Source organism: Arachis ipaensis, chromosome B6 (assembly GCF_059453495.1).
Source record: "Arachis ipaensis isolate K30076 ecotype BB chromosome B6, ASM5945349v1, whole genome shotgun sequence".
Taxonomy (NCBI): domain Eukaryota; kingdom Viridiplantae; phylum Streptophyta; class Magnoliopsida; order Fabales; family Fabaceae; genus Arachis; species Arachis ipaensis.
Genome location: NC_142441.1, coordinates 137,667,382 through 137,734,581, shown reverse-complemented (window position 1 = coordinate 137,734,581; position 67,200 = coordinate 137,667,382). Strand labels below are relative to the sequence as shown.

General features: G+C 32.7%; 2 protein-coding genes, 1 long non-coding RNA gene and 1 pseudogene across 5 annotated transcripts; 1 reads left to right on the top strand and 3 right to left on the bottom strand.

Moving 5' to 3' along the window:
• Positions 1-6,723: 6,723 nt before the first annotated feature.
• Positions 6,724-8,472, bottom strand: LOC148562881 (uncharacterized). The gene is made up of 2 exons (XR_015886242.1): positions 7,130-8,472; positions 6,724-6,996 (listed from the first exon to the last, which is right to left on the bottom strand). It is a non-coding gene; the product is annotated as an uncharacterized LOC148562881 (long non-coding RNA).
• Positions 8,473-8,801: 329 nt separating this feature from the next.
• Positions 8,802-12,580, bottom strand: LOC107605080 (Ku70-binding family protein). Of its 3 annotated transcripts, none has more exons than XM_016306822.3 (5): positions 12,186-12,580; positions 11,905-12,020; positions 10,741-10,878; positions 10,557-10,640; positions 8,802-9,111 (listed from the first exon to the last, which is right to left on the bottom strand). In XM_016306822.3, the coding sequence occupies exons 1-5, from the start codon at positions 12,274-12,276 to the stop codon at positions 8,977-8,979; spliced, it is 564 nt and encodes a 187-aa protein (XP_016162308.1). In that variant the 5' UTR covers positions 12,277-12,580; the 3' UTR covers positions 8,802-8,976. The 3 variants fall into 3 exon arrangements, with proteins under 3 accessions (XP_016162308.1, XP_016162307.1, XP_020960594.1); XM_016306821.3 differs by having other exon boundaries at positions 11,905-12,026; positions 12,186-12,578; XM_021104935.2 differs by having other exon boundaries at positions 8,802-9,100; positions 11,905-12,026; positions 12,186-12,577.
• Positions 12,581-20,419: 7,839 nt separating this feature from the next.
• On the bottom strand, positions 20,420-22,164 carry LOC148562880 (uncharacterized). Its single transcript, XM_088491039.1, has 3 exons — positions 22,040-22,164; positions 21,594-21,887; positions 20,420-21,518 (listed from the first exon to the last, which is right to left on the bottom strand). Exons 1-3 carry the CDS (start codon positions 22,162-22,164, stop codon positions 20,420-20,422), a joined length of 1,518 nt encoding a protein of 505 aa, XP_088347165.1.
• Positions 22,165-28,267: 6,103 nt separating this feature from the next.
• On the top strand, positions 28,268-36,647 carry LOC107647462 (vacuolar-processing enzyme-like; annotated as a pseudogene).
• The last annotated feature ends 30,553 nt before the right edge of the window (positions 36,648-67,200 follow it).

Sequence of the window (67,200 nt, the reverse complement as noted above, 5' to 3'; positions counted from 1 at the left end):
TAATATTTATTTGCTAGTTATATATTTGTGTCAATATCAATGTGTTATAAGATCAATTATAGAGAAACGTTTTAGTAGAAGAGAGATATGGAACGTGGTTCATAAAAAGAAGGATGGCTCATATATACATAACGATGTGTGTGTTGTTGCTGTAAGTATTGTTTAAAACTTTTCTACTTCTCTTTTTGTATTTATGGTGCTAAATTTAGAATTATTAAAAAACAATTTTGGTATATCTGTACGAAACAATTGTGAATTGAGACCTTTAAGTATACCCATATTTTGAAAGCCAATAAGGAGAGATTTGATGACGAGCGGTTAGCGGTCCATTATGTGAGTTTAAATTAATCCATTATTTCAAATTTATTTGGTTTTAAGTCATTTATTTAACTGTTATCCTAAGCATGACGTGTGGGACACAGGAGGAGTACACACAGACGTTGGAGGCCATGACCCAGCAATCTCAGCCGCCTAGTGGGGACGACGAAGCTGGCTCTGAAACCTCAGTGGTAGATCATAATAGGTTTGATGCGAGACAGCCTCTAAACCCCCACAAGAATCGCCGCTTCGGGTTAGGGTCGTTCTTCGCTAATGGCCTCTGAGCCTCTGCGTTGGCGCCTTTCTCTGCCTCTGCCACCAGCCCCGACGATCCCCAGGAAGTTGTTGACTTGAGGGAGGAAGTGCAGAAGCTGACACAGGAGCTTCACCAGCAAACAGAGCAGTCTGAGAAAAGGTACAATGACCTTCTTGCACGCGTGGGAGGAGCTGTTGTAATCAGCTCGGACTTGATGGAGAAGTTAGAGCAGCCCGATTGGTTGCGAGAGCAGATGGAGCAGTACAACCAGTAGATGCGTGCTGGAGCCAGCGGCATTGGAGGCAATGGCAACGATGCTGGTGGAGCTCCAATGTTAGCACCTACACCGTCGCCTCAGCAGGGGGACCATAACAACGACGATTATCGGGATCTGTAGGAATTAGGGTTTTATTTTTTTTTTGTCTACTTCGTTGTATTCTACTTCTGTAATATTTTATTGTTTTCAAACTATTTTTTAATAAAATAATTTGTTAATTTCTGCTAACAATTTTGTTAACAAGAGTTCTAATTCATCTACTACTTGTGGCTTAACTGTGCAAAAAAATAAAAAAATAAAAATAATACCGTCAAATTTACACGTGAAATGCCACCAAAGTTACCATCGGATTAATCCGATGGTAATCATCAACTCTGTCTCGACAAATTCATTGAAAATACCAACGGAAAATTCGCCGGTAATTAGCGTCGAACGAAAAAATCTGCCAGTAAACAATTTCTGGCGCAGTTTATATCTTCACCTCCAGGACGACGGTAAATCTGACGATACTCAGCGTTTTTCTTGTGGTGGATGAATCCTCCAAGAATTTTCACAAAATGATTCACTTGCACAAGTTCTTGGAAAGGAGCATCCAGGACGAGTTTGTGGTGTAGGTATTAGACCATGTCAGTTTTTTGGTAATACTGCACAATAGTCAGACTCTAGTGTGTAAATTGAGGAGTATTAGAAGATGATTACAGAATTAAAAGCAGACACAACAAAAGAAAAGGTGAAGAGACAGGCGATAATGGAGAATCTTTTGAGATATCTAATCAAAAGATAAGGAGATACTTTACCACCTGACGTTGCTGCAGAAATGGTTTCATTGGGAAGGGCACCGACTTTATCGCGTGCAAGACCATCTTTTTTAGCAATTATGACCTACAAGAAAAATCAAGAGTTTGAATCAATTGAAATAGATACTATAGAATTTTATTTGTTTTAGTGTTTCCTATTTATTTATCTAACATTAATTGTTTCTAGTTCATAAGCAATGATGCAATTTTGAGATATATATATATATATATTTTGAATGTTACTTATTTTAATTAACTTTCAATAAATTTAACTAACATAAAAAATTACACAATATTGATGCTAACCTACAATAAAAAGCAAGTGAACTAAAAAAATAATAAAAAAAAGATTTGGCAGCATTTTCCAACCTCAAAATAAACACTAAATTTGACAATTTGTTTGTCCAAATAATTGTGGCGGTTTCTAAACCATCGCTAAAGAATAATCAGTTTCATTTTCACCACAAAATTAATTCGTAGCAAAATTTTAATTTGCAATAATTATTCTGACAGTTTTAAAAATCTACCGCTAAAAATTTAGTAACGTTTTATTTGAAATGATCGAACCGGCATTATTTGTTTGACAGCAGTAAAAAACTGCCGCTATCTACCAAAATTCTTGGATAATACTTAATTAATTATAAAAATAAATAGAGGTACAAGGCAAGTTTTTTTAAAAAAGTAACGGCAATTAATATTTCGTTAATTGTGACCCATTTCAAATCTAAGATCTTAAACCAGATTATTTCATCATTCATATTCTTAATTCTTGAAAATAAGATACCTAAGGAGTATCTTTTATATATATATATATATATATATATATATATATATATATATATATATATATTTAAAATAAATATATATACATAAATTATGAGCAATAAAATAATAAACTATCATGTTAAGTGTATATTAAAATTAATCGCTAAAATTAGTTATTAATATAAAATATATATAAAAATATAAATTATATATATTTATACACAAATACATAATAATTAATTTTAGTGGCTGATTTTGATTTGTAAATAGCATATTTGATAACGAATTATCATAATTAATAAATTTTGTGTGTGTTAGGATCGCTGCCAATATGATGATTATGATGGTTATACAATTTTAAGAATATTTAAAAAATATTATTAAAATTAAGATAATATTTTTTGAATAATTATTCAAATCAGTCCCAAGGATTTTAAAAGCGGACATTTTAGTTTCCAAGAAAAATTAATACACAGATCAATCCCCAGGGTTTTACTCTGGCAGACAAATCAGTCTCCAGTTCATTTTTCGGCACAGTAATTATCCAGATCAGTTCCCAAAGATTTAAAAAACAGACATTTTAGTCCCTAAAAAAATTAATATACAGATCAATTTCCAACGTTTTTCTCTATCAGACATAACAGTCCTCCATCTAAAAAAATAAAATAAAATAATAATTATTATTATTATTAATTACATAATAATACTATATCATTATTTTTTTTTGTATTTTTTTGGATAAAAATAATAATAAATTTATTCATTAAATTTTTATGTATGTATTTTTAATATAAATATATATATAATATACATACACACATACATAGTTACTCAATAATAATAATAATAATAATAATAATAATAATAATAATAATAATAATAATAATAATAATAATAATAAATTTTAGAGATTATTCTACAAAAAATTTAAGGTTGAAACTATTTGATATTTTTGTATATAATATAATCAAAATATATCCTATTTTAAAAAAATATCTTTGTATTAAAAGAAAATATTTTAATTTGGATTTCAAAGCATTATTTTAAATTTAACTTTGTACATGTGGACGACGATACTAACATATTAATACACTCTTTTCGTTAGAAACAAGTAAGGTAAATAATGATGCTTTGAAATCCAAATTAAAACATTTTCTTTTAATACAAACATATTTTTTAAAGTAGGACATCTTTTGATTATATTAAATATAAAAATATCAAATAGTTTCAACCTTAAATTTTTCGTAGAATAATCTCTAATAATTTTATTTATTATTATTATTATTATTATTATTATTATTATTATTATTATTATTATTATTATTATTATTATTATTATTATTATTATTATTATTATTATTATTATTATTGAGTGCCTATGTATGTGTGTGTATATATATATATACTTTTTATATTAGAAATACATATATAAGAATTTAATAAATAAATTTATTATTATTTTTGTCCAAAAAATATAAAAAAAACTATGGTACAATATTATTGTGTAATTAATAATAATAATAATAATAATAATAATAATAATTATTATTATTATTATTATTATTATTATTATTATTATTATTATTATTATTATTATTATTATTATTATTATTATTATTTTGGATGAAGGACTGTTATGTCTGACGGAGAAAAATATTGAGAATTGATCTGTATATTAATTTTTTTGGGGATAAAATGTTCGTTTTTAAAATCTTTAGGGACTGATCTGGGTAATTTCTCTAGCGGAAAATGAATTGGAGATTGATTTGTCTGTCGGAGTAAAACCTTGGAGATTGATCTGTATATTAATTTTTCTTGGGGACTAAAATATTCGCTTTAAAATCCTTGGAGACTAATTTGGATAATTACTCTTATTTTTTATTATTTAAAATTATTTTTTAAATTGACAAAAAAGTATTGTCAAATAGTAAAAAAGTGTGATTTAAAATTAATAATATCTTTTAAGTGTTATTAAAATTGTATAATCATTGTAACTATTGTAATAATAATCATAATAGATGGTAATACTTAAAAAGTATATCTAAAATTAAAATTATACTATTTTTTTATATTTTTATAATAGTTTTTCCTTTTATTTTGTAAATTAAAAATTATTTTTAAATATTAAAAAAATATTACTTTAACTTTAGCAACAATTTTTAGATGTTATCAAATTTATATAGCTACTGTAGCCAAACATTTATGTCTATTAGTGGAGTTATTTATTCGAATAATTCCTCTAGATAACTAAAAGGGGATCCAGCCAACTCTTGCCAATTTTTATTGGACTGAATCTAAAGTGCACTAAATCAAACAAAAAATCCACTCTATTTATACTCTTTTTAACCTTAGTTTCAAAAAAAGCATGCAGCCGCCTCACTCTTCTACTCTGCACGCCGTCACCCGCGCTATCAACTTCCGTCACAGACTACGTCCGCGTCACTGTCGCCTCCTCCAACGCTGCCATGAACGAGCCCATCATGCCGTGTTGCTTCTGCTGCGAGAACACCGCCCACCACGGTTGAGAAGTCACGTCAAGTCGTACGCCACCGTGTCGTTGCACCATGCCGTTTGCCTCTTTCGTCACGTCGCATCTCAACTGTCTCCGCTGTGACATCGCATCTCTTCCTCCTCCTCCATCGTGTCTTGTCTCCTCCTCCTCTTTTATCACGCTGTCGAGTCACGTCCCATCTTCCAAAGATTAGTGGATGTTGTTTTTTCGATTTACTGGATGTTTCATCTCTATTTTGGGGTTCATGAACTTAGTAAACGATTTCATACGAAATTGGATGTTCTTTTTATTCGAGATTGGATGTTTCTTTTATTTAAAAATAGATATTTTTTTATTATGATTGAATGTTTTTTGTCCCTACACCAACGACAAGAATAATGGCACACTACAAAGGCAGCGATGTGGCGGTCTGCATGAGAGAGAAGGCCGACACTATGAGAGAAAAGATTGACGACACTATGAGAAAAAAGATTGACGACACTGTGTTTAAAAAGCGGTTAATTTACTAAATTCTTATTATTCAAAAACGTAATTAATATCAAATTTTGATTTTAAAAAATAATTTAAAATTGATAAATATTAAATGTTGTTGTTTAAAAGAGTTGGTTCCTAGGCTTTCTCATTATTCGAATCAATAGAAAAAGAAAATCTTCCTATCACAAGATGGTCCAACCCACAATATAGATGATTGAAGTGAAGAATTTAATATGTGGAAAGTGACTGAAACAAAACATGCCTATGCCTTTTGCGACATTATATCTAGAAGCTGCTGCGGAAAACCCTCGTTTGCATTGCATGCGCAGCACTACTTTCTCTATTGATCATTCAGATAATATGCATTGGGATGGAAGAGACCCTTCCATAGCTTTATTTTGGGTTCTAGCTAATAATAATTGCTAAGCATTTCAACTTTTATTCAATAATTATTTATTATTGCTTTTTTGTCTCTCTCTCTTCTTTAGATTTGATCTACATATCTATGTTATTAACTTATTGTTGTCGTTGTTTTTGTCTCAAATTTGGTTTTTATATTATTCTTCAAGTATGTTGCTTTTGGTTTCTGACCGATTTGGTGCTTTCTGTGTACTTTCGTTGTTGCTTTCTTGTCTCCTCTATATGCTGGTTCGGTATACAAGTTGACCAAGTACGGAATTTAGTTTCCTCTTTTTTCACATGTTGCTAAAATTAAACATGGACTATATTAAAATGCACTAAATTTAGAAGCAGGCATCCATATAAATTGAGAATATTGCTGCTTAAAATAATGAACCAAAGTTATTAGAGACGAATATTAACCCAGTATAGGGTTTAGGTTCCATATTTCAAAGCGTAAAATCCAGCCAATAATTACTTGTAATAAGATACATACTATAGTCACTTCAGAATATGATATATATACATCCTTGTATTTCAGAGTAACTGCTAACTATACAAAATTCAATTTAATATAGTATAGGAAAATTACGGTACTTGACTTTGTATTTTAAACTAGAAATATGTTATTTTTATACTTAAAAATGGGGTGATGCCCTACCCAAAAAACAGTTTGGGGCGTATATTCATGTTAAGGAAGCTGAAAGCAGAAACAGAAACAGAGCACTAGTGTTGTGATGGAATCTCATGTAAAATGTACATACACATATATCACAGTAAGGCTTATATACTAACCGTGTTACATCCTAAATCATGAAAGACTAACTGATATAACAAACATATATAGCTTCTTAACTGACCTCTAACTAACTCCTTTTATCATTTATAGAAATTTTCAATAGTATGTTGAAGTAATAAGTAGGTCTTCAAATAAAGTGAGCGGCAATTGCATTAATTGTGATGGCACAATTTAAGGTAAAAATACAAACATTGAAACATTAATTGATCATAAAGTGAAAGGGATTCGAACTACTATATGTTACGTTTGATCAAAATGCTGAAAGAACTATGAACATCATTAATCAAGGGTCTAACTTATTATGCACAGGCCTCCGTCTTCGAGGTAGAGAATAATCCTCATCAGACCACCAATTAGGACCCTGCTTTCGCCTTTCATGTCCATTGAGTCCCTCTGATCCTGCAATTTTCATACACAAATCTTGAACCCAATGAAACCAAACTAGAAATAAACACACAAGTAAACTACCTGGAGGGTTAGGTCTGGCTGAAAATGTTAAATATTGGCTTAGCAACATGAAGAAAACAATTACTCTAAGTAACCGCGCGGACTTCATGTTAAAGCCTTTTCTCCATAATACTATATCCCTGTCCTTCAACTCTTAGGAAGAATCCATAACCATAATGCTTGGTTTTTATAACTTAGATCCCAAAGGTGAATGTGGCTCCCGCTGAGGTGAGAATAGTAGTGTCGGTTTGGTGCTGTGTGCGTGACATGTTTTTTGGGGTTGGTATCTCTTTTTGTTTCTTTCTGTCCTAAAGACTAAAGAGCCACCAACTTTTCAGAAAGGCTAACATCAATGTTAATATAGATTTAATCACGTGGTCCATAGCCTTAAAAATAGAGACATTCAAGAGTAATTCAGGCATGTCAAAAAATCTGGGAATAATAATGGTAACTACAAAATTAAAAGTTCTTCCTTGTGAAGGATAATATTACAAGAGAATTAAGTGTTGTCGTAATTAAGTTACGTTGGTCTAGTGGTTTGTTTACTAGTCCACTTAAGTGTAAGTGTCAGAAATTCGAATCGGCAAACTCTTAAATTGAGTTCCGATCCACGACAGATTAGTCATTGACTTACCGGATTGAGAGATAAATTGGGAAACCAAAATTAAGTGTCATAAGACTAGTACTATTTAAATGTGAAAATTTAAAAGATTATCTTTTGGTTTAAAAAGTCAAACTGATATTTTTACAACTTTATAAACTCAAAATGTTATCTCCACATAAGTTCCAATGGGTGGTTCTTGCATATGAAAAGAAAAACTCTAATGTAATGCATGACAGATATGATAGGATAAAATGCATGTCGTCATTGACATATATGTACATGTACATTACATGGATATGTACATAGATTCTCTTTTGTACCATCATCCACTACTTGACACATAGCACTCAAACTTTTTCTTGACCAAAAAAAAAAAAAAAAAAGCACTCAAACTTTTTCTCTTTAATCTGTATATATTGAGATGTTATCTCTTTAGAATCTTTTGAGCTAGCTAGTAAGAGATCAGCAACTTTGTTTTTGCTGTTCTTTGAATCAAATTAACCTCTGCCAGTCAGTTCCAAAGTTATGATCTTTGTTCTTTGAAACATGCTGAAACTATTTTAATTTCCAAGGTTATGAAATTAATATTTTAGTTTCTCGAATTGTAACGGGTGATGTAAGTTTTCCTTGGGGTGGGGTGCTGACTCTCGTTCTTTCAGATTAAGGTGTATAGCTTTCTCGAATTGTAACGGGTGATGTAAGTTTTCCGTGGGTGATATTTGTTTGTAAAAATTAGCTTGAATAACCTAAAAAAAACTTTCAATTTTAGGGGCTATAATTAACTAAAATGAGACGTACATGGTACAAACACCTTTAACGATCATATAAGCACTTACATGAAAAAAAAAAAAAAAAAACAAAAAAAAAAAAAACAAAACAAAAACAAAAACAAAAACAAAAAACAAAACAAAACAAAACAAAACAAAACAAAACAAATCGGCATCCTATTTTTAACATTCGACCCTTGAATATCAGACTAAATACTCAATGTACAGAAGTTAAAAAAAGCTTCATTAACAATTTAACATAGGTATGTTTAAGATTCATACAGGTTTTCTTCGGAAAAAAAAATTAAAGAAATGGATAAAAGATCTTCATAAATTTTAATCATCAATAGAAATAAAACCTTAGCATGCTCGATCAACAAAGAAAATTTGAACTGAAATGCGGTAATTTAGTGCATAAGCTTGTGTAGATATCTCAATTATTCCATGTGGATTTACAACATATATAAATTTTTCGCTAAATGTAAAAATTTTTTAATTCTAGAATTCAAATCACATTTGTGGTCACCTCAAAAGTTCCTAGCAGAAAAGTGGAAGTTTTCCTTACGAAGCACTGTTAAATGGCTCCTTATCATTGTAACAAAAGTCCCACACAGCTTCCATAGCTTCCTTGGCAGCTTCTTCAGAACAATAGGGATTTCCTGATAATGACTTCAGAACTCTTCTTCTGATACATTTCTTCAAATTTCATTCCAATTATTCAGCATTGAATACGTTACAGTAAGCAAAATGTATAAATAATAATAATAATAATAATAATAATAATAATAATATATTCTGTGCTTTCATTTAACAGCAAGGGTAAGTCATTTAAGGAGCAAGGGAGCAAAGACAATGGATAAACCTTATATATAAGTTATGCAACAATGTAGTTTGTCATTTTAATGAACTTTAGAAAATAGAAAATACAGTTCTTAACTCCATCAGTGGAGGAATCAGATATAAAGGAAAATGTTTTAAAGGTGGTGTAGCAATTTTTTCTTTTGGGATTTGACTATTTTGGCTCAAGAACTATGCTGGTCTCATTATTGCTTTTTCCATCTCCAAGGCTCAAACTCGAGATCAGAGACCAATGAGCTTATCTACCACTCAACTAAACTGCTGTTGGTGTTTGTTTAGCAGTTTAATTTTGTTTTCATGAATAATTTTAACTTTTATAGAATATTTGCGTGTGTTTGAATCCATTTCTACTTTGGGCACAAGAATAACAGTAGCTCATAATTTATAGACCAAAGATCACCATTGTCTCAAAAGAATAGAATAATTTGCAGTAATCACTACATATTCTTCAAATGGGAAAATCAATTTACATTCAGCTTTTCTACATAAATGCAGAAAAGATGCAATGGAGATGTTTAGTAGATGCCATAAAGAACAGTTAAACTCCATTTATAAAAAATTTTATGTAGGTATATAAGATCTGATCTTGCTCTTCAGCCAAACAGTTTGATGAATGGGATTCAAGATGGCAATCTAAGATTCAGCAATAGATGCCGGACACTAGAGAAAATTTAAATTTTCAAGTGATTACTTAGTAATCAGCAGGGAAAAAAGCATATATTTCTTTTAGTTTCCTACTTGTCTTTATCTTCAATGAAGTCCTATGATTAGGGACATAAACTATATAAACACACTAACATTGAATTACCTATTACATTTTAACTTACTAAACAACTTAACAACAAACCCGACTTCAATCAGTTTAGGAAAAAGCCACCTTTGTGCATAAATTCTTGTCATGTCATCAGATATAGATGATTCCAGCTGCCAGACGATTCTGGAGAATTTAGATTGCTATTTTCTAATTTTAAAACAATAAAGTATAAACTATATGTACTAATTAGTGACAAAAAAATGTCTCAAGATACTACTAAGGGGACTGAGAATTATCTTCCAGTGTATGATATCTGTAGACTCCACCATGGGAAGCATATAATTAAAACGTTTCTCAAGTATTCTGAGCTTTAATTTCACTACTGATCTAGAACAAACTACTCCAGTTTAAGTCTATCAAATATTACACTCTACCAGTGAAAAGCTTCTGAAGTTCATGTTTATGTTAGAAAAGATTCAACTAAGATAAATGTTTGAATTAATGAAAAAAGAAAAGAAACAGAGCATACCGGTTCATGCCTTCGTATACCCATAAAACCTCGTAGAAGTTCCCGTTTGAAATGACAATCACCACTTAGATGACCAGCTCTTATCTGTTTCTCATAACCAGAGACATATTGATTAAAGGAGACTGGGATATTAAAAATCCATTAAACTAAATACAGATTATTTAGCAGATAGTTAGATTATAACCTCACTACAAGCATGGTGAGCACAGTTAGACCAATCCAAGTTGGCAGCACGACAGTCATCAAATGCATGAATTAGTTCATGAATCAGAACTTGGTTAACCTCATCTTCAGAGCTTATTTGATTGCTGCACAGCACTATCTGGGAAAAGGGAAATTGAATGAAGAAACTTAATATTAGTAAAAGGCAAACTTCAATTGCCTTAGAAAATGGAGAAATTGGAGACCTCTTCTTATAATCAAACTATCAAGCAACCAACAACAACAATAACAACAATGAAGCTTTGTCCCAGTAGCATGATTTCTTTCTAATCTTTGATCCATACCATAATATTCAACAAGGTTTTGTGTTGGCTATTGATGCCTAACACAATTATGCTCTCTTATTCTGGGGCGGTACAAGCTATGTAAACTTTTTGCAATAAAATATAAATATAGGATTAAGAAAATGAATGAGCACAATATTTACATCAATAATAAGGTATACTATGATTATAATGAACATCTATTTTCTTCCTTAAGTGTGTTTTGAATCAACTTGTTAAGAAAATGAGTAGATTAAACAATTATGTACCCTGAAGAAAATCTAAAGCTATTCAATCTGTGATGTTGATGGTTTGATGAATCAAAGAGAGAGGAAGAGTGAAGGTTGAGAGAAGGAAAGTGAGCTCTTCATATTCTTTAAAAAATTTTCAAAATGAAAACCTAAAAAAATGTTTGTTAAGTGGTTACACCTTATGTACTCCTTATGTACTCCTACTACAAAATTAATTACAATTGAGCTTACATGATTGCTAATGAAAAAATGATCTAGTTACACACCCAAAGAAAAAAAAAAAAAAGAGAAAAAACGAAAAAGAAAATCTAGCCAGTATATGTTAAAGGAAAGTTTCAATGTGTTGGCCAAACTAAAAATTTAAAATGCAGTTCTCAACTAGTAAGAAAATTCAGAAAATAAATGTTCAAATTGGTCTCTCAAATTTGGGGCGATTCAAGTTAATATCTAAGTTTCCATGAAATCAAAATAGCCGTAGTCTAGTTTCCACTAAACGACTTCTTCATCATTCACAGCTATCATGGAAATGACATTGTTTTTTTTCATCGCAATTTTGAGCATTTAACAGTTGAACTCTTATCAAAGGTACTAAAAGATGAAGGAGATAAATACCCCTTTTCCCTGAGTGTAACCGCCGGCTGTTTGCGTCTCGCAATTGACAGCTTTGAAGAAATTATCGCCCACACCACACCCAGCTTTCTCCAAATGTTCCCTCAAAAATCTGACCACTGGAGCTGGCAAAAAAATAAATCAGATGATATTGTTTTCTTTCTAATCCCAAAAAATGAATGCTTATTATTCATACGAAATTGACTTCACCAAACCGTTAATGGAAAAAAGCGTAAGAAGCACTAAAGCTAAAATATAAGAGGGAAGGAATTGAGGTGTTTAACATTTGAGGCTCCTTTGAATCATGCCCTGGCACTCTTCCACGGTTATGCCGCCATTGCAGGATGAGTCAGAGCCAGTGGAAAAGTCCGTCATCCAGAGTGGTTGTTCTACTTTCACATGGAAGGATTAAATGAGTGCTTTACAGTGCTCTGAGAGTACGGATTTAGGCGGCGCGGATCTGGACAAAGGGACGGCGGCAAAATGAGGGAAGGCCGAGGCGACGAGGATGTTAACGGCGAAGGGGGAGGACACGTGACTAATGAAATAGACGATGACAAAGAGCAACAGACCAAGGATGGTGGGTTAAAGGGACAAAAATCACAAAACTAAAATTATATACAACAGTCGGTGAAAGCTTATATAGTTGTATGCAATTGTTTCATAACAATGGAGAATACCTACATAATTTGAGGTCTTTCTGACAAAATTGTAGTTTAAAAATTTTGAAATATTAATTTTATATAAAAATATAACTATAAGTGAGTATCTATCTTGTATCTCATAAATTAAGTAAATTACTAAAATACATAAGGTTATATTGCTTGGTAAAAAACTAAAAATGACTAAATTTCCAAAAAATGATTCTGAGATTCACATCGTACATGGATTCAATTTTTCAGATGTTAATTGCATTATTATTGTCTCTCAATTTGATTTTTAGATATTATAATAATTTCTCAACCTCTTTTCGTCAATAATTTAACAAATGAAGTGATGAATTGACACGCCAAAAGTCACCCAAAAAAAAAGAATTGACACGCCAATATTACGTTTAGGGGTGGTAAAACGGGTTGAATCCGTCGGGCCAATCTACTAAATCCGCTAAAAAGGCAGGTCTGATTAAGATTTGGAGTCCGCCAAATTAAAAAAAATTTTCAAATTGGTGGGGCGGGGCGGGCCATCTGCCAGGCCGAAAATTTTTTTTTATTAAATAAAAGAGTGATTACTATTATAAAATTAATAATTACAAAATTTTCAAACACTTTTTTTGTTTTTATTTTTATTCTTTTTTTAGTTATTAATTTTATTTATTTTATTTTACAATTTCGTATATTTGTTCGAATTATGTGACTTGTCTTTTAAAATAAAGATAGTTCTATTGACAAATATTATTTTGAACAATTTTATTGAAGTTAAAAATTAAAAAAATAATAATAAAATTATATTATAATTTGACTATTTTTTATTTGTATTTGATTTTTTAATTATTATTTTTTAGTTAATTTTAATGAATTTTATTTAAAAAAAATCAAGTAGACTAGCCCGCCGCCAATTCGCCATAAAACAAGATGAACTAGCATTTTGAACCCATTTTATTTGGCAGGACGGACCGGTCCGCCCCATTTATAGGACAGACTCAGGCGGGACGGAACGAGTTGGGACGGACCGATCCGCTTTGTCACCCCTAATCACTCTAAATACTATTGCAACGGTTATATCACGTGGTAATAATATTTAGATTGTAACCGTTTTTGTCCTGTTTATAACCCTAGTTGAGATGTTACTGAATTTAAGATTATAAAGTGAAACAAGATTTAAATTGGTTCAACAACTTCCAAATGCCAATTCAGCTTGTGGTGCCTAATTCGACATGGCACCTATGAAACTAGCAGAAAGGAGGCCGAGGAGTGGACTAAGGCTATACAATTTTTTCAATTTTGGGACTTTTGATGAAATTCGTATCCCAGTTCCCAAGTGTCTAGAAGATAAATTTTATAGACAACTTTAAGCTTTAATTTTGATAAAAATAATTTTAAAAAATATCTATCACAAATATATTTTTAAGAAATTTAAAAATATAGAAAAAAAATTAAATATTAAATATATATTGTAAAAAAAAATTTAAGACAACTTTATATGATTTTTTACCATTATTAAAAAAGATACTTTTAGTTTTAAATACTAATAAGGTTAATGTTATGAAGAAAAAAAAAGAGCGTACCTCTTTAGAGTGAATTACCAACTTGATTCCTATCCATTTTTTATAATAACAACACGATTTTTTAAGATAAAAATGATTTATTTTGGTCTCTATCCTCTACTTCCATAGTACAATATGGTAAGGTGTTTTTCCGTCAACTCTGAACTTAATTGTCTTTAAATTCAAATTGGTTAGGGATTTATTTGTCTTTATTCTTTAAACAATATCTTTTTCAAATTATTTTTTATTTATTATATTAATATTCTTTTTTCAATAAATTATTGAATATATATTATAATAAGTACAAACTAATTAATAAATTATTCAAATTTAAAAATATCATTTATTATGAAATTAAATAAATAATTTTTAAATATAATTTTTAAATATATAAATAATAAATATTAAAATATATTAATAATAATAACCTTATGATATACTATTAGTATTATGATCTAGATAATTTTCACAATAAAGTAAAAACTAATGAACACATTATTTGATATATACTAAAATTTTTTTGAGTAATAACAAATTTAATTTTTTATCAATTTAAATTAAATTAATAATTCTATTTGATATCTTTACACTAAAATATATTATGAGTAGGCTACTAATACTAAACGAAATAAAACATAATATGTGTGTGTGTAAAATTTTAATTGATTTTGAGAAAATATATTTAAATTTAATTGAATTTTAATATACGTAAAATTTTAATTAATCCACATCATTCTTATATATATTGATAAATCTCTATCAATCTGTAACCTTATGACAATATGTATTATTAATAGATTAATAATGTTATTAATATATACTTTGAGTTTGTTGACTTTATAAATGGTATCCATAATATATATATTATTTTATTTAGTATTAGTAGCCTATTTATAATGTATTTTAGTACAACAATATCAAATAGAATTATTAATTAGTTTAAAGAGATAAAAAAAATTAAATTTGTTATTACTCAAAAAAGTTTTACTATAGATTAAATAATGTGTTAATTAGTTTTCACTTTATTGTGAAAATTATCTAAATTATAATACTACTATCAGTGGTGGAGCTTAGTTCAGACAAGGGGTGGCCATGGCCCCCCCAAACTTTTTATAAAAAACTTAGTAGTACTTTTTCAAAAGATAAAAAATAGTTCACTTGACTTAAATACTTTACTATAATTTAAAGTATCTAATAAGTTCAATAAACAACACTCTCTCTATCTTTAGGTTCAAATATAAAAAATTAGATATCTTTTATTTATTTAATTTAATATTATTTTATATTTTACTATTTATTTAATTTAATTTTTTATATGATAAAAAATAATAGAATATTCAATAAGTATTAATATTATTGTATTTGTATAAATTGATAAAAAAAATTCAATAAATATTATAAATTTTAATATTTGTCCTTCTAACTTCTTCTTTATATATTTTACAGGATATATATTCAAATTTTTATATAAAATAATAATGAAAAATCAAAGAATTGATACATTTTTTAAGAGGAAGGCTAATATTTAAGAAGGAGAACATATAACTTTTACAATATCAACACATGTAGATAGTTCTACTTTAATGAATCACGAAGAAAGTGAGATATAACCTTCAAAAGTTCAAAAAGTTATATCTGATGACTTTAACTTTAACTTTTTGGAACGAGATCTTGAAAAAGGACTTTAAATTTGGCAGTATCACCCAAATCAAAGAGATGAGATTAGACGAACTTATCTTAAATGAGGTCTATATAAAAAAATATTTTGACAATTATTTTTTATTTGGCCCCCCCAAAATTTTGTTTCAAGTTCCGCCACTGACTACTATAGTATATCATAGGGTTATTATTATTAATGTATTAATCGTATTTTAATGTTTATTATTTATATATTTAAAAATTATATTTGAGAATTATTTATTTAGTTTCATAATAAATGATATTTTTAAATTTGAATAATTTATTAATTAATTTTTACTTATTATACCATATATTCAATAATTTATTGAAAAAATATTAATATAATAAATAAAAAATAATTTGAAAAAAGATATTGTCTAAACAATATATAAGAACAAATAAATCTCTAACCAATTTAAATTTAGAGACAATTAGGTTCCTGTCTATTTTTGAACCTAACACATCAGCGTTTTTCTTTCAGAGTTGACGGAAAACACCCACAAAAAACGCGTTGTGTCAAGAAAGTAGAGGATATGGACTGAAGTGGATCATTTTTATCTTGAGAAGTCAGGTTGTCATTCTAAAAATGTATAGAATCGAATTGATAGTTCACTCTTCTCTCAAAATAAACTTGTTACTAAACGTAAAAATAAAAAAACAAAAAATAAAAAATAAAATATGATAAATTTACATTCTAAATTGTAAACTTTATACTCTAAATTTTAAATCAAAGTACTCATAAAATATATGATTGGAGAGTTAAGAATAAGGAGTGCAGTATTCCATTGAAGGATGAACTATTTTTTTTTTATTTTTTACATTTGGTGATTTTATCACAACGAAACTATTTTATTTTATTTTATTTTTTGTGAATGGCTGGATTTAAAAAAAAAAATTACTAACATTTGTTCTGTTTCTTTATGTCAATTCTAAATAATTATCCAAGTATTCTCGTAAAAATTTAAATCAAATATGTAAATTATTTGCTAAGTACAAAAGAATATCACTTTATAAAAGCTATTATTTTTTATTATTCTTATTATGTTTTAAAATTATTCAAAAACTAATTTATCATTCTTATTTTTTTGGGTTATTTTGTTATCAATATAAATTTTTAAATATCATATTGATAGTTTATTTTTTATAAATTATGGGTGAGTTACTCAATTATTTCAAAAGAAATAAGAAAAACGAAAAATTGATAAAGAGATGGGAGAGGTAGAGTAAGAGAAGAGGAAAAAGAAACTAATAATATGTTTGAATAAATAGTCATTTCTGATTATGATTATGAAAGATTAGAATGCTGATATTTTTACTAATAAAAAATAGAAATTAAAGTTATATTTATGAAAAATAAATTTTTGCTGACAAAATTATTTGAACCCTAAAGAATTAAATAAAATATCTAAACTACCTTCTAATATAATTTAGAATAAAGTATATTTTTTGTTCCTGAAGTTTGACAAAAATTTTAAAAATAACCCTAAGTTTTATTTTGTTTCAATTTTGTTTCAGAAGTTTTCATTTGCATCAAATATATTCCTGACGGTTAATTTTTCAAAAAATTTAAAACCGATTCAACAACAATTTCATACGAACAACCCCATCAACACAAGCAAATCAAGCATAATTTTCATGCATTATTGTTATATTGGTCTTAAATTTTTTGAAAATTTAACTGTCGATGGTATGTTTGATGCAAATCGAAAATTTTTGGAACAAAATTGAAATAAAATAGAACTTATGAGTATTTTTGAAACCTTTGCCAAATTTTAAAGACAAAAAGTATACTTTACCCTATAATTTAACTCTAACCTCTAATTTTATTCCACACCACCACTCTCTCAATCCCAAATTCTACCACCACTTTCATCCTCAACTACCATCATCCATCATCACTACTGCCATCATCATCACCACCACCACTATCATCACTATAATATAATTGGATACATAAGGCTTCAACATTATGGGTGTGTTTGGTAAACACGTTGGGAAGGAGAGAAGCCCGTTTGAGGTTCTTGAAAGTTTTACTTTGATGTTTGGCAATTTTTATGTTTCTGAACGCAGAATTGATTCTGCCTCTGAACCCACATTCAGAAGAAGCTAAAATTTGTAACTTCTGCGTTTCACGTTCATGGCTGTTGATTATCATTAGAAAATCAGGTAAAAAATTTATTTCTTTCTTACCAACCCTGCCCTTCATTTTCTCCTATAAGAATGATACTAGTAACTATTATCTTCACAGTCGTTCTTTGTAGTTCTTCCTTCTTCTTTTTTTCAAAGATATATTTTTTATTGCTTAAAAGAAATTTATACCTGGAGTACATTATGTTCTCCTGGAGTACATTATGTCAAGACAAAGAAATTTTCCAATCGAGATGTTAAATAAAAATTATCTAATGGGTAAAGGAGAGAAAGAAAACAATTAAGAAAGAAAGAAGTTCCAAAGTGCTAGTTACTACTGTTCATAGAAAAGGTTGTCTGAGAAAATGATGTCGCCGGTATTCCTCCTCCAACAATATCGCCTGAGACAGAATTTCTCCAGATTCCTGGCGTTGGTCCTCGAAGATTAAAGCGTTCCGCGCCAACCAAATTTGCCACAGAAGATAAGCCACCTGAGCACTTTTGATTCTGAAATTGGGTTTGGATTTCTCAGCTTCCATGAATTGACTCCACCAATCCCAAGCTTTTAGGTTAGGGTCGCGGGAAATAATGCTAGCTACTGGGGAGCTGTTCCAAATTTGAAGAACTTCTGGGCAGAAGACAATGGCATGCATCGGTGTCTCCGGCGCCGATTGACAGCGGGGACAAAGGCTGCTAACATGTGGTAATTTCTCTTTCAATTTTGCTTTAACTGCAATACCTTCATGGGCTAATCTCCAAGCAAATAATTTAATCTTTGGTATTACTCTCATTTTCCATAAGGTCTTCCACATTTCTGAGTCTCCATATCGGGGATGGAGTGAATTCACTGGAGGGTGAAAGAATTGGTATCCTATACTATACCCAGATTTTACCGAGTACTCTCCTGAGTTGTTATTGCACCATATAATCGAGTATTCCTCTTCTGTGATAGGAATTTGTTGAATTTGCTGAGCTGTGTCTAGTGGGAAGGCTTCCATAAGGAGTTTTTGATTCCATTCTCCCTCGGTTGTGATTAGCTGTCTAACCTAGGTAAGCGATTCATCTCTGCATTCATTAACTGCAATGCAAAATGGTGGTTGGTCCCCAAACTATGGGTCTTCTCTGATTCTGAAAGATCCCTGAATTGAAACTTTGCACTTAACTCCTTTCTCCAAAATTTTTCTTCCTTCCAAAAGACTCTGCCAAGCCCAGGATGGTCAATTTCCTGGTTTGGCTTCTAGATAGGATCTGTATTTGAAGTACTTATTCTTGAAAATTTGTAGAAAAGAGAATGTGGTATAGTCATCAGCCTCCGTCCTTGTTTAGCTAACATGGCTAGATTGAATGCCTTTAGGTCCTTAAACTCCATACCCCTGAAATTTTTTTCTCTGGTCATAGTGTCCCAACCGATCCATTGCATCTTCTTTTCATTATGTTTCTGTCCCCACCAAAATTGCATCATCATTCGGTGCAGTTCATCCAAGAGGGTATCTGGGAGTTTGAAACAGCCCAAAGTATAAATTGGTATAGCTGAACCCACTGCTTTGATCAACACCTCCCTTCCACTAGCAGATAGAAATGATTTCTTCCAATGCAAGAGCTTCTTCGCCACCTTCTCTTTTATAAAAGCAAATATTTCTTTTTTGGATCTGTGTACTATGGAGGGTAGCCCCAAATATTTATCCTGCATCCCAATATTTGGGACTTCCAAAGATGCCGCTAGTTCAGTTCTGATGGGTAAAGGGGTGTTTTTGCTGAAAAACACAGCAGACTTGGAGAAATTAATTTGTTGTCCACTTAGTCTGCCATATAATTGGAGAATTTGGGATAGATTAGAGCAGTTGTATTGGGTAGCTTTACAAAATAAGAGTGAATCATCGGCAAATAGGAGATGATGAATAGTCGAACATCTACTGTTCAATCGCAGTCCTTGAAAGAGGTCATTCTGTTCTCCTTTGTGGAGTAGATAGGATAGACCCTCTGCGCAGAAAAGAAATAGATATGGTGAGAGGGGGTCTCCTTGTCTGAGACCCCTACTTGGTTTGAAAAAATCAGTTGGTGTACCATTCACAATAACAGAATATGATATAGTAGAGACACAAGCCTTCATCCATTCAATCCACTTTGAGCAAAAACCCAACTTCTTCAAAATAAACCACACAAAACTCCATTCCACCCTATCATATGCCTTACTCATATCAACCTTTATCGCCATGTCGTTTTTCCCATGGGTTTTATTCTTTAGAAAATGCATGCATTCATGAGCCACAAGAATGTTGTCGCTAATGAGTCTTCCCCGAATAAAAGCACTCTGATTGTCGCTTATTAACATACTCATAAAAGGTTGAAGTCGATGAACTAGAACTTTCGAGATAATTTTGTAGAAGACTGTGCTGAGACTGATTGGTCGAATTTGATTCATAGAAGTAGCTTGAGTCACTTTAGGTATCAAACAAATTTGGGTGTGGTTAAATCTATTTAGAATACTGCTGCCACTAAAAAAACTTCTCACAACCTTGCATACATCCCCTCTAATCCTGCCCCAATAGAACTGATAAAATTTTGCGGTGAATCCGTCGTCTCCTGGGGCGGCTTCTGCATTAATGGAAAATGCAGCCTTTTAATTTCATCATCTGAGACTGGTTTAGTTAGACTCCTATTCATTTCAGAAGAAACTTTGACTCTAAGTTCGGTGAAAAATTGAGAGGGATCTTCTGGATTATTGCTTTCAAATAGATCAACAAAAAACCTCTGTTCCCTGTCGCCAATTGCCTCGGGTGTGGTGCACCAATTCCCCTCTTCATCCTCTAATTTCCATATCTTGTTTCTTCTGTTTCTGGACTGGTTTTTTGCATGAAAAAACTTGGTATTTTGATCTCCCCATTTTACCCATCTCACTCTTGATTTTTCTTTCCAGTAGCGTTCCTCACTAATGTGGGCGGCAGCTAGTTCATCTTCTAATAATAGAATCTGTTTTTTGTCTGCTGTTGTTGGGTCTGCCTTGGCCACTGATAATAGTGCTTTCAGCTCGTCTATCTTCTTTTTAGAGTTACTTGTTCCAGCTGATTGCCATTTAACCAGTTTATGTCTGCACTTCTTTAATTTCTGAAACAGTTGGTACATTGATGAACCTGGAAAAGAAGTCAGCCATGCCTCAGATACAATTTTATCAACCTCTGCCATTCCACACAATCTCTCTTGAAATCTGAAGCGCCTCTTGTCCTTATGTGTTGTCTGGTTAGTGCAGATCAAGAGCGGTCTGTGGTCTGATTCTGTGTCTTTTAAGTGAGTAATATTGGCCCAAGGATACTCCTCTCTTAGTTTAGGAGATAGGAGTCCTCGGTCTAGTCTTTCTCGAATAGCACTATCTTGACAACTTCGGTTCCACCAGGTAAACTTATCACCATTAAAATTCATATCTATCAATTGTCCTCTGTTGATAAAGTCTTGGAAAGATTGGATTGATTGAGTTGATTTCTCCCTTCCTCCCTGTTTTTCTTGATTAGACAAAATTGCATTGAAATCACCAATTATTAAGTGTCGTTCTCCCCTATTCTCCATAAGATTTAGCAGCACCTTATATTGGTTCTTGCGAATGTGATCAGAGCTGTGTAAATGTACTGCAAAGACTTCCCAAATCAGCTATCTTTCTTGTTCCTCTATGAAAAAAAGGATGAAAAACTCCTCAGCTTTTACCACTTCCACCTTTACACCCTCTTTCCATGCAAGCGCTAGTCCACCAGCCGTTCCGTTAGGATTCACAGTGAAGATTTCCTGATAACCACAATTTCTCAACTGCCTTTCAACATATGAGGGTTGTTGTTTAGTTTCACACAAAAACAACACCTCTGGGGAATGGGAATTATTAATCCCTTTGATGTTGAGAACTGTCAGGGGTTTTCCCAAACCCCGACAATTCCACATGAGCATCTTCATGGCCCTTGGGGTGCCGCTTTTGGGATGGCACCCTGTAGCCCTTCAGAAACCTCAATTGCATAACCAGTTCCTTCATGGTCTGTCTCCTTTTCTCTTTGCTCAGAGCTCCTTTTTACTCCAATGATTGGTTCAATAGAATCCCTCACCTCCGTCCTTCTTGCTAGCTATTTGATTTTCTGTTTCTTCTTGCACCTTTCAGAACTTTCATCATTGGTTCCCAGTTGAAAGCCTCCTATTCCTCCTATATTCAGCTCTCCCCCAATTTCTCCTAGGCTCTGGTTAGCTTCAGTACCAGATAGCAGTGGTAGGTTTTCCATGTTATGATTTTACTTTGTGGTTCTTCCTACTTCTTCATAATTTTTTCATTCCATTTTTTTCATCAAAATCATTCAGATTTATTTCAATCACTAGCAAATTGAATATTCTAATTTTTTATTATTTTTAGTATTCATTTTCGTATTTTAATTTTTATGTTTTTTATTGTAATTTTTATTTATATTTTTTATTATATTTTTATTTATATGATAAATATTTTTATATTATTTGTATAAGTCTTCTGATTTCTCATGTTATGTTTTTATATGAGTTTTTTTATCATTTATTATATTATTTTTTATATGTATATTTTTTATGAAATCTTTTTTTTTTATTTTTGGTTGGCTTTGTTTATATGATTTTTTATTTATTTTATTGTATTTCTTTTATTTATATGACAAATGCTGTTGACCTTTTTATTTTTATAATGCTCTGATTTTTCAGGTATTTTATTAATTTTTATGATATTTTTATTATTTTTTATGTGAATTCTTTTTTTTCTATCCTTTACTGCATTGTATTTATGTTGTGTATGAAATTTTTTTATTTTTTATTTGATTTTATTCATATAAATTTTATTTATGTTTTACGATATTTTTTTATTCATATGATATATGTTGTTGGTTTTATAAATTTTTTTTATTTTTTATATGTATACTTTTTTTTCTATTATCTGATGTACTCTATTTTTGTTTTGTATTAATTTTTTTATTTTTTATTCTGACTTTGTAAAATTTGTAATTGTAATTATTATATACTACGTTTATTATCAAAATTTTGTATAATATAAATTATGATCCTATAAAAAAAGGATAAAATAAATAAAAAATTAATTATAAGTAACAATAGAATCATAAATAATGAAAATTTATAGTCTAAAATAATACTAAATTAAAGAGTACTGACGATATTAAAAAAATTATAGAATATTTTCTTTTTGTCTGATATTATAAAATTTATAATACTCTCTTTTATATTTTTATTTTTTATTGTATTTATTTTATTTATATGATTGATAAATATTTTTTATATTATTTTTTATAGTATTCTGATTTTGCAGGTATATAAAATTAATGTCTCTTTTAGTAATTTTTCATCTAAAAGTGATTTTGAGTAGTATAATCCAAATAACATTTATTTTACTATAATCAATTTTGATATAAAGATTGTCAAACATAAATCACGTTAACCCAAACTAACTTATTATCAAGTCACCAAAAAAATTAACTTATCATCAAAATCAATTTTATAAAATCAATTTTATGCAAACTTCTATTTGCAAACTGTAATTCAAACACACACTATATCTTTGTACACGAACTTCGCTTTACTCACAAGGAAAAAGTGAACATTATTCCACCATAAAATACAGATCTAAAGTCCAAACCTCTTTGATTCATTTGCACTAGGTAAAGAAAGGATGAAGGAGTGTCTAACATTGTGCGTAAGTGAAAATTTTTTTTTCTAAAATCAAAGATACCCAGAAAGAAAAGAAAAAGAACACAGCTCAAAGATTTCATCTTTTTCAATTTCTTTATTATTGGCCTCGTTTTTTCCTTCGCCCTATTCTTCATAATCCTCCTCTGATTTGGGTTTCCAAATGCTTCAACTCTTCTTCCATAGTCGCGGCCGCCAGAACCACCATGCCTCAAAGCTCTTTCTTACCAATTGAAAGACCAACTAAGCAATAAAAAACCACTACATGGCTGATGGAGGTCACGTGATGATGCTAATGGTTGGGGATTAAAATCGTTGTTTTTGTTAAAGGTGCCGTGCTCGATGATCTTGATTTTGAGACTTGATATTTGATGACGATGGAGTGGAAGGAGGCAGAAAGGATGTCGCTAGAGATGTTCCGGTGCTTCAGGGAATCCAACAAGTTCAAAATTTTTGAAAACAGAGACAGGGTTTGGGATTGGGAAAATAGTGGGTGGGGTAAAATTAGAAGTTAGAATTATGTTATATTAAAAAATAATTTGATAATTTTATTTAATTTTTTAGAATTTAGATAATTTTGTCTATAAAAATCTATTTTTTATGGATATAACTATAAATTTTTATCTTTTATGGATAAAAAATCAGCGTCTGAATCTTTAATAGTTAAAAATGACTATTTATTCCAATATATTTAGAATAAAATATTTTTAAATAATTAATTTGATTTGATTTTAAATGAATTAAATTGAAAATAATTTTTTTTATTGGGGATGAGGCCAAGGCCCACGAAAAACAAAAATTATATAGGGATACTTCTAGGGAGCTTGGAGCCCCTCGTATCAGCTGCAAGGACATGGACTACAAAAATTTGACTAATTCCCGCCAATGCTACATAACTATACTAAAATATAGGGATAAGTACGATTTTGGTCCCTAAAATTTTGTGCTAGAATCGAAATCATCCCTCTTCTAATTTTGGATTTAAAATCGTCCTTAATGTTGCATTTGTATTTAACTTCGCCCTTAAAATTTTTTTCGGACATAAATGCTCTTTTCATCGTTAGGGTAGTTAGAAGAATAGTTATATAAAAATAAAGGGAATAGGAATATAAATGTATATGTTAACCCCCAAAAATAAGGGCAAGTTGCTTGAATCTGGAACTGCTGCCGACACCACCGTCGCCCACGTCGTGGAGGGAGAACGCCATGGCTGCCGAAAGCTCGATCTCGTCTCGAAGCAAATCTTCCTCGCATGGTAGGTTGCTGCTCTGTTCCCATGGTGAGAGGCCGGTGCTGCGAACCTCGGGGACGAAGGAGAACTATGGGCGTAGATTCTAGGGCTGTGTTTACTATGGGATTTGTTTTTCTTTCTTTTCTTCTGAGTTGATTTGGGTTGAGGACTGGAGAGTGAAGACGATGATTATGTGTAGATGCATGAAGGCTGTAACTTCTTTCGTTGGGCAGAGCCAGAGACAGAGGTGAAAAGCTCAGAAATTGCAAGGATGGAGAAGAAGGTTGCCTCCCTGAAATCAAGGACGAAAGCGGCAGAGTGGAAGTTAATGGTCGTTGCTCTGTTAGGATTTGTTGGGTGGGCTGGGTTCTTGTATCTGCTGCTGCAGAATTTTTCTATGTCTAGGCCTAAGTGTGTAATTCCATTGAACCTGGTATGAAAAGGGTGTTTGGGTATGATGCTGTTGTTGTTGTTGGTAAATTCTTTTAGGGTTGGTTTTGTTGAATGTGTTTTGGTGAAAAATATTTTGATGGTAAGTTATTAGGTGACAATGATGTACCTGGTATGAATGTGTTCTGTTGAATTGGTTTTCAACATGTATAAATGACAATTATGTATGCATGGTTGGTTGTTGTAATGTGAGTTTAATTTCTGCTTGGTAAATACATATTTTTCATTACTGACTAATTTCCTAACAATATAACAAACTTGAATCAAAGACAACCTCAGCTGAACATGGTAAATGTCATAGTAACATACATAATAAAAAGTATTTCAGACACAGAGGTAATCTCAAAAGGGTTGGCTGGTTCAATCCAGCAACTAAGTACAACACATAGATGCTCATAGGCAAAGTTCACAGAAACATAACCCAGCAAGAAGTAGCTAACAAGTCACACTGCACTTTCCCAGCAAAGTTCACAGAAACATAACCCAAAATAAGACAACATGCACAAAATACAATCATGACACAAAATACAACATAACCCAAAATAAAACATAACCCATTTTCCTTTTCCTAAAGCATTTCCCATTTTCTTGGAGGCAACTTTGCCATTAACTTCAGTTTCTTTGGAGAAATGTGAGGTGCTCCAACTTCTCATTTGTATTGACTCATATCTTTCTGAAGCTTGTGAACTGGAAATCTGAAACCCTCATGCTCTGAATCAGACCCATCAGTCCCAACCTGGTGATCGAAATCTAAGTCATCACTGTCTCCTCCCTCATCATCTTCAAACTGCTCAGTTGCTCCAGCATTCTTTTTCACAGCCCTAGATTTTTTACTCATCACATTCACATGTTGAAACCCACTTACCTCAGGATCAAACTCATCATCACTATCAGTAAAGTGCACATCATCTTCACTATCATCCTCTTCCCCAGATGGATTATACTCCGAATCGAGACTGTCACTGTCACTAGAGTTATCATACTCAACTTCATTGTCGTCCTCTGCCCCAGAGTAAGCAGCAAATGGTTCAGATTGCTTTCGCCCCTCATCTACTCCACCATACAGAGCCAGCTTTTGCCCCTCACTAATGTCACCCCTCCCATTTTTATCCTCAACATCAATGTAGCCATCATCAGGAAACATCTCTTCGTCCTGAACCTTATGGACAACATACAACTCTACAAGGTCTCTCAACTCTGCTATTCGACACATCTCAATGGAGTCCGCATCAGTTTTAAACAATTTCAGATTTTTCTCCATGTCTTCAACAGCTGGATCCTTGAACTACAACGATGGGATATTCTCCTCCACGTAACCAAGTTGCTTTAGCTCAGCATACGCTTCAAATACAGACCACCGATCACCATCAATCTCTTCTATCACCGTTGTTTCTCCTCCCACATACTCTAATGGACCGTTCTTATACGTAAACCATCCTCCATGGTAGACCTTCACTTTAAAATAACCCATCGTCTTCTACCATACCCTGAAATAGAGTACAACAACACATAGACATTAATATAAAATATGAAATAGACGCACCTTCCTATTTCACACCGATGCTAATCCCTACTCTCCACACATATGGTCTCATTCCAACGATAAACAGACCCTCAAACCCTAAGTAAACTAACCCGACACTAACCACTACAGCGAGAGCTACCATACTGAAAAGAAGGAAGAAAATCATACCTACGCAAACCCTATCAGTAATGCTTCAGCGACTTTTCACGTCCATTCCTTCCAGTTCCTCGATCTCGCCTCCTCTCTTCAGTTTCAGTCCATCAACATCTACGGTCCTCTCCGATTCTAGGTTAGGGCATAATGTAATGGATTTGGTTTACGAAGCATTGTGAATAAAGGGTGCTGTAATAAACGTTAAGGGTTTTTCATCCAAGGGAAGAAATCAAGCGTTTTGCGCGAAATGAAAAGGGTAGAATTGTCATTAAAAAAAATTTTTAATTACAAAGGACGAAGTTAAATACAAATGCAACATTAAGGACGATTTTAAATCCAAAATTAGAAGAGGGATGATTTCGATTCTGTCACAAAACTTTAGGAACCAAAATCGTACTTATCCCTAAAATCTACCTATGTATCATATATGTTATTGACATATTGGTCTAGGATTGTTATATTAATATTTCTATTAACATGCGATGTTAACTCCAAAAATATAATCAATTGAAATATATTAAAATATTATAAAAAATAAAATAAATTAAATATTAATTTTTAAACTTTTAAAAATTTTATCTTCATTAAAACGTTATATATTCGTGGATTCAAACTGTGTGAATTTCAAAAATATTATATTTTTGTGATGTTTTAAAAATATGAAAATATTTTTTAAAAAGAGAAATCGAAAAATTTTTTTCACTTTTTAATTTTTAAAATATATAAATCGCAAGGTGCGATTTCATTTGTTTCATCTTTTAAGCTTTTGAAAAAGATTTGTAGAGTGTAATCTAAATTTTTAAAATTTTTCAAAAAATCATAAGGTGTGATTTGTTGTTAAAATGCACTATTTTCACCATGAAAAAAATAGCCATTTTCGCTTACTTTCATAGTTTCATACATGGGTTTTATCCATCGACCACCATATCATTTCACTTACCAACTATGCATCCATACAAAAATTAATTTGTGTTTTTTTTTTTTTCTTTCAACCTGTACTAACTTTGTATTCAATTTGATCTACTAGTAGAAGCGACAATAACATATAAGCAAAGAGAGTAACACCTTAGTAGATAAACGTTATTACGCGCATTCTAATGATAAAATCGATGCATATTTGAAAAATTGTAAGTTTAATATCATCGTAAAAATCGGCTAACATAAACAACAATATATAGTACAAGAGAAATAAGACAAACTGTGTGTCATTGGTCAATTTCTGCTGTTATAAATTCAAGTTGAAGTGGTTGCAATATATGCATTATTATCTTAGCTTCTTTCTCATAAAAAATATTGCATTGCATGTAAGATGTATCACAAGATCACTGGATGGGTTCCTTTATTGATAGCATCATTATGGCTTAGTTCGACAATTACCATGCTAGATTGTCGTGTCACTAATTTATTCCATCCTCTGAGTAACGAAGATGGAGAAGAAGGAAAGAAATGGGCTGTGCTTGTTGCTGGTTCTAAGGGCTATTTTAATTATAGGCACCAAGCTGATATTTGCCATGCGTACCAAATAATGAAGAATGGAGGCCTTAAAGATGAAAATATCATTGTTTTCATGTATGATGACATCGCTAATAATGAACTAAACCCAAGGCCTGGTGTTATAATCAATCATCCCAATGGTTCAGATGTTTATAAAGGTGTCCCCAAGGTAAATATATATCTCTCCACCAATTTGGTCTTCTAATTCTAATATCACAGAAAAGAAATTAGAATACTTAATTATTTTAAAAAGTAATAATCACAAATCTTTTTTTATAAATATTGATCAATATTTTCTTAATATAACAATAATCTAGTAGCTTATAAGTTACTAGGAGTTGTATAATGCTATGGAGTTGGGGCTCAAATCTTGTTGCCCTTGTCTGTGTGTGCGTATGTGCATGTGTTAAAAAAAAAACTATTAGCTATATTTTTTTTTTGTTAAAAATTGATTATTATATGTCTAATCACGGATAAAAAATTTTAGGACCCAAAAATAAAACAATAAATAATTAAATAAACATGAAATAATTGAATGAAGGTTTTATTTAATTTTGGCATATACAAAATTTTTTTGAGGTAGGCGCGGGACCCGAGCGGAGATTTTCGTCGCTAATTTTTCAAATTCATAAATTTATTGAATTGTCCTTAATAGTTTATTTCTCATATATGTTTTTTAGTCATTTCACACACACACACATATATATATATACCCAAAACTCTTAATCCTCGCCATTCTCCCCTCTCACTGCATCGTCACACTTCACTATGTCATCACCCTCATCGCGTCGTGCTCTCTATTTGTGGCATTCCTTTCTGTAACACTGCCGTCGTGTCCATTCTCCTCTCTGTTGTCGCGTCTCCCACCTCGTCCACTGCTCTGTCCTCTAGCTCACCGTTGTGTTTTCCTACTGTATCATTTCGAAAGAAGTCACCATCTTGTCATTTAGATTTTTTTTTTTATAAAATCTTGTTATTTTTGTATAGGATGGATACTTGCAACTCTATTCATATGAAAACTAATAATTAATTAGAATTATCAGATAGATAAAAAATGGGGTCTCCGCGAAAAATAAAATTCTGTGAAAAATGAGAATGTAGAACAATATTTCTCCACGATAGAAAACGAAGACGGGACGAAAAACAAATCTAGGGGCGGAGATGGGAGCAGAGAGACATCCCGCGCCCCCATCCCGCCTGTTGACATCCCTAAACATGTTCCCTTACTTTAATAAGTTTAATTAAAAACTTACTTTCAATTTATCAAGAAGATTCAATATTTTAATATCATGAAATAAATTTATTAAATAAAAGTAATAGGACCAACACATATTATAATTAGTATTTATTTAGTAATAATTTACATTCATATTTATAAAAATTTATACATATAAAATAACTATATAATTTATATTTATATTTATCAAAATTTATAAACATGAGTCAATATAACTTATACTTATATTTATTAAAATTTATATATATAAATCAAAAAATTTATTTATCGAAGACTGTTTAATGTTTGTGCTAGTTAATTGCTAGTCAAAATGGGTAAAATCTAATGGCCCAAAAAATTTTGTGATTGAATAAATCAAAATTTGTAGGATTATACTGGAAATTACACAACTGCGGAAAACTTATATGCGGTGATTAGCGGTAACCGAAGTGCAATTACAGGGGGCAGTGGTAAGGTGGTGGATAGTGGTCCGAACGACACCATTTTTATTTTCTATGCTGACCATGGTGGACCAGGAATTGTCAGTAAGTAATTACCTTTTAAGCAACTTATTATTTCGAATGGAAAAGAGTTTCGTTTGTACAACTTCACAAATTCAAAATCACAAAACTGCGTGAGATGCGTTTTTGTGCTTTTTTTTATCTTAGAAACATTGTTACATTCTTCTGATGAGAAAATTATACATAGTATTATACAGTGATTGATAGATAAAACTATTTAATTGGTGAGTAAATACAATAATTTGGTCAGGTATGCCAGTTGGGGACGATGTTGTAGGCTGTAGCCTATGATTTTATAGATGTTTTGAAAAGGAAACATGCCGCTAATGCCTACAAAAAGATGGTCAGTTTTTCTTGAACGCTGACTTAAATTTTACTTGTTGTAAGGTGTTGAATTTATTTGACTAGTTGATTTAAATGGAAAAAAAGGTAATATACTTGGAAGCATGCGAATCTGGGAGCATGTTCGAAGGGATTCTTCCAGAAAACATAAACATATACGTAACCACCGCTTCCAATGCAAATGAGAGCAGCTGGGGTTGTTACTGCCCTGAAGATCCCACCTATCCTCCTCCTCCTGAGTTTCAAACTTGCTTGGGAGATTCTTATAGCGTTTTATGGATGGAAGACAGGTCTGTATAATAACTAAATGAAAAAGTATATGTAACCAATTTTAAATTAGCCAATAATGGAACAAGTTAATTAATTATAAATATAGTGATTAATTTTATTTATTTATAATTTAAAATATTGGTTATTAAATGTTTCACCACATTCAAATTAAGAAGAGATACGTTCAGTATTATTGCAACATAAATCACGGAAACTGATTCAATTAGTTTCCGTCTCTTCACCTTCATTTTCTCTCCAAATGCCTAACACATGATAAATTAGAAAATAGATTCAGAATCATCCAATATTTCAATTTATAAAAAAAAGAAACATCCTAATACCTAGCATGAGCACCATCCATATAGAGATTTTAGATTCACCAAGAGACATTTAACTGATTTTTGGCTGAAACCATCTTGATTCCGTAGCATTATTGTAACTAAATCACTTATTTTTCAAAGGAGTAATGCTAGAAGACACTTTTTTTATTTATTTCAAGATCTGTCAATTACTTTAAAATTAATTATTTGAGATTTATCTTAAATGTTGGAAATAAAATAATACTTAAATTTTTTTTTTTTACTATAAACACTCTATTTTAGCATTTGATATTATCTCCGAGCGAGGCATCTGATCTGTTTGCTTTAAAATTAGTTCATAATCGTATAATTAATTAGATTGTTTGAGTAGTTTTCTTATATGATATGAATTGTTCCGTAGGAGTAATTTCAACCTCTAATAGGACTACATATGATATTGCAATCGTTTTATAATTTTATTAAATTTGTAATTTAATTTTTATATTTTTTTAGTTAAATTTTATACAGTTTTTAATTTTGTTATAAATTTTTTTGCGTTAAAAATATTAAAATTATGGAATATTTTTATTAAAACACATGTGATAAAAATCTAATTAGGTTTTTAATTATAGATATCTTTAATTTGTAAAAAAATATTCTGTTAATTTTAATATCTTTTATATTGACAAAATTCTAATTAAAAAATTAAAAATAGTATAAAAATTTAATTAAAAAAATAAATATTTAATTACAAATTTAATAAAATTATAAAAATTAACCGAATAATTAAATGTATTCTGATCCAATAAACTTTTGTACTCAAGTTTTTCAATTTTTCTTATCTACAGATGATTTTATCCACCATTATTCTTCAAGTGCTTATGATAACTGATAAGTTAATTAATTTCAAAATTTTATTTGTACTTAACAAATAATAATAACTTTTGGGAAAGTAATATGTTGTACAAAAAGGTTTTAAAATGTTTTAACCTTTAGATTCAAATGAAATACGTCTACATGTTCAGGTGGTTAGAAATAAATTCTTCATACAAAAGGGACAAAAATCAGAGAGGTTGCTAGTTGCTTTGACTTTGAATTTTGTCCATTATATATATATATATATATATATATATATATATATATAATATACAACACTATGAAAATATATTTTTTTTTAAATTATGTTAATTTTATCTTAATATTATAGATTATGGTACAAAAATTTATAAAATCAAACTATTTTTATAAAAAAAAGTTGTAAGAGACAAAAGTCTCCATTAGCTAAGAAGATAAGGATTTTTGTAGATAAAAAAATTAAATAATAAATTTTTTAGTTATTATTTTTATGTGAAATAATTTAATTTTTTATTGATAATTAATTTTAACATTTATAATGTAAAACTTAAAAAAATTAATGTGTATACTTTTATATTTGATTAGGTGTTAAATTTATTACATAAATAAAAATAATTAATTTTCATACTTGTTATTTAAAAATAATATTTTTTTTCTTTATTTATATAAAAATATAATTAGATATTAGTATAAAAAGTTTTATATTAATAGTTATAAAATTAACTCAAAATCAATTTTTTTTTAAACATTGAATCTTGATTCTATTTATTGATCGCAACATTAATATTCTCTCCAAATTAAATTATATAAAATAAATAATTTTAAAGAAAAAAATATAAATATAAATTAAAAAGATAAGTAGTGAAAATTTAAAATTCAATAAAAAAAACTAAAAAATATGTATATAATAATAATAATAATATTTTTATGTGAATAATATCACAGGATCATTTTTAATTGATACTTAGTTATAAATTTAATATATTTCTTATAAAATAATAAATTTATTTAAATTATATTATTTTATTAATTTTATTTTTTTTAGAACAAAAAATATAGAGAAATAGAGATTGAAAGAGAAAAAAAAAGAGAAAGATAAAGAAAAAAGAGAGAGGGAGTTTGTTAATTTTAGAGGAAAAAATTTTATTTTAATTATAACGAAAAAATATCTCGTGATACATTTTGGTTTATCAAATTAGTAATATAAATTGCCAATAAGTAATAGCTCAAATGGCATAGTCTCCCCATACTCAATTAAGAGGTTGCGGGTTCGAGTCTCCTATCTTTGGTAAAAAAAAATTAGTAATATAAATTATAAGTTATATACAGAATGAGAAGGAGAAAGAGGTAAATAAGAGAATGTAGAAAGAAAATTTATTAATTTTGGAGAGAAATATTTTCTTTTAATTTTAATAAATGTCATGTAATACATTTTGGTTGTTAAATACTTAAATTAGTAATATAATATAGCTATATTTTAATTTTAGTTGTAATTAGAGAATATTATATTGTATATTTTAGTTGTTAAATTTGTGATTAATTATTGATAATGATATATAAAAGAGATAGAATGAATGAAGAAATGAGAGAAATAAAGAACGGAAAATAGAGAAGAGGGGTGATTTATTTAAAAAAAAAATTAATTTTAATTATAATAAAAAAGTGATATGTGACTTATTTAATTATAAAATTAATAATATATATATACGTGTGTGTTAAAAGAGTTACACTGAGAGTCTCTGTGGATTTTTACTCTTTCTTCTTTGTCAAGGGGGAAACTAACAACCTAAAATCAATATATTAACTTTGTTTTGCTATTTGAATTACTTTTCGGGCAGCGACAAAAGCGATAGGACCGAAGAAACTTTACAACAACAATATGAAACCGTAAGTAATTAATTTATACACATATATATAAGTAAAGGTTTTCTCAATTGATTGGATTGAAGTATGAATCCCTCTATATGATTATATAGTTAATATATAGCTGGCACTATAGTTTAAAAGATTGCTCATAAATGAATATTTTGGTGATTGATGCATAGGTTCGTGAGAAAACATTATCCTGGCCTGCAAAAGGTTCTCATGTGATGCAATATGGAAACAAGAACTTCACAAATGATTATCTAGTTACCTATATTGGTGCCACCGGCGTGAGTGAGACTTCAAATGCATATTCCTCTTCTATCCCAACACTACTTGTCAACCAACGAGATGCACTTTTACTCTATCTTACCCACAAGGTCATCATTTCTTTCTCGGTTTTGTTAGGTAGAGACAATGATTTTTATAAATAATGTAAATAATAGGCTAATCAAAAGACTCCACCTCTAAATAAAATAAAAAAAAATTCACCTTAAATTACTTTTTAAATTCTAAGATTAGGATAATTATTCACATATCTAATGAATTGAATATTTAGCTATTGTTAACTATGTATGAGTAAATTAAATAAAAAAGAATAATCATCTAATTAAGAATAATCAACATAATTATCTGCATATCTATTGAATTGAACATCTAACAAATTTATTATTCACATTGTTTAGCATTCTCATTGTCTACCTATACTTTTTCTTTCTTATATATGTCTTCCGCTTATTATTTAGAGAAAAATCCACTTCTCTTTTGTGAGAGAAGCTTAAATGACACTCCATCTCCTCTATTTATAAAATATACATTTTCATTCCTTATAACTTTTAAAAAATTTTCTCTTTAATCCATTTTAAAATTTTTATATTAATTAATGTTAACTTTATCTATTTTTCAAGAAAAAATAAATTATTTTTTTACAAAAATATCCTTTAACAAAAATTTTAATTTTTTGTCATTAAATTTTACTTACCAAAATATCCTTTAATAAATTATTTTTTCTAAGATATTGTTCAATAATTTTTTAATTATTAAATTATAATTTTACTAAAATTTTCGTTAAAGTTATATTTACTATTAATTTTTCGATATCAATATATATTATTTTAATATTAAATAAAAAATCTTCGTAAGATTATTTTTTAATATTAATATATATTAATTGATATACATATTAACAGTGGTAAAATTTTTTTATTTGATGTTAAAATAATATATATTGATATCAAAAAACTAATAGTAAAATATAAAAATAATTGTTAACAAAAATTTTGTTAAAATCACAATTTAATAATTAAAAAATTATTGAAGGCATGAAGGGTATCTTAGAAAAAAATAATTTAATCATTAATTTTTTAAAAAAATATTTTGGTAAAATACAATTTAATCAATAAAAAAATAATTTATTAAAGAGTATTTTGGTATGCAAAATTTAATGACAAAAAAATAAAATTTTTGTTAAAGGGTATTTTTGTAATAAATAATTTATTTTTTTCTTAAAAAATAGATAAAGTTAACATTAGTTAACACAAAAAATTTAAAATGAATTAAAGAAGAGATTTTTTAAAAGTTATAAAGAAGAGAAATGTACATTTTACAAATAAAGAGAAAAAAATATTATTTTAGCATCTCTAAAAAAAAAGTAAAATTTTCCCTATTATTTATTATATGGCAACAAATTTTATATTAGAACATACATATGTTTCATAATTTCATTAACAAAATAATTTTACCTTGAAAACAAATGGAAATTATTCAAGCGGAAGATTTAAAGTACTCTTATAAAATTCAGCTTTGTGATCAAATAAAATTTCAAGTGTTGTACAAAAAATTTAAATTTAAAATAAACTTTGAAATATTTTTAAAATCTTTAATTATATCTCAATTATTAAAAATATAATTATTTATATACAATTTTTTATTAATTTAAATTTTTGAAAAGTAATTTTATTACTTAATATCAAAAAATTTTGTAGACCAGTAGTTTTAGCAATTTTAGTCAAATATTTAACTAGTATAAATATATACTAAATTATCTTTAATAAAAAAATTTATTAATTTATGTGTATAAATTTTAATAAATATGGATGCAAATTATATTAATTTATATATACTAATTCTAATAAATATAGGTACAAATTATATGTTTTTTATGTGCAAATATTTATAAATATATGTGTAAACTATTACTGGTTAAATACTAAATTAAAATGATAATATTTACTAATCATATAGTATTGCTGACTTAATATTAAAACTTATAATTAAGAGGACTAGAATTCCATACTTATTGTCTGATCTTAAAAAAATTAGCATAAAATAAATTAAAAAGAAATGTTTCTTTGTGATTTCAGTTGGAAAATGCTCCGGATGGATCTAGTGAGAAGGTGGAAGCTCAAAAAATGTTAGTAAATGAAATAGCTGAAAGAGAGCATGTAGACAATGTTGTGAAGAAGATTGGAGATCTCTTGTTTGGTGAAGATAATAGTGCAACGTTGATGGCAAGTTTTCGTCCATCAGGCCAACCTCTTGTAGATGATTGGGACTGTTTTAAGAATTATGTAAGTCAAAAACTAAAATAAAATTATATATAATGAATTTATTATAATGTAATCTAACAAAATATGTTGCTTTCCACCAATCACACATATTCATATAATTGTGCTTTGCTTCCATATCTTGCAGATAAAAATTTATGAAAGGTATTGCGGTACCTTGTCAACGTATGGAAAGAAATACACAAGAGTTTTTGCTAACATGTGCAATGCTGGTATTTCCGAAGATAAAATGGTTGCAGCTTCTTCTCAAGCTTGTCCCTAGCTAGGAGAACCATGGTTTCTTAATCCCCCCCCCCCCCTTGTTAAACCATGGTTTCTTAATCCCCCCTCCCCCCTTGTTATTAATAATGTAATAATAATGAATAAGTTAATAAAGGCCACGCAATGTAAGAAGAGTATATATATATATATAAGAGAGAAAAAAAAAAGGAAAAAAAATAGCCAAATTAATTGGCTGGTTTTACATTTAAGTTAATAAGATGATGAAGCTCATTCTATGACTGAAATTATTTTTTCTATAATGTTAGAGAGATAAAAAAAAATTAATTTAAATAATTAAAATTTATCTTATTTAGTATTTAGTTGCAGAATATATTAAAAAATTAAAAATAATAAATTTTAATAATTTTTTGTTAATATTTTTTTGGAATAAACTATTAAAATGGTACTAAAAAATTCATAGTGCTGACAAAACGAATCCCAAAAAATGATAACGATAAATAAATTCTGGAAAGATTTAAAAACACGATAAAAAAACTAAATATTAAATATATATTCTAAAAATAATTTTAGAGATCAAATTTTGATACAAATTTTTATAATCATTATTAAAAAAATAAAATATTTTCATTTTTAAAATTTGATTTTTTTGTCAAGTAAATTTTTTTTAAAATTTTTTTATTGTGAATAACCACATTTTTTGAAAAATAAAAAGAACAATTTAGAAATCATATTTTGTTCTAAATAATTTTTTGTACACCTTTTAAATATTTATTTAAATATTGTCACAAAAATTTAGATCTAATGAATGAACCATTTGCTAAATATAATTATATAAAAGTTTGTTTATTACTTACAAAAAATATAATTTTTTTTCTTTTGTCATATTTTCAAATCATTCAAGAGTTATTTTGTCGATAACATCTTTTAAAAATCTTTTTATCAACAACTGAATCTTTTGAGTATCGAATTAGTAGTTAATCCTATTCTTTTATTACCAAACATTTCTACTATTTTATACAGTGCTCTCCAAGATAGCTATTCTGGCCATATAATGAGTAACACAATAATTGGTAATTCTCTAAATCAAACTAATCTTTAAAATGTATAATTTTAAATAAGAAAGTGAGTCTGGACAGTTATTACATTTCAGAAACTCTTATATAAGTTTCCACTTCATTTTGGTATGTAATAGCTTTTGGATGTGGATTTTGAGGTGTGGATAGTAGTCTGTTAGGGTTATATAGGTGCAGTGATCTCGGAGTAGTGTTCGTTGGCCTTATGATGCCTCCTCCTTTTGTTCTCCATTAATTTGATGTTTTTTGCTTCGCGATTTTATCCTTTAGGAAAAGAATTTTCATGCAACCACCACCACTGTAGGCTTTGCCATTGTCGATAGTCACCGTACATCATCCTCAGATCCACCATCGCCAAAATCTTACGAAGCAACTGTTACAGTGTTATCTTTAGATTTGCTATTCCGAGTAGAATTGATACTAACTTATTGTACAAAAAATTCATGGACTTAGCGACTCAAAACTGAGGAACCAGGTAGCCGAGAGAGGAGGTGATCATAGCTTCACGTCCAAAGTTGCTAACCTATTTCCTATATATTGAATAGGTAGGATTTGGATTCTCTAAAGTTTGAATTTCACTTTAGAGAGTAAAGTGTGATCTTTCACTATTTATTTTATAGGTGAGACCAATAATAAATATAAGAGAGAAACCATTCAAATATAGAAGATCATAATTTACTCTCTAAAGTACAAATTTAAAATTTAGAGGATCCAAATTCAAATATGTAAATTTGTTATTGATATTATATTATGTTTAATAAAATATTTTATTTTATAGTAAATAATTTTAATTTTGTTATATGATATATGTACAAATAATAATAATTATTGACAAAAATATTTTAAAATTGAAAAAAAAAGATAGGTTTTAACTCTAATAGAATAAATATAATATAAATTAGTTTTAAGATTTTAGTAGCACGCAATACCAATAGTAATTAAAATTGAATAATATTATAATATTAGAATTATTTTTAGTAATTATATAAATAATTAAAAAATAACTACTGAAAATTATATATTTTTTACGACGATTAAAATTTTTTTATTAATAATAATATAATTGTTATTATAATTTTTTAATGATAAATTATAAAATAATTAATATTTAATTATCGATAAATATAATAGCGACTATTTTTATTATAACTTAAAAAAACAAATGACCGCTAAAACTTTTTTTTTTCCTAGTAATGAAAATAGGGACATGATATATGCAAATGATGAGTGATATGAAAATGATTTTAAGCCTCTATGCTCCGTCGAAAGTTGCTCTCTCCTTTAAGTTACATATTTTTGAGTTCTTATTCTATCACATTTTTGTTATTATTAGGAAAAGGCAAAGCATCACTAACCATGTGCTGTTACATTGCCATGTAATTTATTCAAAACTTGACAAATATATTGAAAGAGTGGACAGCTTTTGTTTATTTATTAGTTACTTTCTCATTATTTTCAAATTAACTTTAGACCCATTTTAATTTTTAAAAAATTTGGACCAGATACTTTAATTTTTAACTAAAATTAATTATTTGATTGATTTTTAATAATTATTTCTGTCAATTATTTAAGTTATTTGTTCTGTCAACTCTAATAAAAAATAAAATGGTCTCTGACAACTCTAACGAGGCGGACAAAATAGTCTCTACCCCTTCTATTCAGAAACATCGCTGTTTTTCCCAATTTTCATCGTATCTTGCATAATCTTAACATTTATACTATCCTTTTTCATCTTCACAGTCTTCTTTTTCATCTTCTCTTTCCCCTTCTTCAATTCCAAGATCAAGCCATAGTGTAACTGCCATGTGTGTCGCACCTACCTCAACATGTCATAGACCACACACTTTCTAAATCTCTGTGACTGGTACATTCACCTCCCCCCACACTTCACCTACCATCAGAAACATCCACTTTTACGTCTTCGATAGCAGCATCACCTCTAACCCCGACAATGTTCACCACATTCCCAAGACCAGGTTCCACAACTACTCCAAGGACACACCTTTCTCTACTCTCCGGCAAGTAATATATATTGTTGGACATTAGGACATCATGATAAGATTCTCCTTCGACATCATCTGCAAATTCTCATTTTGAATGGACACTGAGTGCTTCATTCCTTCTCTTCTGGAGTCCAAGCTAGCAGATAGCTTCGACCTCGCATCCAAGTTACTAGTACAGGGAGCAACGTTGCCGTCTCTGCAAACCACGCAAAAATCGGTAAATTATTAGTTAATAAATTGAATTTTAATTAGGAAAGCTAAAAATGCAAAACTAATATCAAAATAGGATAGAGTTCATTGAAACGAGAATTTTGATACCAATTAAAAAAATTTGACCCAAAATTGGACCGGAAAGACCGAACCGATTGAACCGGAGCTCAAACTGGGCCCGTGGGTCCAACCGGACCCATAATTTAAAAGAAGCATCAGCTTCTTCTTCCTCACTTCATTCACCACACAGCAACACAGCAAGGGGGGAGAGGAGATTCCCAAACCCTCACCATTCCTTTCAACTACCATAACTTCCTCATTTGAGCTCCAATCGCTGCACCGTTTGCGGCCACGCGTCCACCGCGTCGAGCTCTACCTTTCTATCCGAACAATTTCACCGGTAAACCTCATATTTAGTTCAAAATCTCTATCCCTCTTTCTTTGGTAAACTTGAAAACCTATGGTGAATCTTGTCCAATTTTTGTGTTCTAGGTTCAAGTTAGCTTCCGAGACTTATGGGCTCAAGCTATTGAGCACATGGGTATGGTAAGAATACCCTAACCCTAGCTCAATATTGTATTTATGATGCAAAAACTGAAATTGGAACATGTATATGTACTAGGTGTAGATTAAGTGGGTATATAAGCATTGGAAATTGACTTGGGAGTAATTGGAGGCTTGTTGGTGATCAAGCTTGGTTTGGGGGCTATTTTAATTGAGCTTGGAGGGGCTGTAATTTTGAGTTGTGAGGATGGCTTGGGTAAACTAAGTGATCGGCCAAGGTATGGTTTAAGTTTCGCACGTTTAATATTTACGGTGTTGTGAAAACTTAGGTTAGAAGAACCATAGGATAAGTTGAATTTGTTAATGGCATTTAATGAGTAGCTTTGTATTGTTGTTGGTATAATTGTTGATGAACATATATTGGAATTATGAGATATTGAGGTTATTAATTTTATGTCCTTGGACTTGTTTATAATGGGTTGTGTTGATGTTGATATATTGATGGATTGTGATTGGTGTTTGTTACTAAAATGTGTTATGTGAAGTTGATGGATTGATGTGTATGAAGGGTTGATTTATGTTAATGGTATTTAATTGGTATATGTTGATGGAAGGTTGATAAATATATGATGAAAGTTGGTATAGGTGAAGAATTAATATGAATAAATGAAGGGTTATTGATGTATGAGGTAAAAGTGGATAATTATTGATAATCAAGGTTGGTTAAGTTGATTAAAGGTTATATTGGTAATGGTTGTTGATGAATTGGGTTGATATGGTATTGTAATGCAAGTTAAAATGGTAAGAAACTTAAATTGGTGAAAGTGAGGTTTTGTTGAAAATTGGTTAAAACTAAATTTTGATGAACTTTGAACGTCCATAATATTCCTCTTAAATTTTGGATTGAATTGTGGTTTGTTGAAAATAAAAGATGATTTTAAGAGCTTTTGATTAATATCAACTTTGTGGAAAACGAAATTTTGTGGAGGAAGTTATGGACGTTGCAAGTTTAGTGTTTAAATATGTGTTTAGGATGGCCAAACAGGTTTGCTGCAAGCTTTTTGGGCATTCTGCCCATTTTTTAAAAAACGCCCACCCACGCGTACGCGTGGCTCACGCATATGCGTGGCGTGGAATTTTTGGCGACGCATGCATACGTGTGTGTGCATATCACTACAAGAGACACGCCGAATAACGGCGGTTTTTTTAGGAATTTGCGGCGATTTTTAACCGCCGCAAAACAAAATTCCAGCGGTTCTACAAGCGTCGCCTATTAAGGGGTGGAGATTTGATTTTGCGGCAGTTTTGAAAAACCGCTGGCACAACCGCTGCAAATCAGATAATTCATTTTGCGGCGGTTTACAAACCGCTGCAATGTTGAAAGCAGTTTAAAAAAAATATATATTGCGGAGGTTGATAACCCCCACAATTTGCACAACTACATTAAAAAAAAATTAGCTTCATGAAGCTACTCAATTATATTGCTTCTACATCAAGACAAATACAAAAATAAGAGCAATTTTTACTCATGCTTTAGGTAGACCAATTTTGCCAAAGTCAGTTTCTTGCATCATTGCAGTAAACTCACTGTAATCAATGCGTCCATCCTGAAAAATATTACATAATTTCAAGTTTATTAAGGAGGAAAAAATGCTGTGTACCAATTCTATCTTAAATATTGAGCTGACATAAAATAAGTTCCAAGTCCTTATAACAATAATAATAATATGATGCAATGTCTTACATTATCCTTGTCAACTTCGCGTATTATATCATCTATGTTACCATCTAGAATTCCATACTTTTCACAAGCTTGTTAAAGCTCTTCCTTTGTAATGTATCCACTACCATCTTAGTCAAAATAAGTGAAGGCATGCAGCATATAGATGATCCTCCTTCTGGATTTTGTTTAGATGAAGCATTGCCGCTATAAATTACCATAATCTATGGTACCACTGTTATCAACGTCTGCCTGGATTTTAAAGGAGAAAGCTAAAAGGGTCAATCACATGAAACACCAAATATAATAATAACAAGCTGCACACAATAGTGCAAAAATAGTACAATGCCAAGTTTACTACCGATAAAAAGAATGGAAGTATATTCAGTTACAAATAAATCCATTAATGCATCATTGGAATACCGTTTGGGAGAATAAAAAATTTTCCTTTATGTCAAAATCACTTATAGAGGAACTATCAAGAATCATTTTACACCATAACCAATTCCAACTAAAATAATTGTAGAAAATTACAGAACTAAACAACACACTAATAAGTGCAAGAAACATGAAAATATGAAAATAAACAAGTATTTATACTGAAATTATAAATAGTAACAAGTATTTATACTGACTGGTCCCATTCTCTTGCATGGGATGAAAATATGAAAATAAAAATGCTTACTTTATGACACTGTTTAAAGCAATCATATGATGAAATAGACCCCTTTCAAAAAAGCTACCATATGAACATTGTAGATTACAAATTCAATGAAAGCAATTACATGATAAATCACTGATTTGATCAGATTTCTCGATTGGGAAAATGCAATTTATCCATACCACGGTTGGTTCTATTGCACTTTGGTTCCAACACAATGAAGAATGAAAATTATTGTCAATGCTTGACAAAAGCTGAAGTGCTAAAATGCTCACATCAATGAACACATCAGAGACAGAAGGCAATTCATCTAATAAAAAAACTAAGCACAAATTATACATAATATATCTAATAATCACGGTACTTACATCTTGGCTACTTCAATAACCCCTTGACGGCAAGTCATATCAGTAAGCTTTAGCTTCTCAATCTCTCTGCCAATAATTAACAAGATAATTTAATATCTTACAGAATATGAGTTGGCTATCTCATGAACAATTTGAATCAGATCAAGAAAGAAAACAAGGTGAGATCTTCGAAGGTTATAACATGAACCAAATATAGCCAAGGCTGAAAAAAACAATTACAACCCATCATCAAAATTAAAAGAAATATTGCAAGAATAGCAAAATTCAAATGCTCCATTCAATATCTAAACTTCCCTATTTACCTAGATATAATATATTTTACACCTTATATACACAGAGAAATGGAGATTATATTGCAGCATGTACGCAAAATAATCGTCGACCACATATACACAAACCAAATTCAAACATCTCCATTTTATAACCTCCCCAGACAGCAAGACTGCACAATGACAGAATCCTCATACACTGAGCAAGCCTTCATGGCTGATAGCAAAAAAGATAAAAAATACCCACCATATTCCAAAAGTCTGATTCAAGTTAAGCCCAAAGGCCAAATTGAATTTAAACTACAAAGGCAAAAAACACATACTGTTCATACCTCCATTACCACTTGAACACCCTGTAATGAATCTTTTCAATACAACCTAATTAAAATTTAAATTTGATCACAAATCTTCTATTTTCAGTATTTGGGATTTGGGATGAAGATGCCAGAAGGAATCCTTCAAACAACAATTGAAGAGATTTTGCATGGGGAACAATGTTCAAACCATAAGGGAGTAAAATTATAATTCACATTAGTATTTTCTTGCTTTTATGTTTATTCAACTCAAACAGTACACACCAAAGTACAAAAAGAAGACGGAAAAAATTGCAGCATATCTTGATCAGTCTGACAAATTTTACACTTATAATAAAAACAAAAGAGAGTAATCCAAAAAAAAACCCACAAAGAAAGCAGAATAAAACCCCTTAATGGAAATCATAAACACCAAAAGAGAGTAATCAAGAAAGTAAGAGTGATAGAGAGAATGCTAAACAGGAAAGAAGAAATTAATTTCAGCTGTGAACACATAGAGATAACAAACAATAAAGATAAAGGCATACTGGAGAGGAAGAATAACAAGATCAGTTGCGATTACCTGGAAAGAATAATAAGAGCAGCAATGTTTTTGTTCTGGATTTGGAAGTTTGGAGGTAGCAACGCACGAGAAGGCAATGCAAGATTGATAGATAGAAGAGTGGCTCTTGCTCTTGCTCTTGCTCTTACTAGATTTCAAATCTCTTGCTCTGCCTGCAAAAAATGTTGTCCATATTCTAGAAGAGTGCTTCTTTCAACGCTATAACTACCAAAGCTGAATGTAATTTTAATGAAAAACAACAATAAAAATTGACTTCAATAATTAACAGAATTGGAAATTTCAATAATGGCATAGCAAAATCACACAAGTGCTAAGATAGAGAGCTTCAATCACAGAATAATCTAAGTTCATCCCATGACAAGGATGAAATTGCCACACAATGCTAAATGAAACTTCCAAATTATAGAAACAAAATCCGTATTCTATTGGAACATATCTCAATAACATAATAGTTAATTGAATTGAAGGCAAAATCTTCGATCTAAAATGGAAGTGAATTGAATTGAAAAAAAAAAGGGAACATGGTAATAATCTTCGGAAGGGACAACTATAGCATCAAGAAGGAGAGAGTAAGAATACATCAAAGAAATGAACTTAGAAAGAAAGTTAGGAGAATAGTGGAACAAAATAGAAGCAGAGCAGTTTCAAAAAAGGAAGAAGCAGAGTTACCAGTGAATCTGTCCTGGTTTCGGCGACGGTTGTAACTGGTGGCGGCGTGTGTGATGGCAACCTCCTCTCCCTATTCGGCTCCTCCCAGCGGCAGCTCTATCAATGGCAGCAGCAGCAAACCCTAATGGCGACGGGAACAGGGTGCGGCGGCGACGGCCTTGACCCCAATCGATGGCAGCGACGGCAGCAGAGCAGGACGGTGCGAGAACGGACCTCCTCCTTCTCGCCTGCGTTCATCGTCTTCTGCTTCTCCTTCACTCTTCGTCATTCTTCTCCTTCGTGAGCGTGCGCACTCCCTCTCTTCGCGAACTCTCTCTCTCTCTCTTCGGCTTCAGTGGTGACGACGGCAAGCTTAGTGGTGGCGGCGGTGGCAAGACGCGATGGTGAAGACCCGCGATGAGGACGACGACGGCGCTGGCTTCGCGGTGAGCTGATGCGATCTCCCTCTCTCTTCGCGGTTCTTTCTCTTGCGGTTCTGGCTTTCCGACGGCACGGCAACGCGACAGCGACGGCGGCGGCGAACTCAGCACCGCCGGCCCGGCTCCTTCCTCCCTTCCCTCTTCTTCTCCCTTTTCCCTCTTTTCTCTTTAGGTTTCTCTTTTCCTTTTTTATGCTGTTGCTGAGTGTTGTTGTGTTTTTGGGAAGAGGGAGATTGAAATATTGCCCAAAAAAAGCTAAATTAGCTTCGGTTCTAATAAATTCGTGGCAAAACCTTATTAAATAGCTGCTCTTTCAACTTTCACCACTAAAACTGCTGGAAAACCACTAGATAGCTGCGGTTGTGAAAACAGCTGCTAGTTGTCCGCAGCTATCTTCCGTTTTTGTGGTAGTGTATTCACGTGTACGCATGACTCACACGTATGCGTGACTTGATGTACGCTCCACGCGTGCGCGTGGTGGTGCACGAAATTGTGATCATCAACAATGGCGCCAAAGACTTGGTGCTCTCAAACGTGAATCACACTTTGTCACAACTTCGCACAACTAACCAGCAAGTGCACTGGGTAGTCCAAGTAATAAACCTTATGTGAGTAAGGGTCGATCCCACGGAGATTGTCGGCTTGAAGCAAGCTATGGTCACCTTGTAAATCTCAGTCAGGCGGATTCAATTGGTTATGGGGATTTAATAATTAAAAGATAAATAAAATATAAACTAGGATAGAGATACTTATGTAATTCATTGGTGAGAATTTCAGATAAGCGTATAGAGATGCTTTCGTTCCTCCTGAACCTCTGCTTTTCTGCTGTCTTCATCCAATCATTCCTACTCCTTTCCATGGCAAGCTGTATGTTGGGCATCACCGTTGTCAATGGATACATCCCGTCCTCTCTGTGGAAATGGTCCAATGCGCTGTCAGTGCATGGCTAATCATCTGTCGGTTCTCAATCATACTGGAATAGGATTTACTATCCTTTTGCGTCTGTCACTACGCCCAGCACCTGCGAGTTTGAAGCTCGTCACAGCCATCCCTTCCCAAATCCTACTCGGAATACCACAGACAAGGTTTAGACTTTCCGGATCTCAGGAATGGCCATCCATGGGTTCTAACTTATACCACGAAGACTCTAATATCTCGGACTCGATCTCCTGTATTAGATATCTAAGAGATACTCATTCTGTCTCGTCTTCATGTAGAACGGAAGTGGTTGTCAGGCACGCATTCATAGGTGAGAATGGTGATGAGCGTCACATAATCATCACATTCATCAAGTTCTTAGGTGCGAATGAGTATCTTAGAATAGGAATAAGCTTGAATTGAATAGAAAAACAATAGTACTTTGCATTAATACTCAAGGACCAGCAGAGCTCCACACCTTAATCTATGGTGTATAGAAACTCTACCGTTGAAAATACATAAGAACAAGGTCTAGGCATGGCCGAATGACCAGCCCCCAAAATGTGATCAAAGGATCAAAAGATAATCCAAAGATGTAAATACAATAGTAAAAAGTCCTATTTATACTAAACTAGTTACTAGGGTTTACAGAAATGAGTAAATGATGCAGAAATCCACTTCCGGGGCCCACTTGGTGTGTGCTTGGGTTGAGCATTGAGCTTTACACGTGTAGAGGCTTCTCTTGGAGTTGAACGCCAGTTTGTAACCTGTTTCTGGCGTTTAACTCCATAATAGGGCTGGAAACTGGCGTTGAATGCCAGTTTGCGTCGTCTAAACTCGGGAAAAGTATAAACTATTATATATTGATGAAAAGCCCTGGATGTCTACTTTCCAAAGCAATTAAAAATGCTCTATTTTGAGTTTTGTAGCTCTATAAAATCCACTTTGAGTGCAGAGAGGTCAGAATCCAACAGCATCTGCAGTCCTTCTTCAGCCTCTGAATATGATTTTTACTAAAGTCTCTCAATTTCAACCAGAAAATACCTGAAATCACAGAAAAACACACAAACTCATAGTAAAGTCCAGAAATGTAATTTTTATTTAAAAACTAATAAAAATATACTAAAAACTAACTAAATCATACTGAAAACCATGTAAAAATAATGCCAAAAAGCGTATAAATTATCCGCTCATCACGTGGCCTACGCATATGCATGGATGCTGCCTGCTGCAAAAACTGGTTTTGTCTGTTTTTAAACCAATTTACCACCTCTAAACCTCCATTTTCTTCCCTTTTAGGCTTAAAGTATGGTTCTAGGTCCAGTAGATAAAAGAAGCTAGGAAAACAAGATAACTTAAGGGTGAAGAAAGTTGTAAATGGTGGCTTTTACGAAGAAAATAAGAATGTTAATGAAGTTTAACGCTAAGGCTTGATATTGATGACGTATTGATAATAATTGCCATGGCTTATGAATAATGATATCTGAGCTACGAGTTTTCCTGGGTAAAAACCGTGGCTCGCCACCACGTGTTCTATGTTGAATCTCGATACTCTGTTGACCCTATTTTGTAAGGGTGACCGGGCACGTATAAATTCCCGGGTATGGATAGCCCCCATTGAGTGATTATATGATTGAATGTGAACTCTATGCATAGACTCTTGGAGATGCGCGACGGGGGACAGTCTAAGGTTTTCGGACTTGTCGGTTTGGCTGGATAACCGACAAATGGGCCTCATCAGCCATAGGACAGGAATGCATCATATGAAAATGTTTACTTTGGTTGCTATGAATTTCTTGGGTTTGCCTAATTGATATATATCACCTGCTACTTGTTATACTTGCTACTTGTATTATCTGCTCGTTACTTGTGCGTGAACTTGTTTGGTTGCTTGTTTCTATTGCATTATAAATGATGGAGAAATGGAGGAAATGGAGAAATGGTTTGGTATTGGGTTAGGATTGAACTTGAGTAAGTTAGGTAGATTTGGAATACCTACCCCTGTTTATGGCTTCTGTTTAATACTTAAGTTGGATAACTGAATAACAGAGTTCTAGGATTGCCTATGGCATTCTCAGGACCTTATTTATTATATGCGTGGCACTTTTACCATGCCAAGAACCTCCGGTTCTCATTCCATATTGTATTGTTATTTTTCAGATGCAGGTCGAGAGGCTCCTTACTAGGCGTCTGGATCCTGGAAAGCGAAGTAGTCCTTGGGTGTATTTTGGTTTCTGTTTGTATATATATATATATATATATATATATTTAGCTTACCCTCCAAGTAACTTATGTACGCTGCTCCTCTTAGAGGTTGAGGGAGAGATAGGAGTTTACTTTGGTATTTTGGGGACACTTATGTATGTTTATATGTATATGCGTATCCTCCAGCTAGCCTTAGCTTCGCAGGCTGAGTCAGGGGCTAGTTATGCTATTTTCTTGGCTTTCCTTTATCCTTTTGCTTCTTTTTATCATGTTCCTATTAGGTTTCTTAGCACACAAGTAATCCTTTCTTTTGAGCGTTACGCTTTTCATTTTGTGATTTTTGCTTACCTGCTTTGTTTCAAGGCTCCTAGTATATTTTCTTCTTCTCTATTATGTATTTATTTTGCTGTTTAGAGGTCCGTAACACCACACTACCTCTGTTTTACGACTAAAGCATAAAACTCTGTGTAGTAGGGTATTACATTATGGTATCAGAGCAGTTCGTTCCTATAGAGCCTGAGGACGGACTGATTGTGCTTTTGTGCATTCTCTGTGTATGTGTTTATGTGCTATTAGGATATCTAATTGATATATGTGGCATAAACGTTCATGATCATGCATTTGGGACTTAAAGCACTGAACTTGCGATATTGAGACTGATCAACTTGATATCACTTGTTTGGTATATATAGGGACCCGATGTCTACTCGCGGACGCGGGCGAGGTAGAGGTAGTATAGGCAATGCTATGCCTGAAGCATCAGGGAATATTCTTGACCCTGTAGACTTCATGGCTGCATTGGACAATATGGCAGCAGCTATGCAAGCGACAGCTGAAACCCTGGGAAACCAAATAAATAATGGGAACAATGGTAATAATGGTGATAATGGTCCGATGACGCTCTCTTCCTTCTTAAAGGTTCACCCTCCAACTTTCAGAGGGACCTCGAAACCGACCGATGCTGATAACTGGATAAAGGCCAATTAGCGAGCATTACAGGCTCAACAGGTTATGGATGAACAGTAGGTTGAGTTTGGAACTTACCAGTTGCATGGTGAAGCTCGACACTGGTGACAGGGTATGAGGCGCATTCTGTAGCCTGATGAGATTGTGATCTCTTGGGAGTTGTTCCGAGATGAATTCCATAAGAAATATTTCCCCACCTCATTCAGAAATGCTAAAGAGCTCGAACTGCTTCAACTTAAACAGGGCCAAATGACTATTACTGAATATACCAGTAAGTTTGAGGAATTGTGCCGCTTCTCACGCATCTGTCAGGGAGCTCTTGAGGACTTTGCTGAGTGAAAGTGTATAAAGTATGAAGGAGGCCTTAGGAGTGACATTCAGAGCTTTGTGGCGCCTATGCAGATTTAGGTGTTTTCTGAGTTGGTGAATAGGAGCAGGGTGGCGGAGGACTGTGTCAGAAGGGTTGTAGCAGAAAAAGGGAGTTTGAGGATGCCATTCCAGAGGATCACAGGGAGAAACTTTGCACCCAGAGACAGACAGTTCAAGCGTGGTGGCTTTGTCCCTCAGAATAATCAGGGGCAAGGCAGCTCCAGAAGGCCTAATACGAGTGCTAATCAGGGAAGGAGACAGAGAAAGCAGCCACAGCAGGATATGAGTTGCCACAGATGTGGGAAGTATCATTTAGGACCATGCAGGTTTGGGACTGGAGTCTGTTACTCCTGTGGGCAGCCGGGACACTTGGGTAGTAGTTGTCTAGAGAAGAAGAGGTATGAGACAGGCAGGGTGCAGCAACTAGGAATGGTATACACTACTTCTTCAGTAGGCGCTGAGGGGTCAGAGACATTGATCAGAGGTAACTATGAGATGGCGGGTAAAACTTTGAATGCTTTGTTTGATTCTGGAGCTTCACATGCTTTTATTACATTTGAGAAGGCTGATGAGTTAGGATTGAAAATAGTAGTATTAGGGTATGATTTAAAGGTATATAATGCTACCCACGAGGCTATGGTGACTAGGTTAGGGTGCCCCCAAGTTCCTTTTCGAGTACAAGGGCGTGATTTCGTGCATAACTTAATTTGTTTGCCGATGACTGGTCTTGATCTCATTCTGGGATTGGACTGGTTATCCAAGAACCGCGTTCTACTGGATTACTCTGCAAAAACAGTGTATTTCATGCTTGAAGGCACTGAAGGGCCGATTGTAGTGAATAACTACTACTTGAATTCCATGATGGTGAACTGTTCTGGGGCTGAATGTCAGGGGATATTTTTGTTAGCTGCGGGTGTTTCGGGTGATGATCAGAACTTGGAACAAATCCCGGTTGTGTGTGAGTTTTCGGAGGTGTTTCCTGATGATGTTGATGAATTTCCACCAAAACGGGAAGTTGAGTTTGATATTGATTTAGCACATGGGGCTGGACCAATCTCGAGTGCTCCTTACAGGATGTCACCTCTAGAAATGGCCGAATTGAAGTCTCAACTGGAGGATATGTTGGGTAAGAATTTTATCCGACCAAGTGTATCTCTGTGGGGTGCGCCAGTATTACTGGTAAAAAAGAAGGATGGCAGCATGTGCTTATGTGTTGACTATAGGCAGCTGAATAAGGTTACAATGAAGAATAAATACCCGTTACCAAGGATTGATGACCTGATGGACTAATTACAGGGAGCCGGTGTGTTCTCTAAGATTGATTTACGATCCAGATGCCACCAGATAAGGGTCAGAGATGAGGATATTCCCAAAACTGCCTTCAGAACGCGCTATGGTCACTATGAATATACCATGATGTCCTTCGGACTAACTAATGCTCAGGCGATATTCATGGATTACATGAACAGAATTTTCCATCCATATCTGGATAAGTTTGTTGTTCTGTTTATTGACGACATTCTTATCTATTCTAAGACCGAGGATGAGCATGCAGAACACTTGCAAACAGTGTTACAAATTCTGAAAGATAAGAAGGTGTATGCCAAGCTACCCAAGTGTGAGTTTTGGAAGTCTGAGGTAAAATTTCTTGGTCATGTAGTGAGCAAGCAAGGAATAGTAGTGGATCCTGCTAATGTTGAGGTGGTGATGAATTGGAGGGCCAACTTCAGTGACGGAAATAAGGAATTTCTTAGGCTTGGCTTGTTATTATCGAAGGTTCATCAAAGGGTTTTCACAGCTCACTTTGCCCTTGACCAAGCTGACTATGAAGGATGTTCCTTTTTTGAATGGACTCCCGAGTATGAGGAGAGTTTCCTTTCCTTAAAGCAGAGATTGACTACCTCCCCTGTATTAGTGTTGCCTGAGCCGAGAGAACCATTCGAGGTGTACTGTGATGCGTCCTTGAAAGGTTTAGGATGCGTGTTAATGCAGTATCATAAGGTTGTAGCTTATGCCTCACGTCAGTTAAGGCCAAATGAAAGAAACTATCCAACTCATGATTTGGAACTTGCAGCCATTGTCTTTGCCTTGAAGATTTGGAGGCATTATCTCTTTGGAGTGAAATTTCAAGTCTTCTCGGACCATAAGAGTCTGAAGTACCTGTTTGAGCAAAGAGAATTGAATATGCGTCAGAGGAGGTGGATGGAACTCCTGAAGGATTATGACTTCGAGCTAAACTATCATTTGGGAAAGGCGAATATAGTGGCAGATGCCTTGAGTAGAAAATCCCTATGTGCTGCTTGGATGATGCTAAGAGAGGAAGAGTTGTTGAGAGCCTTCCAAGGATTGAAACTGGGAATCAGAGAGGAGTTTGGGACTTTATGCCTAAGCCAGTTACAGATCTCAAGCGACTTCAAGGCTGAACTGATAAAGGCTCATCAGAATGACCAAGAATTGTATAAGATTTTGACGGCGATTGAGAAAGGCAAGCAATGGAGAGTGTCAAAAGATAAATATGGGTTGTAGAGGTTCAAGGGCCGGATAATTGTGCCAGATGTCGGGGATTTGCGACAAAGCATATTGGAGGATGCTCATAAGAGCGGGTTCTCCATTCATCCTGGAAGCACCAAGATGTACCAAGACTTGAAGACGATGTTCTGGTGGCCAGAAATGAGAAATGAAGTGGCGTTACATGTTTCTAAATGCCTAACTTGTCAGAAAGTCAAGATTGAACACCAAAAGCCAGCAGGAACCCTCCAACCTTTGGAAATTCCACAGTGGAAATAGGAGAGCATTGCTATGGATTTTGTATTGGGCTTACCAAGGACTTGGACAGGTTGTGATGCCATTGGGTGGTTATAGACCGACTGACCAAGTCAGCTCATTTTCTGCCTATCCGGATAAGTTGTACTATGGAGGAGTTGGTGCGCTTATACATAAAGGAGATTGTGAGGTTACATGGCATACCTTCCACCATTGTATCGGATAGAGATCCTCGCTTTACATCACGGTTCTGGGGTGCTTTTCAGTGAGCTTTTGGCACTCAATTAAGGCTAAGCACTGCCTATCATCCTCAGACGGATGGCCAATTAGAAAGAACAATCCAAACCTTGGAAGACATGTTAAGAGCTTGTGTTTTGGATCAACCGGTGAGCTGGGATCGATATATGCCTCTGGTAGAATTTGCTTATAACAATAGCTATCAAGCGAGCATTTGAATGGCTCCATATGAGGCTTTATATGGAAGAAAATGCCAGTCTCCATTATGTTGGTACGAAGCAGGAGAAAGGAGTTTGATAGGACCTGAAATGGTAAGTGAAACCACTGAGCAAATAAAGAGAATCCGGAGTCGAATGCTTGAAGCTCAAAGCCGTCAGAAGAGCTATGCTGACCGAAGACGGAAGCCTTTAGAATTTGAGGAAGGAGAACACGTCTTCCTGAAGGTTACTCTGACCACTAGAATAGGGAGGTCCATCAAATCAAGAAGTTAAATCCCCGTTACATTGGGCCGTTTGAAATCCTGAAGAGAATTGAACCAGTGGCGTATAGGATCGTGTTACCACCACATCTTTCAAACCTGTATGACGTGTTCCACGTATCGTAGCTTCATAAATACACTTTTGATCCTAATCATGTCCTAGAACCGGAATCAGTCCAAGTGAGAGAAGATCTGACGCTTCCAGTAACTCCGGTTAGGATTGATGATACCAGCATCAAGTGTCTAGGTGGAAAGGAGGTTTCCTTGGTAAAAGTAGCTTGGAGTCAGGCTGGTATTGAAGAACATACCTGGGAGCTTGAATCAGAGATGTGAAAGGACTACCCACACCTCTTTTCAGGTAACACACTCTGAATTTTAAGGACAAAATTCCTAATTAGGTGGGTAGGATGTAAACCCCGCAAAAATCGATAAATTATTAGTTAATAAATTAAATTTTAATTAGAAAAGATAAAAATACAAAACTAATATCAAAATAGGATAGAGCTCGTTGAAAACGAGAATTTTAATACTAATTTCAAAAATTTAGCCCAAAATCAGACCAGAAGGGCCGAACCGGTTGAACCGGGGCCCAAACTGGGCCCGTGGGTCCAACCGGACCCATAATTTAAAAGAAGCATCAGCTTCTTCTTCCTCACTTCATTCACCATGCAGCAACACAGCAAGGGGGGAGAGGAGATTCCCAAACACTCACCATTCCTTCCAACTATCATAACTTCCTCATTTGAGCTCTAATCGTCGCACCTTTCTATCCGAACAATTTCACCGGTAAGCCTCATATTTGGTTCAGAATTTCTATCCCTCTTACTTTGGTAAACTTGAAAACCTATGGTGAATCTTGTCCAATTTTTGTGTTCTATGTTCAAGTTAGCTTCCGGGACTTATGGGCTCAAGCTATTGAGCACATGGGTATGGTAAGAACACCCTAACCCTACCTCAATCTTGTATTTATGATGGAAAAACTGAAATTAGAACATGTATATGTACTAGGTGTAGATTAAGTGGGTATATAAGCATTGGAAATTGACTTGGGAGTAATTGGAGGCTTGTTGGTGATCAAGCTTGGTTTGGGGGCTGTTTTAATTGAGCTTGGAGGGGCTGTAATTTTGAGTTGTAAGACTACCTTGGGTGAACTAAGTGATCGGCCAAGGTATGGTTTAAGTTTCGCACGTTTAATATTTACGGTGTTGTGAAAACTTAGGTTAGAAGAACCATAGGATAAGTTGAATTTGTTAATGTCATTTAATGAGTAGCTTTGCATTGTTGTTGGTATAATTGTTGATGAACATATATTGGAATTATGAGACATTGAGGTTATTAATTTTATGCCCCTGGACTTGTTTATAATGGGTTGTGTTGATGTTGATATATTGATGGATTGTGGTTGGTGTTTGTTACTAAAATGTGTTATGTGAAGTTGATGGATTGATGTGTATGAAGGGTTGATTTATGTTAATGGTATTTAATTGGTATATGTTGATAGAAGGTTTATAAATATATGATGAAAGTTGGTATAGGTGAAGAATTGATATGAATAAATGAAGGGTTATTGATGTATGAGGTAAAAGTGGATAAATATTGATGATCAAGGTTGGTTAAGTTGATTAAAGGTTATATTGGCAATGGTTGTTGATGAATTGGATTGATATGGTATTGTAATGCAAGTTTTAATGGTAAGAAACTTAAATTGGTGAAAGTGAGGTTTTGTTGGAAATTGGTTAAAACTAAATTTTGATGAACTTTGAACGTCCATAATATTACCCTCAAATTTTGGATTGAATTGTGGTTTGTTGCAAATAAAAGATGGTTTTAAGAGCTTTTGATATCAACTTTGTGGAAAACAGAATTTTGTGGAGAAAGTTATGGACGTTGCAAGTTTAGTGTTTAAATATGTGTTTAGGATGGCCAAACAGGTTTGCTGCAAGCTTTCTGGGCATTCTGCCCATTTTTGAAAAAATGCCCACCCACGCGTACGCGTGGCGTAGAATTTTTGGCTATGCATGAGCGAGAGGCATGCGTACGCGTGTGTGCATATTCACGCGTACGCGTGACTTGATGTACGCTCCAGGCGTGCGCGTGGCCTACGTGTACGCGTGGATGCTGCCTGTTGCAAAAACTAGTTTTGTCTGTTTTTAATTTAGCACCTCTAACCCTCCATTTTCTTCCCTTTTAGGCTTAAAGTATGGTTGTAGGTCCAGTAGATAAAAGAAGCTAGAAAAACAAGATAAATTGAGGGTGAAGAAAGTTGTAAATGGTGGCTTTCACGAAGAAAATAAGAATGTTAACGAAGTTTAACCCTAAGGCTTGATATTGATGATAATTGCCATGGCTTATGAATAATGATATCTGAGCTACGAGTTTCCCTGGGTAAAAACTGTGGCTTGCCACCACGTGTTCCAGGTTGAATCTCGATACTCTGTTGACCATACGTCGTAAGGGTGACCGGGCACGTATAAATTCCCGGGTATGGATAGCCCCCATTGAGTGATTATATGATGATTGAATGTGAATTCTATGCATAGAATTTTGGGGATGCGTGTCAGGGGACAGTCTAAGGTTTTTGGACTTGTCGGTTTGGCTGGATAATCAACAGATGGGCTCCATCAGCCATAGGACAGGCATGCATCATATGCATATGTTTGCTTTGGTTGCTATGCATTTCTTGGGTTTGTCTAATTGATATATATCACCTGCTACTTGTTATACTTGCTACTTGTATTATCTGCTCGTTACTTGTGCGTGAACTTGTTTGGTTGCTTGTTTCTGTTGCATTATGAATGATGGAGAAATGGAGGAAATGGAGAAACGGTTTGGTATTAAGTTAGGATTGAACTTGAGTAAGCTAGGTAGATTTAGAACACCTACCCCTGTTTATGGCTTCTGTTTAGTACTTAAGTTGGATAACTGAATAACGGAGTTCTAGGATTGTCTATGGCATTCTCAGGACCTTATTTATTATACGCGTGGCACTTTTACCATGTTGAGAACCTCCGATTCTCATTCCATATTGTATTGTTGTTTTTCAGATGCAGGTCGAGAGGCTCCTCGCTAGGCGTCTGGATCCTGGGAAGCGAAGTAGTCCTTGGGTGTATTTTGGTTTCTGTTTGTATATATGTATATATATGTTTAGCTTAATTACTCTCCAAGTAACTTATGTACGCTGCTCCTCTTAGAGATTGAGAGAGAGATAGGAGTTTACTTTGGTATTTTGGAGATACTTATGTATGTTTATATGTATATGTGTATCCTCCGGCCAGCCTTAGCTTCGCAGACTGAGTTAGGGGCTAGTTATGCTATTTCCTTGACTTTCCTTTATCCTTTTGCTTCTTTTTATCATGTTCCTATTAGGTTTCTTAGCACGCAAGTAATCCTTTCTTTTGAGCGTTGCGCTTTTCATTTTGCGATTTTTGCTTACCCGCTTTGTTTCAAGACTCCTAGTATATTATCTTCTTCTCTATTATGTATTTATTTTGCTGTTTAGAGGTCCATAACACCACATTACCTCTGTTCTACGACTTAAGCGTAAAACTCTGTGTAGTAGGGTGTTATAGTCTCCGCTCATATGAAAACTGAAGCGATTATTGAACATTGGTTTAGAGAAGAACTGAAAGCAGTGATCAGAGTGATGGACAATGAGACCATGGAGATAATAGGGAACAGGAGGAGGGAGATGGCGACGACGACGACGGGTCTTAACAATCGGACTTGCTGTCTAGATTCATGGGATTCATTGAAAACGACAAGTATTTGAGAGACATAGTCATTAGTTTCTTGAGTATGAATTGGTTGAGAGCAAGTTGAAGATTTTTCTTCTTGTGAACATTAAAATTGTAGAGTTAGATTGTTAGGGTTATGCGAGATATGATGGAAATTGGGGGAAAACAGTATTGCTTCTGAACAGATTAGAGGAGGTCAGGGACCATTTTGTTTCCTATTAAAGCAAGTTTTCAGGGACTATTTTGTCCTCCATTAGAGTTGACGGAGCAAAAGACTTTAGGTAGCGTTTGGTGGAGAGACAGAGACTAAAAGACTGAAACTGAGAGGTAGAGACTAAGAGACAGAGACAGAAATAAATTTTAGTATTCTGTTTGGTACAAAATGGGAGACAGAAACTAAAACAAGAATGAAACTCTAATTTAATTTGTACAAAAGGTAAAATTAGAATTAATTAATTGAAATGAGTGTATTTTAGGTATAAAATGTTATTAAAGTTTCAGTCTTTGTCTTTAAAAATTTCAGTCCTTTGTGTCCTTACTTTTTGGAGGTACTAAAATACTGAAATTTTAGGGACAGAGACAGAAATTTTAGTACCAGTCTCTGAGCCAACAAACATAATATTGAGTCTTAGTCTCTCAGTCTCTGTCCCAGTACTTCAAAACAAACACTACCTTAGTGACTAACAAAATTAATTGTTAAGGACTAATCAAATAATTAATTTTAATTAGAGACTAAAATGTCTTATTCAAAATTTTTTGGGAACCAAAATAGGTAAATACTCTAATTATTAAATCAATCATTATATTTTATTGAAGATTTATAAATAAAAAAATACTCTATTAATCATAACACATTTTATCTCTTCATCATGATTTTTTTACCAAAGATAGAAAGATTCGAACATGCAACCTCTTAGGTGAGTATCCAGAAATTATGCTATTTGAACTATAACTCATTAGTTTCATTATGGTTGTTATTATTGTTATTATTATTATTATTATTATTATCAACAAAATATTAAAAAATATAATAGATATAAATTAATTAATGAGTTATAATAAAATCCGAAAATATCATTTAATCTGATAGAAATAAAATTAAATAATTTATTGAGAGAAGATAAAATACTTTTTATTAGTGTAAATAACAAGGAAAATGTTTGTTAAAAAAAAAATCACGAAGATCAGACAAGATAAAGGTCATACTATGCTGCCAACTTGAAGCACATAGGTACCTGTTATTGATCTAGAGAAAATCCCGACAATCCATTCTTCTAAGTTTTAACCATTGACATTATTAGAGGAAAGAAAAGTTGAAAATCATAAATACTAAAATAAAATAGTTTCAAAGTTGACTATATACGTATATGCTTCTACAGCTTATTGGCCAAAGTTGGTCAACGTAAAACAATGCTCGCAGGGGGCTCCGCCCAAGGATACAAAGTTGTTCTCATAGAATAGTGTCCAAATAGTTTACACACAAAAAAAAAGTCCAAGCAAATAATTAAATCTAAATAATTTTTTTATTCGATTTATATTCATACACAATTAATAATAATTAAATATTTCATTTACTAGGTGTGCAAATAGTTATCTTAATGTTAGAGTTTATGAGGTAATTTAAAGATGAAATATATTTTTTTATTTTATTAGGTCAATTTTAGAATTTATTGTTCACATTATTTACAAAAGTCATTGTCTACGTACCAAAATCGATAATTTTTATTTATAAGATCGGAGACTAACATAAATAAAGAGTGAGCAAATCTTTTAAATAATTAAATTTAATGAAATTTTTATTATATTTGTACTTATTAATAGAGTTAATGTATTTTTTTTATTTTTCTTCTTTTGTATATTATGTTTCTCTTGTATCTTTCTTTCTTTTTCATCTATCCCTTTTCTTTTTTTTTTAAAGAAAAATATAAAAAATAACGACAGAAATTTATTCACAACAAATATAAAAATTTTATAATGAAAACCATAGAAATATTTGAAAATAAACGCACAGTTTTTTAAGAGATTAGAAAACATATAAAATAAACATAAAATTCTTTTATGATAAAAATATATAGAAACTCTATGACAAAAAAAAAAAATATTTTTTTAAGTAAACTCAGAAATTTTTTAAGAGATAAATAAAAAGCAAACGGATAAAATTTTTTATGATAAATATAGAAATTTTGTGACGATAAATACAATTTTTTTTAAGAAAACACAAGAAAATATATAAATTCTGTGACGTCAAATAGAAAATTTTGTGATAATAAACATAAAATTGTTTCGGAGGTAAATACAAATTTTGTAAGAGAAACATAAGAAGCAAACACAAAAATTTATTAACGATAAATACATAAAGTTTCTGATTAAAAACAACATTTTTTGAAGATAAACACATTTTTTAAGAGAAACATAGGAAGTAAAGGAAATTTATACGATAAATATAGAAATAATTTATGTGTTATTCAACTAAAACTTTTGTGTTTTAACTAACATGTTCGCGTTATTTTTTTGTATTATTCTAAAAAATATGCACATTTTAAAATAATTTATGTGTTTTTTACTGTTAAAAAAATTACTTTTTTAACGACTATTTATTTTATTTTTATAATAATAAAAATAGTCAATAATATATTAAATAATAATTATGCATTAATTGTTTTATGCTTTGTGCTGAAAAGTTTTAGCAACGATTATATAATTACCGATAAAAAAAATGTTTAATAGTTGCAAAAAGTATATAGTTGCCATTATAATCTATAATAATGGTAAATATATAATTACTGTAAAAAGCATAAATTAAATAAGACATATAGTGGTTATTATATTATTATCACTAAAACTTTGCAAATAAAAGAAATTTTTGTACTACAAAAAATTATTAGAATAGCGACCGATTTTAGCGACTAAAAAAATTGGTTGCTAATAGCGACTGATTTAGCGACCGATATAGAATTTCTAGGACCAAAAAAAATTGGTCACTAAATCGGTCGCTAAATTATTTATAGTGACCGATTTTAGCAACTCACAAAATCGATCACTAACAGCAATCGAATTAGCCACCGATAAATTTATTATGCAACCAGAATAATGTTGGTCGCTAAATCGATCGCTATTTTTTAATTTAGTGACCGAATTAGCAACCAAAACAAGAGAAGAAACGACTTTAAAAATTTTTTGCCACAAAATCGGTCGCTATTTTTTAATTTAGCGACTGATTTTGCAACCGATACAGAAATAGGGTGAAATTTTGTTTGGTCGCTAATTCGGTTGCTAAGGCAATGGTCAATAAATTGGTTGCTAATTGTTAAGAGAGCGACCGATTTTAGCAACCAACCCCTAATAGCAACCGATAAGTTTATTATACAATCAGAATAAAGTTGGTCGCTAAATCGGTCGCTATTTTTTAATTTAGCGAGCGAATTAGCAACCAAAACAAGAGAAATAACGTCTTTGAGATTTTTTGTCACAAAATCAGTTGCTATTTTTTAATTTAGCGACCGATTTAGTTGCTAATTCAGTCACTAAGGCAATGGTCGCTAAATCGGTCACTAATTTCAATAAAATAATAAAGTTACTGAAATACCCTCGCAAACCCTAACTCAATTCACCCACACTATTCTCTTATTTTTCAAACAATTATTGAGTTACCCGGCGGAAGCATAGCACCGTCTTCTTCGTCGCAGTGCCGTCTCCTGAGGTCTCGTCACCGTCATCTTCTGAGGCTCGACATCGTCCCCTTCATCTTTGAGATCTCGGCGACGTTGGCGTCGTCCTAGTTCGCAGATCGTTTCATCACCATCCAAATCTGACTTTCTCATTGTCATGCTGTTCTTTTCTCACCGTTGCCTCCTCTGGTCGTGCCGCCTCCTCTGCTCACTCCTTTGTTGCAGATCGTCGCCTTGCCGTCCATATCTGCCATTGCTCTTTGTCACGTAGTTCATTTCTCACCGCCACCTCCTCTGGTAACTTCTTCTCCGGCAACAACAACAACAATCTCTCCAGTAACTTCTTCTCAAACTAATTTATTTGATATTTTGAAGCCTCAAATAACGATTTTATTTGGAGTTTCCACCCATTCATGAGTTTCACTTTCATCCAAAAATTCATTACTGAGTCGACTCGCTTCCCTTACACCTCAACTTTTGTTCTCACGTTCATTACTGTCGTAGCAGCTGCCGTTAGATTCCGCCGTTTGTCCAAACCGACGTTGTTTACGATGCCTTCTTCATCAGTAAACGACCTCGTTCTGCACAACTGCATCTTCTCGAGCAAGCTCTACTTCGATGTGCCTCACTCCAAGGTATAAACTAAGAATTAACAACACGTATTTGTAGTTTATTTGAACTTAGTTAGGTTTTTGTGCAATTTAAGTTTCGATAATCTATTCTGGACAGGAAAGTAACCATAACAAATGCAATGTATCCATGCCATGTGAATTAGGTCTTATATTGTATAATTTTACAATATGACAGTTATGATCTGCTTAACCCGGAATTATAATATCACTGGTATTTAAAAAAGTGGTGATATCTCTATATGCAGTCTTATGTTAAGTAATGTAGCAATTGCCAAACATAGGTTACTACTACTACTACTACTAGGATATTAATGTTCATTTTGTAGTAGTATTAATGGTTTGGATTCTCTTTTCTTATTATGTTTTCTGCATTTTCTGCAGCTTTATTTATACTCATGTACCTTACCTCCTCTAGACCGGACATTGTCCAAAGTGTGGGTGAATGTTCAAGGTTCGAATCTCACCCAAAAGAATCCCATCTCACGGCTGTTAAATGCATCATTAGATACATTAAGGGAACTTGTGATCATGGATTATGGTATCCTAAATCTGATGACTTTTGTGCAGTAGGGTTTTGTGATGCAGATTTTGCGGGAGATAGAGTGGATAGACGAAGCACATCCGGCATGTGTTGCTTCCTTTGAAGCTCACTCAATATGTGGTCAAGCAAAAAGCAAGCCACAGTGGCTTTATCCACAGCTGAAGCAGAATACATTTCCGCATCTGCATGTTGCACTCAACTAATTTGGTTAAAAACACAATTAGAAGATTACAAATTAAAAATAATAGTATACCCTTATTTTGTGATAATATGAGTGCTATAAACATTTCAAAAATCCTGTTTTGCACTCAAGAACAAAGCACATTGAAATTAAATATCATTTCATTAGAGAACATGTGCAAAAGGGAACTATTGATATTCAATTTGTAAAATCTGAAGACCAAATTGCTGATATTTTTACAAAACCCCTCTGTGAAGACAGATTCTGCACCTTGAGAAAAAGTTTGGAAATGTTTGATTTAAGTTTCATTGAAAATCTGTGAATTTTTAACTCTGTTCAGTTTTGTCTCGTAGGTTAGGACGAGATAAAAATGCAGGCTTGATGGAGGAGCTATGATTAAGGGGGAGGCAACGCAGATTTAAATTTTCATGGGCCCCACCATGGCAGTTTAGTTAGTTATTCTTTCTTTGAAAAATAAAATCACAAAATCCCTTGGATTGTCTTTTCATATCTTGTTGGAAGAAGCATGTTGTCAAATCATATCTTTTCCTTCCAACTAATCCCTTGATTCAAGGAAACTCCCTTTTTATCATTTTTTGAAACTCCCATTTGGTTAATAACCGCGCCATTATGGTCATTAACTTCCCCATCATCTCTCTCCAATCCACATTTATTGCACCACTAACCTCCTTCCACCCTCACTCTCCTTCGGCATTCACCCTTTCATATTCAACTCCTCCATTCATCCTATCATGAAAAAGAAAACTGCACTTAGGAGAAGTAGCTGAACCCCCATTCCAAAAAACCCACCTTTTTCATCACCTCCAACCCATACGCATATCCATCTCCATTCTACCTCCTCTTCTACTCATTCCCCTCCTTCCAAAAAGACCGAAACCATGCGCCGTAAGGTAGTTGCTCAGAAAACTTCAGGGAGAGGAAAAACTGAAAAGACCAAGGAACCTAGTGTTGAAGAGGATGAAGATGACTCACATGTATATTTGAGTATTTTAAGGTTGATTTGTCTAATGAATCTGTTGAGAACAAGGTTTCAATGATTAAAGGAGGAGGAGTTTCGGGCAAGAAAGGCAAGCGGTCTGTTCACTCTGAACCATCTCTCAGCGATCTGGAGAGCCATCCTGAACCCTCAAATGTCACTGCATCAATCCGGGAGGTGCTCAGTGAGTTCCGCAACATGTCCAAGTTGATGTTCAAATCCCACAAGACTGCCCAGAAATTGGAATATGAACAGGAAAGGGCTTGGAAGAAGTGTCACGAAAGGGTTGGCTTCATGATTAAGAGCTTTGATGATGAAATGGGGACAGAGGATTACGAAGATGATTCCGGTTCAGAGTTCAATCTTTCTGATGATTAATGACTGTTTCTTTACTTTTATTTGATATTGGCTCCATTAGGCTCAATCTGTTTTTTGTAGGAGCATGACTTGATACTCACTGCTCTATGATACTTTGATACACTCTTATTACTTTATTATGGATATTTTGTTGTGTTGTTCATATTTTGTGCAGGTGCCCCTTGACGACAAAAGAGGGAGGAAATTGAAACTAATGAAACAGGGGAGGATTTGCTGAAACAGGGGATGAAATTTTCAATTGAAAATTCATGATCACCCTTGTTCAAAGAATGCATGCTGTTATTGCATTTGTTTCACTATGGTTACTTCTGTTGGAAATGTTTTTGGCATTTGGTTTGACAATATATTTGTATTGATCATATGAATGTCTGGTTGTTGATTTATCTTGATGAACATGCTTGTATTGAAATAGGAATATTCTTATTCATCTTGGTAAACATGTTGGTTTGAAAATTTATTTTTGGCAGTTCCTTTAAACTGTGATATCTAACAGCTGCAATGTTTTTGATGTGATCATGAGTGATTCAAAAATATTTTCTTACTTGAATAATATTGCTCTGATATCTTGACTGAAAATATTTGAAAATTTTTTGAACTACATTGTTTTGGAATCAGTTGATGTGTGTAAAGTTTGAGCAGTAAGTCAGTTTATGATATCAAATGAGTTTTGATTATTAATTTAAAACTGCTCATAAATCAAGCATTTAGCATCATATAATATGCTAAATAACATTGTTCTTGAAGCTTGATTAAAATGTTACAGGTTAGTGCTTCCCTTGGTAAAATAAGCATACATCAGGGGGGAGCCATGTGACATTTAGAAAGGGGGAGAAATTCAACCTTCAAAGGGAGTACTCATACTCAATTTTTTAAAAATTTCTTTCCATTTCAATTTTAATAATATTTGTCATCAAGGGAGAGATTGATGAGTTTGGAAAACTCTAAATTAAATTGATGATGATCAAACATTATTAAACAGCAAAATTATTAATCTAATCTATATATGTTAATTAAATTAATTTTGCTGTGCAGGGTTTACTTGGGCCGAAAAATAATTCTGGTGGAAGTCCAATCACATTCAGCCTTTAGTTTTGATAATATATGATGAATATGGCTGAATTGATTTTGTTATGTTACTTGGGCCAACTTAATCAAACTAAAAATGCTCTCCTATGTGTTTATGCATGATCCAAAATTCATCAGGAAAGTAAATGTTACCAATTGGGCCAGATTAAATTTTGTTGCTACTAAGCCCAATATTATTTTTGATGAATGTTTCCAAGCTTGGTCCGAAACCAAGTTAAAAAGAAAACAATTTGGCTCCATGCTTTCAACGGATTCCATTTCCTTATTAGAGATGGATTTCAAAACTTAATTGCTAGTATTGGAAACATGAGAGAGAATTTGACATTGATTTGATTGAAGGCATCATTGCTACACGCCACTCTAAGGGAAGTAAAAGCAAGTTATTTTCAATTAATTTGTTTAATCACATTGAGTTGCTTTTCTTCAGATTCTCTCTTCTCTCTCATTCTTTCTTCTTCTTCGGTCATTGTCCAGAAAATAATGGAAGCTATGTTCAGCTACCAAAAGAAAGAAGGAGCTGCATGCATCAAGACCATCAAGCTAATGATGGCAAGAAAACATACTAAAATAAAAATGAGCTGTGGCTAAGATTGTCATCAAATATGGATAGATTTGGTGAGGTAATCTTGGGTTCTTCATGCTCAAAAAGGAAGAAGAAGATCTCGGCCAGCAAGGTGAGATTCTTGGAAGAGATGGCTTGTCTTTGATTCTGCTCAACCCCCACAGGAAGTAGCTAGAGTGGCAAAGTGATGGTAGAGGCAGAAATTGAAGCAGATGAAGTCATCATCATCATGAAGCATCAAGGCCCAGAAATCCATCTTGGAGAAGCAAGCCAATGATGGAGAGCTTGGATTGATGAAGAGTGATGACTAAGGAAGGACTAGAGGTAATTGCATGTTGGTTATTGCATGGTTATCTCTTCTCTCTCTGTGTGGCCGAACCGATTTCTTGAAGGAAGAAGAAGTTGGCTTGGGTTTTTGACTTCAAGTGTGGAGGCTTCTCTCTTCTATAAAAAGGGAGAACAGCCACTGGTTGGAGCAAGGAGTTAGAAGTAAGCAGTGAGAGTGCAAGGCACAGGATTCTCAGAGCTACCTAAGCTTACAGATTTTCTTCTCCTTCAATGTATTCTGTTTTGTATTTTTCTGTTTAATTTTGTCATGTCTTGAGTCTCATGGAAAAAGGCAAACAGTGAGGTTTGTATAAAAAAAGCCATAGAGCGGAAAAAGGCAGAGAGTGCAAAATTAAATGAAAAAGCCATAGATGTCCGTAGAGTTCCTTTGTTCATCTATGTTGTGTTTCATGATTCTTTGGGAATCTCCTTGTAAGTTGGGTTAGCACTTTACAGTTTGTAATCAGGTTGATTATAGTGAAATTCCATTATTGTTGTGATGGAGAATGGATGTAGGCTGCACTGCACTTAGCAGCTGAACAAGGATATATTTGGGTGTAATCTTCTTTCTCTCCTACTCCATTTCTGTTTTCTACTGCACAGGAGCAAAAACAAAAAATGTCTCGTGCTAAGTGACGAGACAAAATGAAAAAGTCTCGTGGCTAGGGACGAGCTAAAAACAGAAAAGTCTCCTCTAAATCCAGCAAGTGTTAGCAAGCAAAAAAGGGGCTAAGATTCAACCCCCCTTCTCTTAGCCACTGAAACCATCAATTGGTATCAGAGCTTGGTCTTAAAGAGATCAAGCTTTGCAGCTTGGAGTAAAGATCCTCATGGCAGAAAACAGTGGCGCAAATGTGGTGTCCTATAATCTGACTGAAGGTCAATCAAGCAACAGACCTCCTCTTTTCAATGGGAAAAATTATACCTATTGGAAGGAGAGGATGAAGATATTTGTACAAGCAGTGGATTACAGACTTTGGAAGATTATCCTGGAAGGGCCTCAATTTCCAACTACCACAAGTGCTGAAGGAGTAGTCACTCTCAAACCAGAAGCAAGATGGACTGTGGAAGATAGGAAGAAGATATAATTAAATGCCAAAGCAGTTAATCTGCTCAACTGTGCTATCAGCTTCGAGGAGTACCGACGAGTATCAAGATGCACAACGGCAATGGAAATCTGAGACAAATTGCAAATCACCCATGAAGGAACCACCATTGTAAAGAAGACTTGGACAGACATGTTGAACAGAGAGTATGAAATGTTTGCAATGAAGGAAGGAGAGTCCATTGATGAACTGTTCGAACGGTTCAACGCCATCATTGTTGGCTTAGATGCTCTGGGAATTACACATTCAGAATCTGTGATAGTGAGAAGAGTGTTGAGATGTCTTACAAAAGAGTGGAAACAAAAGCTTTAATTATTTCTGAGAGCATTGGCTTAGATTCCATGACAGTTGATGATTTGAGAGGAAATCTTCTTGCTTTTGAAAACACCTATTTGAAAAAAGATTCAAAAAAGAAAGGAATTGCCTTTTCTTCTGTGACTAATCCTCTGGATGATGAATCCAATGATAACTCTTCTGAAAATGAGTTTGTGTTGTTTGCAAAAAAATTCAGGAAAATGGTGAAGCTCAAAGGCAAAGGCAGCAGCTCAAGGAAGATGAAGAAAGACCTTAGCAAAGTAACCTGTTACAATTGCAAGGAAATGGGGCATTTCAGATCTGATTGTCCCAAGTTAAAGAAGGAGGAAAAGCCGAAAAGAGTAAAGAAGAAGGGACT

Bases quoted from the DNA above. Each gene is read 5' to 3' on its own strand.
- LOC148562880 (XM_088491039.1), bottom strand. From the start codon at position 22,164: ATGGAAAACCTACCACTGCTATCTGGTACTGAAGCTAACCAGAGCCTA. The intron at 21,888-22,039 runs GTGCAAGAAGAA...AGGTTTCTGAAG, and splicing joins AATGATGAAAGTTCTGAAAG to GGCTACAGGGTGCCATCCCA. The intron at 21,519-21,593 runs GTTTTTCATCCT...ACATTTACACAG, and splicing joins GAAGTGGTAAAAGCTGAGGA to CTCTGATCACATTCGCAAGA.
- LOC107605080 (XM_016306821.3), bottom strand. From the start codon at position 12,276: ATGACGGACTTTTCCACTGGCTCTGACTCATCCTGCAATGGCGGCATA. The intron at 10,879-11,904 runs GTATTTATCTCC...CCCTTTTCCCAG, and splicing joins GTTACACTCAGGGAAAAGGG to ATAGTGCTGTGCAGCAATCA. The intron at 10,641-10,740 runs GTTATAATCTAA...TATGAGAAACAG, and splicing joins CTCACCATGCTTGTAGTGAG to ATAAGAGCTGGTCATCTAAG.